This window comes from Chelonoidis abingdonii, chromosome 5 (genome assembly GCF_003597395.2).
Source record: "Chelonoidis abingdonii isolate Lonesome George chromosome 5, CheloAbing_2.0, whole genome shotgun sequence".
In the NCBI taxonomy this organism is placed as follows: Eukaryota; Metazoa; Chordata; order Testudines; family Testudinidae; genus Chelonoidis; species Chelonoidis abingdonii.
Genome location: NC_133773.1, coordinates 63,212,839 through 63,281,753, shown reverse-complemented (window position 1 = coordinate 63,281,753; position 68,915 = coordinate 63,212,839). Strand labels below are relative to the sequence as shown.

Sequence of the window (68,915 nt, the reverse complement as noted above, 5' to 3'; positions counted from 1 at the left end):
GTGAACACTGATACACAACGGCCTTGTAGATGGTCCCGAAACACCTGGCATGCTAGACAGACTGCTCTCAGCTCCCTCACATTGATGTGCAGGGCCAGCTCTTGGGCCAACCAGAGGCCTTGAGTGTGAAGGCTCCCGAGGTGGGCACCCCAACCCAGAGATGACGCATCTGTGGTTAGGGCCACCGAGAGTTGCGGTGGGCGGAATGGCATCCCTGAGCAAACTAGAGAGGGGACTAACCACCAAGTGAGGGAGTCGAGAAGCTTTCTGGAGATAGTGAGCACCCAATCCAGACTGTCTCTGTGTGGATGGTATATTGAAGCCAGCTAGATTTGGAAGGGATGGAGACGTAGCCTCACGTACTTGGTCACGAAGGTGCAGGAGGCCATATGACCTATTAGGCCGAGGCAAGTGCGTACCGACATTGTCGGAAAGGATTGAAGACTTCGAATTATTGAAGCCATCGTTTGAAAACGCAACTGGGGGAGGCAGACTCTGGCAAGATTGGAGTCCAGAACAGCTCCGATGAAGTCTATTCTCTGCTTGGGTGTCAGAGTAGACTTTTCTGTGTTGATCATGAGGCCTAGGCTCCCAAAGAGGTCTCTGATGATGCACAGATGCTGCGATACTTGTGACTGGGAAGTCCCTCGAATGAGCCAGTCGTCGAGATACAGGTAGACATGTACTTGACGACGCTGGAGGGAGGCAACTACTACAGTCATGCATTTGGTGAAGACCCTTGGAGCTGTAGAAAGGCCACAGGGAAGTACTGTGAACTGAAAGTGTTGGTGCTTGACCACAAAATGGAGGTACCGTCTGTGTAGTGAATAAATGCCGATGTGGAAATAAGTGTCCTTCATATCAAGGGCAGCATACCAGTCTCCCGGATCCAGGGATGGGATGATGGTCCCCCAGGGATACCATGCAGAACTTCAGCTTTATCAGGAATTTGTTGAGTTCTCGCAGATCTAGGATTGGTCATAGACCTCCCTTTGCCTTGGGGATTAAGAAGTAGCGGGAACAGAACCCCTTGCCCCATATGTCTTCTGGCACCTCCTCTATGGCTCCCAGTTTTAGAAGTGCCTGAACCTCTTGTAAGAGGACTTGCTCGTAAGAGGGGTCCCTGAAGAGGGACGGGTAGGGGGGGGGGGGGGGGTTTGAAACAAACTGGAGGTGATATCCCGCTTCCACCGTGCAGAGGACCCAACGATCTGAGATTAGCTGGGACCAGGCAGGGAGGAAATGGGAGAGGCGGTTGAAAAAGGAGGGAGAAGGATCCGGTAGGATAACTGGTGGGCTGTCCTCAGGCGTCCCATCAAAAGTTTTGCTTGGGCCCCATTGGTGGTTTAGGAGGCACTTGACTTTGGGTTCCTTGAGGACCAGACTGCCTCCGCCAATTCCCCCTGCCACGCCTTCTGGTAGCGTCCTGACGCGGCCTAGACTGGTTGTAAGGGCAGTCTGGCTGGGGCTGGAAGGACCTTCGCTGGGTCACTGGCGTGTGCATATCCAGCAAGCGCATTATGACCCGGTTGTCTTTCAGACTTTGCAACCTGGGGTCGGTTTTGTCTGAGAAAAGGCTCTGGCCCTTGAAGGGTAAATCCTGAATGGTCTGTTGCAATTCAGGGGGAAGGCCTGAAGCCTGGAGCCAGGACATACGCCTCATCATCACTCCGGATGGCAGAGTTCTGGCAGCCAAGTCCGCTGCGTCCAGAGAGGCCTGGAGGGAGGTTCTTGCCACCTTTTTACTCTCTTCAAGCAGGACCATGAACTCTGGACTGGACTCCTGGGGAAGAAGCTCCATAAACTTCCCCACGGACACCCACGTATTAAAGTTAGACCGACTTAGGAGGGCTTGTTGGTTTGCCACCCTAAGTTGGAGGCCCCCGGCCGAGTATATTTTGCAGCCTAGGAGGTCCATGCATCTAGCGTCCTTCGCCTTAGGAGCTGATGCTTGCTGGACATGACGCTCCCGTTCATTCACCGATTGGACACCCACAGAGCAGGGTGGTGGGTGGGTGTAGAGGTATTCATACCCCTTTGAGGGGACCATATATTTCCTCGCTACTCCCCTAGCTGTAGGTGGAATTGAAGCTGGTGTCCGCATTGGCTTGTATAGTGCGGATGAACGGGAAAGCCACTCTAGTGGGTGCATCAGCCGATAAGATGTCCACGACTGGGTCCTCTATTTCAGTGACCTTCTCCACCTGCAAGTTCATATTCTGGGCCACCCACCTCAAGAAATCTTGATGGGCTCTGAGATTGATTGATGGAGGGCTTGAGGAGGATGTTCCTGCTACTGCCTCATCAGGTGAGGAGAAGGAGGAGAAGCCCAGGACCAATGGGTCCTGAGGTGGGTCGTGCACTTGAGGGGCGTCATCTGCATCAGGAGGAACCTCGGTGACTGCAGAGGGAATTGGAGCCTCATCCGTGCCCGTAGGGGGAGGGCGGCTCACTGTCGCCTCTGGTACCCGGTGTTCTGACGGGGCCGAGCATTGAGCCACTGATGGGGCACCTTGGGCCTGGTGGTATACCCATGGTGTCCAGAAGGACCGGTGATGAGGTCCTTGTTCGTGGCTTTGTCCTTATGGATATTGGCTGGGGACGTCAGATTCCCCCTCCTGATGGTAGGATGCACTGCCAGCCTGAGATGATACTGATGTGTGTCTCAAAGGCTACGGTGGTGCCGAGAGACCCTGGGAGGGTGCTACTGTTCTTGATGCTCGATCCCGGGGTGGTACCGGGAAGCGGTACTAGGAGCGAGACTGGGACCTTCTACCGTACCGGTGCTGGGAGGTCGACCAGGATCTCGAGTCCCTTCGCCTGGAGCGACTGTGGGATACACGGTACCGAGATTGGTGCTGAAAGCCAGATAGGTACCGGGAGTATCTGTTCAACATCTCGTTCACCAGACATCGCCGCAAGTGCGACCAGTACCGCGATGGAGAGCGGTGCTGGTACTGCGAACGGCGCCGGGAGCGGGAACGACGTGATCGAGAGCGTCTGCGAGACCGTGATCTAGAATGACGTCTCTCTGCTGGACCGACGGAAGGAGGCCTTACGAGGGCTGGCTTGCCAATGGATTGAACAACCCGGACTGGCGGTGCTGGGGGTTGAGGACATATCGGCTCCGTCATAGCAATGAGCTCCCTTGCCATAGAAAAGGTCTCTGGTGTAGAAGGGAGAACAAGCTCAACCACAGCCGGAGCCCGGGAGCTGTCTGGCACCGGACCCAACGGCCCCTGTGGGACTGGAATCGACGGTGCCGTGCCAGATGGAGCTGCAATCTGCGGTGCTGACTTTGATGGTGCCACAGCGGATGACGGTGCTTGATGAACCGACTTAGACGAGTGCTCCTTCTGCGAGACCAGAGTCGGAGCACTATGTCGTTTCCCAGTCGAGGAAAGGGAGCAGTGCAGAGGAGTTGGTGCCGGGACTCCTTCTCAGTACCGGAGTGATCCGGTGCTGAAGGGGCGCTCCTTACTAAGGCAGTCTGTTGGGCACTTGGTACCAATGTTGCAGGACTAAGTGCCGACTCCATGAGGAGCTGCTTCAAACAAAAGTCCCACTCCTCCTTCGTCCTTGGTTTAAATGACTTGCAAATGTGGCACTTGTTAACAAGGTGGGATTCCCTTAGGCACTTGAAGCAGGAATCGTGGGGATCCCCTATTGGCATCGGCTTCTGGCACGCCGAGCACAGTTTGAATCCTGGTGCCTTGGGCATGGGCCTGCACCGGGGTGGAGGAAAGGGGCTAATCCCCGATCCCCCCTTCAACTATATACACTAACTATGAATAGAAGTACTAACACTAACTATAACTAGAAGAACTCGAACTATAAACGCGGTAAAGAGCAAAGAACTACGAGAAGCTAGGGATGTGGAGATCAGCAAAGCAACACTCCGCAGTTCCAACGACCGTCACGGGCAGTAAGAAGGAATTGAAGGGCTGTTGGGTCGGCAGGGGTATATATCCGGCGCTATAGCGGCACCACTCCAGGGGTCGACCCAGATGACCCACCGAGTGTTGCTAGGGTAAAAATCTTCCGACAAGCGTGCACGCGGCACGCACACACCTAATGGGAATCGATATGAGCAAGCACTCGAAGTGTAGTTGTTTCATTTTCCTAAACAGGGCTCAAGTTTCAAAAATTTGCACAAACTGCTGTATAGTAAGCATTAAAGTATATGAACAATAAAATACAGCATTGTTTTGAGTTGTTAGAGAGCTATATACAATGCTGTAACATTTATGCTATCAGATTTGAGAAGTGGTGGATTCTCCATCTCTTCTTATCTTCACATCAAGACTGGATGCATTTCTTCAGTCAAATACATTATTTCTCTCAATACAGGGGTAGTCATTTGAAATTCTATTGCCTGGGTTATACTACAAGTCAAACTAGATGATCCAATGCTCTCTTGTAGCACTCAAGAAAATAAGTGATTTCTTGGTAGTTTAAAACAATATGCCTTTGATAGAAAACATGCCACTGGCAGTGTTGTTCACAATGCATTATTCACTTTACAGTGATGAAGGGAGTTTTCTCCTATATAATGCTCCAGTTGCTGGTGATGTAGAAGTGAGAGAACTCACTTTTCTGTATATTTGATCAGTACAGCTATTGGCAAAAATAAATGACATGATTTCATTTTCCTGGAAATAACTGTGCTGGATTGGAGCTATTCATCTTCCAGTATATACTTTTACACAGAAAATAGACTTTTACGCAATAAATGAATAAAAAAGCCTTTTTGGATGACACATACTATTTGAATTCCATAGTTTGGTTTGAGGAGAAAGGTTTAGCATTTTTGCTATATAAAGCTACCCCTTCCAGCGTTAAAAGGATCATTTAACTTGAAGTCCTTGTTTTTATGTACTGGCAAATGCCTCCCTCTGCAGGAAATTGGAAGTCAATTGCAGTTACACCCTGTTGCAGCATAAAAAATAAATGCCCAAGAAACAAGATAATATAATTAGTAAAGGAGAATCCACTTAATTAGTTCTTTATTAATGGCATAACATATCTAGGCTCCAGTTCTGATTTGGTCAGTGATTCAACCTGTGATGTCAGGCAAGTCAATGCTTTCTGTGCCTCAATTTCCCCATCTGTAAAATATTACCCATCTTTGTAAAGCACTTTCAAGCCTTTAGATGTTATATTGGGGGGGGGAGGAGTATCATTAGTTAATACTATTTTGTTTATTAAATGGAATCCCTACTATCGCCTGCAAGCCTGGCACCAGTACTGTGCTTAAAAGGTGTTAAATTTAGCACACCTTTCCTGCTATGCAACTTTAGTTCAGTTCTGGCTCATGCCCTAATCTATGGCTGCTATGCGAGTCTATATTACCTAGTTTTATTTAGGCAGTGCCTAGCTGTTAAAGTGGAAGACTGAGAATAACAAGGTCTAAGTTCTATCTGCCACAGATTTGTGGGACAGTTGTTTGTTTGTTTTTAAAAAGTTAGTAGTTGGCTATAGACACTTGAAAATTCCACTAGGCACCTAACTCCCACTGGAGATTCCCAAAGTGGAGATGCCATTTGATAAACAGTAATAAATAATTATACTTTGCACTTACGTAGCATGTATAAATGCTCTAAAGTATTTTACAAAAATGGGAGTTAGACCACTAGGTGCTTTTGAAAATCTTACTAAACATCAATCTGCAGCTTTAGGTGCCTAAATGCCTTTTTTAAAATCAGGTCCTGGGTGACTCTGTGCCAGTCATTTAATTGCACTGTGCCCTGGTTTCCCAATCTGTAAAATGGGAATAATAGCTACCTTACAGAAGTTCTGTAAGACTATTATTGTAAAGCTCTCTGAGTTCCTTGGATAGAAAACACTTTGTAGGTACAGATATTCAGTTAGTATTAAGGAATTAACTATCAGGAGTACTTTGGCAGCTGCTTTTCCTGCTTCTGCCACAGAACCCTAGTATCATACTGCATCTGCAGTAGCAGGCTGGTCATAAATATGTTAGGCAATTCTTTATGAAGGAGCAATATTCCTGATAAGTAGCATGATGCTGTTGGTTAGAGTGCCAGCTTTCAGCACCAAGATTCAAATCCTGAATGGGTCACTTAAATATTTAATTACAATGACCCCCATCTTCAGAAGTATCAGAACAGTATTCAGTGCACAGGACAGGGGCAGGATGGGAAAAAGTATTTTGCAACCATCTTTGACACGCCAAGCCCCAGAGCTATTCAGCCAGAACCATAAATTTTAGGCCTTGGGACTGCTCCAAGTTGTGGTGGCCTGTAACGACCCCACTAGCAGAGACTGCCAGAATGCCGCAAACTCTGGCCATACCCCTGTGGCTCCCAGCACACACCTTAGTAGGACAGAGCACAGAGTTGTCCATGTCAACTTCCCTGATCCTGGGGGAATTCTCTGATTTAACACAGCTTTAATGGTTAATTGGTAACAAGAGGGCTTAGCACAGGATGACTTACACACACAAAAAAGAATCTTTCCAAGATTTGTTATATACCCTTGCAGCATCCACTCTCAAAACTAAACTATTTATTGTATCACAGATTGGTAAATGGATTCCACTTCTTTTTGACCAGCATGTACAATATGAGTATAAATCACAGTACACAATTCAATTTTTTTCCTATAGTTTTTCAAAATTCAGTAAGAAAAGCTTTGACAACTGTCCTTCCTGAAGATTAACAGGTTCCATTGAGAGATTTCTCAATTATCTGAACACTGTGTAATCAGTGAATTTGTGTAAAGTATCAAAGGAGAAGGCACTCAGGCAGATGCATTTGCTGAGATTTTTTAAAATTGCTTACTCTATATAAAGTGTATATACACACAAATCCACAAATGGATCAACATGCACTGTATACTAGCCATTTCTTTAGCTTATTCCTTACAACACTGTTAACTCCAGAATGATCAGATGAACTTTCCTCTCAGAGGAACGAAAATTTCCAGGAATGCATACATTCAGCAATGTAAGCAATGTACAACTTAAGGCTGTAAGTAAGCTAATACAATTCAATTTTAACAAGTTCTTTTTAAGACTTTATACTTTTGGTCAGTCAGCATTTTGTACAGCAACAGTAGCTTGAATTACCTTAGGGAAAATCATTATGAATCTGGTTACTAAAGTCACAATGATAATCTGAAAAGGATCAAATTCATTCCCCTTTGCAAAGCACATGTGGTTTTTGCTCAGAGTATGACGTGAGGGTGCACAGGTTAAAACCGCCATTGCGGCTGCATGGCTGCAATGTAGTACCTGCAATAATTATTCTATCCTACAGGCTTCATACAAAATGTGTGATACCTCACCTTGCCTCATTAGATGAGTAGTCATGAAATCCCATAACCATCCCACAGCCTGCGCCAAGAAACCCTCCCTGCTGGCCTATTGGTAAGTGGTATGGAGGCTCCACATATAACCTCTACACTCGTGATTACTCTGCACAGACAACAGGCTTTAATGTCCCAGAGGGCTTTGCATGGCCCACCCCACATAAGAAGATTCCCTCAAAAGCATTACTGGAATATTTCACACTTTTGTACAGACTACTGCAAGTGTTATGTTTAACCCTAGTGTGATCGAATGCTAATCCCAGGGGAAGGGTTTTAAAAGGTTATTAATAAATATACTATCAATATCAAATGAATTGTGTGTTCTTGTATATGTACAAAACTCAGCATATTTTCACATATGCACGACTGATTGGTTAAAGAGTGCTTCAATATTAAAGAAATCATCATGAAAATTATTAAAAAATTGATCTGAGCAAAGACAAAGGATTTCTGATACCCCAAATTCAAATTCAAAATTGTAGATTATACCAGGCAATTTGTGCCTCACTCTCAGGTTAAAATTCCCTGTTCTAAGGAATCAATTTGAACATTGTACAATATAATAAAAACTGAAGTACTTTTTTCTTATACCAAAAACAAAAGTCTACTAGACTGATGTTTTGAATTCCTCTCCTATACCAGCCATCCATGTTATTCCTGAACTGACAGTTAAACAATATTAGCATTTATTTATATTTGCTTCATGTTTAAGCTTCACTGACCAAAGGAACAAGAGTCCCAAGGTTGGTCCACATCAAATTTTCTTATGTAACAGTGAAACATGCCAAGCTAGTTTACAAACCTCCACCCCATTCACACACCATCTCTAAAATAAAGTTATTTTAACCTCAAAGCATGTGCTTACAGATAAGTTCATATATGTAAGTACTTCCACTGGGGGGAGAACGAGGCCCTATAACTCTATCCACTTGTCTCTAAAATTACTGTAAACAATGTTGAACATTCAACAATATATACAAATCCCACAAATATCTTTTGAAGAACAGCATAAATTTAATGTCAAAATATTTGAATTCAAGTACAGAAATTAACACATGATTTCAACATTTAAAAAAAACAGCACAACTCTTTTAAAACAGAACTACTATACAGGTAATACCAAAACACAGACGAAGTTAACAATTTTAACTCTGAATAAATGAACAGCACAAAAAGTAAGATAATTTACTCTATTACTAAAACTATTCAAAGGACCACAATAGTAAATTATTTCTTTAAAGTTAAAAAAAAGTTTCTTAAAATCTTCCTTTTGCATTATTTTTCGGCCACATAATAGTTGCCTTCTCACTAAATAACTACTAATCTTCAACATAAGAGTGATCCTTGGTAACAAGATTACAACCAATATTTGCACAGATTAAATTAAAGAGATACTGTTCAGTAAAGTAATTATTAGAAAAATTCTTAACATAAACCACTGGGTTCTATTGCCCACATTTTGACCAGGAACCATAAACAGATAAAAGAGCATCAATCTACAGTACACAGGCCAAGAAAAGAAACTTTTTTGAACTTTATCTTTTGACAAATGCTTAGTAAAATGCTTATATTTACTGAAATGTGAAAAGTTCCCTATATGGAAATAAATATATTTTACTCATGAAAATGAACAGTGTAGACCGAATTAAAAACTAAAATTGAAAAAAACTTTCATAGTAATGCTGTATAACTTTTTCTTCAAAAGAACGAGGCCTCATTAGAGATATATACTCGCTGTCCAACATGGCTGCCATTAGCAAGCAGAATTGTTGGTGATAAGGGGTAGCTTGGATAAAAATAAGGCCTTGATGTGTATGGAAGCATGCTGGGTGTCCCAGAAGAGAGAGTGACACTAACTGGGGCAATGCTATTTACTGAGCTGCGATGAAAATTGTAGGCTGTAAATAAACATATGAATAGTTATTTTGCATGTAAGTCTATAGATACAAATTTAATTCAAAGAGACAAAAGACTACTACACAAAAAATCAGTTTCTAACATGTTTCAATCCTCAATATTTTGATGACAGCAATAGAGACTATGCTGATCTGTCACACTGCAAATCCTGTTTTACCATTATGTGACACAAATACCTGCACTTCACTGATATATTTCTATACCAGTCACAGATTTGACTGGAAAGGTATCTTTCCGCTAAAAAATTTGTTTTGCATCGTTCTACCTTTGCAGAAACCAATCTCTGATTTATCTTGCTACCACGAGATATTAATTTTTTTCCAAATTAGATCTGGTACTGAAATACAGGGATTTCATATCTGAAAGAAGAGGTGTAACCAGTTCATTTTTGCCTTTTTCTAAGATTATTATTTACAATACAAACTGATAGAATCTTCTCAAACTACAGAAATGTGGATGGTGAGGCATTCTAACTAGATTACTTTGCCAATATTTGATTTACATATTACTGCAAACCTTTTATAAAAGTCTAGTTTTACTTATCATTTAAGGTATTACTGGAAAATACAATTTTAAATAAATCATCCCTTTAAAACAAAAACTATATTAATCAAACATAAGCTAAAAGACAAATAAAATGTAAAATTTCACTAATCTTTAAATTAAACCATTTAAAATACAGAAATGCTATTTGTGTAATTGTTGTTTCCCAAAAAACACATTTTATTTCCCAGTAATTCTCATACACCATACAGTGTTATCCTTTTCTCCAAAATAATAAATTCTGAACTTTTCAAACATGTAACTACACTCTTCATGGTAGTTCAAGCCAAACAAGGTGCACAGTTGATTCTAGACATAAGGAGACCTTCTGATTTCCAAAAAATCACTGGACACTATCTCCAGAGGGAACTGAAAATAAAGTCAGTTTAAGGTGAAGGTTAAGGTCTGCACCGCAGTATCCTCATAATTCTGTAAATGCTGTACCTCAATTTTTTGGCAAGCATTAACTTAATGAAGTCAATGAGAATAAACGTTTAGCCAATAGGAATGAGACCAACAGCAGTAGTGCAAGCTCAAGCATCATCAGAAAGGACCTAGTTAAGAAAAAAAAATGAGAAATTAAAAAATGGAAACTATTTAGAATGTTTAGTTTTATTTTCAGTGTTGAGACTAAAAGAATTTTTTTTCAAAATTTAATTTCAACAAACATTCACAGTGGAAATTAGCAAAAACGTATATATCAGTATGTGATGAGTTTGCAAGCAAAGGCTCTGATCCTTCACTGACAACTGTGCAGGCAGACCCATGCACCAGAGTTCCAGTGCAAGATGAGAGTCAAAAATTAAGATACTTTTCATCAAGTAATTTTTTAAAAAGTATCTTTATGACTTCCAATTACCAGTTATTACTAAGTTATCCAGAAACATTTATTTACACTGTTCTGGCTCTGAAATGGTCATGTAAATTAACATCAGGCCCATAACATCTTCTGATAAATACAGAATATAATTTGTTTATACTGTATAGAAAAGTGCTTTATATTATATTATTCCAGTTATTCATATATTTCATGTGATATATATCAATTTTGTATTATCACCCTTTTCATTTTACTTGTGTTATTTTCAAGATGTGTTTAATAAAAACATTTTGGGGTGCCATATTCTGCCACACTGAGTGAGTATTCATGAACTATCCTACTGATTTCAGTGGGACTACTTAGAGTAAGGTTGTAACTCTGGTGACATAACCTGGCCATTTAGCAGCAGAGTAAAATGAGGCAACTTCTTTTCTACTAAAACTCCACTGAAGTGAATCAAGTTGTGCCAGGGATGAATTTGACCCATCGCCAAGTTTATATTTCTTACCTGTTATTTATTTTCTCCAAATTCTCCTACACAGATCCAGACTGATGGGTTATGTTCCCTGTCTGTAAGCAGTGGAGACAGAGAATAACTGAATCTACAAGATAACGTTGTGATCCCTACTTGAAGAATATGGAACCCTAGGAGACTCAGTTACAAAAAATTCCCAATAGTATAATTAATACTCAGGAATGAATAAAAACTTTGTATTTTCAAAATGCATTAAAAGCATTTGACTATTTAACCCTGCAATAACTCAGCTGAGTAGGTACAAGTATCCCCCTTTAAACAGATGGGGAAACTGAAGCAAAGAAGTTAATGACATGGTTCTCAGAAGTGCTGAGCAACCACAACTCAAACTGAAATAATTATAAATAATTCATTCAGTCTTCTAGAGAAGTTAAGACCTTGATTTCTAATGTAAGAGGCAGTATTAGACTTCTTTAAAAAAATGATGCTTTCTTTATACATCACAAAGAAACAACAAAAGGTATTAGCCCAATTTCTTTTCTTTCACATCACTATTAAACTTTAGCACTCCGTGTGCCTAAAAAGGAAGGTAGAGAATGTCTTAGTACAATGAAAGCCTTATAGCACAAGAAAGTATATTGCATCTGTATGTATAAGGCCTCATTTTCAAGTGAGAAGGTCCAAGTTTGAGCATAAAATCGTCCATGGTTACAAAATGCACTCAAAATTGGAGGTCAAGTTAAAGTCCTTCTAAAAATCAGACCCATAAAATTCACCTGTGCAGTACCTAACATTCAAAATCTGACTGCAGACTAGGTAAAGCAATTGAACAGATGAGCTATGGGGCTCTTTGCAACTAGCAGTACTAGAGGGAGAGCAATCTCTGTGGGAAGGGGTGGGGAGTAGCCTTGGCTTCAATCCCTCAGCACGCTAACCAGTGCAACTGCGTTAGTGCACTGGGGAAAGCAATCCGTACCAAATATAAACTGGTACAGATTATTTCCCTCCTGGATTTCTGGGGCACAACTATAATCTGCACTTTGCTCAGAACTGTGACAAAGACACAATTTAGCCATCACCTACTAAATATTCACAAGCTTCTAAATTACAGACCACTAGTACTCACTGTAAAGAGCACCTTGTAACAATATAAATCCTTCCAAATAAATTAAGTCTTCTCCTTATAAGAGACTTTTTGAAAAAAAGCCAGGAAAATCAATTTCTGGTGTACAGTGTATGATTAAATTACCTTCAGGAAAAAAAGAATAATGAGTTTGAGAGCAACTTATTTAAGTCTGTAATTTTAACAACAATCAAAATGATTCAAATCTTTCTGTAAAAATTCTAACAATAATAATGTTTCAAGGAAGAATCAGAAAGTAAAGCACTGAATAATGTGAGTAGCTTAAAAAGTCTGGTGATATCTGGATTTCGGACTATGGAAAAGGTTCCCTACTTTGCTCTAATTGCTCCAACAAATACATCTTGAATTTTGATAAAGCAAACTGAGACCAGAGCACATTGAAAAGAAGTATAAATCAATTATATGGTAAAATGAAAGGCTTGGTGTTTAAATCATGGCACCATGAAAGAAAAGGTTTCTTTATTCAAAAATATGTAGAAAGATGGATCCTACTGGTATCTTCAAGGAAATGATAGGATTAAGTATTTATATTGAAATCATTGCTTTAAAAGCCAGACTAAGAGAAAAAGTTTCTCAGGTGAATTATCTATTTTGTCCTTGATTTATAAGGACTATGTTGAACACAATAACTGAATTCATAGCCTCTCTGTGCTTCAGTTCCCCATGCTTCTGAATTTATACAGCTAGTCATACAACATGAGAAAATGATGAATTCAAATTAAAAACAAGAAAGCTGTCATTTAGAAATTGTAATGAAGATAAACTTTCTTATATATTCATTGCAATGAGCAGGAAAAGAAAAAATAAAAAGCACTGAAGAAATCACTAAAAGATTTACTTACTGCAGGTAAATTCTAGGATCACTATAACCTATCCACAACAATTAAAATCTGTGCAGTCAGCAGTGTTTATGTTTCTGAATATTCCTCTGAATTAAGATGAAAAGACACGGGCGTAGGTAGTCTGCTCCCACATTAAAAACCATAGGTAGCAACTATGAGTCTAGGAGTATTCACAAGGATTTTCACACTGAGGTGACCCTGCATTGTCATGTTAGAGGAAGGAACAAGGTATACCTTCACCACGGAACAGCCATCCGCAAACCTGCTAGATCCCCTAGGATTCACAGGAGGGCACAAATCCTCATAGCAGCTCCAACCCTCTGCACCTCCCCCCGTGAAGTGAAGCTCTGTTACAACGGCAGAGACTCTACCTCTAGCTGTGGAGGCTCCCGAGGACCATCAAAGGCTCTGCAAGAGAGTTTATGCAATCTGTGATAAATGGTGTGACTGTTGGGTGATAGGGACATGCTTCCCCTGCTCCCCAAACCTTTCTCCCTGCAAGAATCTCTGATCACAAACATATCACTCTGCAGGAGACTGGGAGGGCAGTTTGGGGCACTGCTACAAAAAGAGACTGAGCCCCTCCTTCTGCACACAGGGAGATCCACACATGGATCTCAAGATGAATGATGTGGTCCAAGAGAAATGGAAATCTCACTTCTAAAATAATGCATCTATTCTCGATACCCATCACTATGTCAAAATACTACACTGACTTCCACTTTTCTGTGATGGCTATCAAGTTCATTTGTTGGGTGCCTGATTTTTTTTTTTTTTTAAATCTAATGATCCAAACATCAACTGCTAGTAAGCCAGTGAACATGGGAGTTGAAAAACCGCGCTACAAAGGACCTAGGAGGGAGGGCTCTGATAAAAGTTTAAGGAAGACAAAATGTAAGATGAAAAATGTTTTTCTTGAACTGTGTAAACAAATGCTAGAACTACAAGACTGCTGTCTTCTCTGGTAAACACAGCAAATAACTAAATATATCAGATTTTCAATACAGTCTAAGGCAAGTTTCCAGAAGTTTCAGTTTCTTTCTGTCTCCACTACTTTCAAAGAAGGAATATCATCCCCTCAGTATAGACCTATGCAAGAGAATGAAAGAGAAATATATTTTAAGAATTCTACATATATAACATAAAAAGGACAATTATTTACAAAAAATTATATCTGCAGTAAATGTTTTCATATCTACCATAAAAAAAGAGATGGATCAATAAAGGCCAGAATTTAATATCCTTACTCATGTTGAGCAGTACCTCAACTCTATGAATAGTCACCCTGGGTTACCTGTGAAGCCAGGTACTAAATATGAATAATGATATCAAAATTTGGCCCTTAGGTATTATCACTAAAATTGCTTTACAAACTCATGACAAGATTCTGACAGGATTAACAGAGAATATCCATCAAAGAGTTACAAACAATTTTCAGTACAATCACACAGGTAGGGAGACTTGTTAACTATATTACCCACTTCTGACGTTAAAAAAGATGAAAGCAGTCACCTTCATTAAGAAATTAGTCTGTACAATACCACCAAAATTTCTAGGACAATATTTGGCTTTGGCTTCATGCCTTGCAATGCACATGAAGTTCAGGAACATCTTGTTTTAACCAAGCAGTGTGTTACTGTTTACACAGAAACATTAAATTAAACTAGTGGAAAATTCATAATTTGAACCATGAATGGTTCAAAACTTCTGTCTAACTATACTTCGAATTCAGTAGATTACTAGACTAGATTTTCAGAAAACCTAGTTATGAAATTCAAGGAAGTCTTAGACACATAGTATAATGGAACAAGTGATGACTCCTGGATTACAAATATTGAAAAATGGCAAATTGACCTCCCTTATATTATCCAGGTATCTCACAGGAATATCAATGATATGGGATTATTTATTTTGTGAGACCAAAAAGCTAAATAAAAGACTATTATTAATGCATGAATTACTCAATGACTGCCATGCATGTAAAGATCTTTTACCTATGAGAATATCAAAATCTTAAATAAAAAAAGTTATGATATGGCAAAACAGTCCACCAATTTAGAGACTGAGAAACCCTGGGTTATTAACATGCGCTTGGATACGCTTTCTGTTGGGGGTGTAGATTGCTCTGAGCCAGGCCTAAAGACACTGGAAGTGTAGTTTTGATAAGAGTGTCACAAATATACAGGGTGCCATATGACTCAGAAGTTGCAGGCAAGCCTCTGCTGTTTGCAGGCTCTTCTGTACTGTACAAACAAGGCTGATACAACTGCTAGGGTTACTATTCTGAACCACTCAGAGTGGACAAAGATGTTTACTCTATTGAGGTCCAGATATAAATAAATAATCAGAAATCGTAACATCACCTGGATGTCTTTAGGAGAGTAAAGAGTATCTTCTGTGACAGCACAAAACTTGGGGCTCTCAAAAGGGAAGATCATCAACAGTGTTTTGCATTTCCTGAGATAGACCACAGGACTGCAACCAAGAAGCTTGATACATTACTACTGCTGTAGCCATGAAGAGTGCAGCCGTGTTGGCAACATTTAGTGAAGCCTGGAGAGATGCCCTGGTGATTGGCCTTCTGTTATGAGGGCTTAAAATCATCCTCTGATCCTGCAGCAGGTATTCAATGAAAGATGAGAATTTGGAATAGTTTGTAAAGTTACATTTTGTCATCAGGGCTTGGAAACCGGCTACTCTGAACTGTAGCCAGGCAGAGGAGTAGCTGTTCCATCCCAGGAGATCCAGTCTTTTTAGCTCTTTATTGTATTGTGTAGAGTGGAACTGAAGTTTTCTGTTCCATTCACTGACTGCCTCAACCAGGGAGTTGGGTGCAGTATGGGAAAAGAAATATTCTGCGCCTTTGGGTGGGATGTAGTATTTCTTAACAGCCCGTTTATATGTATGTGAGATAGTGGCTGGTGCTTGCTACATAGACCATGCAGGGATAAAGGGAGCATCATTGATGGGCAAGGCAATCTTGCAAAGGAGATGTGTGAAGAATATCTAACAAGTACTGGGGTTCCTACATCTCCTCCAACAGAATATGTAGGGTCTCCGCGATATATTTCATAAGATCTTGAAAGACCCTCAACATAAGTGGTGAGGGAGACACGATAGCCTCCTCCAGTGGAGGAAGAGGAGGATTTCTTCGCCCACAGGTGGTGCTTGCTCCTCTGTAAGAGCTTGTCACATAGAAGGGCTCAAGAGTAACAGATGCTGCTCCTGATAGATCCTCTTATGAAATGGGAGCTGTAGAACTGTCCGTCAAGGGGCCAATAGATTCCAATAAGACCACTGTGGTGGAGTATAAGAAAAGAGGTCAGGATCCCATGGATGTCCTTGCCAGGGTTGCCCTGTTAGAAGTTTCATAATCAGGGCATACCTCAAATGAGGGAGGTGGAAAAGGGGAACCTTATATAGATCCCTTAGAATCAGAAGAAGTGTAATCACCCATGTTAATGGGAGGGCCAAATGGTGTCAGTACTGGTGATCAAGTTGGTATGGGAGCCCGAAATGGATCCTGTAATTGCATGGGAACCGTAGATCGACAGTGTGAAGATACTGGAGCACACTGAATTGGTACCAGCCTGAAATGTGTCTCTGTGATCTCTAAGAATTTGTGAAGGATTGGAGACTGTGATGGTACCTGAAGATGGTAGCAGAGTTTAGGCAGGCTTTGAGAGGACAGGCCATACCAGGTAGCGTTTTTCAGTACCTTTCAGAAGTGGTGATTCTGTCTCCTCCAGGATCCGAAGGTCCTCAGAGGTTAGAAAATTGATAGTACCAGGGACATCAGGTGGGAAACATCAGGAGTCAGAATATCTGGTGATACCAGAGAGGTACTGCAGTACAATCGGTGTGTCCTTCAAATCTAGATACTGAAGGCACTACTGATGTCTATTTTGACTTGGCTCTGGAATCCTTGTGACACAGAGGCACACGCTCTGGTCCCAATGCAGGTATTATTTTAGGTACTTTAAAAGACAGTTTCTTGGTACACAGCATAGTCTTCTTCGCTGGTGCCCTGGTTGCAGTACCAGAGAGGATGGGTATGTCAGTGGTACCCGTGATGGGACACAAAAAGTCTCCAGAAGCACAGATCAAGACAGTGACTTTCCTTTTCTCCTCTCCATATCTGGAGAAGGTAGTCTTTCCTTCTTTTATAGTTTACATGGTTCTGAAGGCCCCAAGGGTCTTTGCTTACCATCAGAGTATAGACCGAGTTAGGCAACCTATGGCACATGTGCCAAAGGCGGCATACGCACTGATTTTCAGTGGCACTCACACTGCCTGGGACCTGGCCACCGGTTTGGGTGGCTCTGCATTTTAATTTAATTTTAAATGAAGCTTCTTAAACATTTTAAAAACCTTATTTACTTTATATACAACAATAGTTTAGTAATATATTATAGATTTATAGAAAGAGACCTTCTAAAAATGTTAAAATGTATAACAGGCACACGAAACCTTAAATTAGAGTGACTAAATGAAGACTTGGCACACCACTTCTAAAAGGTTGTCGACCCCTGGTATAGACGGTAACTGGAGCTCTCTATGGATCCAATGTACAGCAGGATGCCTTGCATCTCACAGGTCTCAGCAAGTGCTCCCTTAAAAAGAGTTTGAGCCTGTCCTCCCTCCATTTCTTATATCTACTCTTAAAGCCTGATCAGATCTTACATTTGGGAGGGGACATGAGAGTCCTCAAGGCAGCAGAGAGAGTTTAAATATCCATTGCTATGGGGGAAAGACCTATAGAAAGTCTAGCAGGGTTTGAAGCCCAGGGTCTTGGGAATAACCCACACTCAAGACTGTGGATTAAGGCCTGAGAAACAGTGGCCCAGTTTGGGCAAAAAACAGAAGAAGGGAAAGGGAAACCCCTTCACCTTTGAAAAAGCACAAACTGTGCAAAAAGAAAAGAACGAAAATTTAAGCAAGTGTTGCAGTGAGCTAAGGCTAACTAATGGATACTGCACTACTTCATCACAAGCTGCAGTTGTCTGAGAAGAAACTGGAGTGGCAGTGGGTCGGCTCCTCCCTGTATACTCTCATACTGGATCACAAGGGCATCTAGCGCTCAGGCAAGGACCCTTCTGACAAAAACCTCTGAGCATGTGAGCACAGACGTGCACAGCTTCTGACATGGAGCACCTATACTTGAAGAAAAAGATAATGATGCACATACATAATGCCTGCTAGAGCAGGTCATTAAATATTAAAATATCAGTTTTAGATGTATTTTCCTTTACTCCTTTCTTGTAACATTAAGGTTCAACATATTACCAAACTCACTTCATAGTCAAAAAGTAAGAGAAATTTGAAGCAACTGTTTTTGGGAATAGGAATCACCATTTCTATTAGAATGACTGTAATGTTACTTTAAAAAAAAAATCAAACTTGTACAGTTTAATTGGCTGTTTTCTTCCATGCTTTAGCTTTATAAATAATTCAATGATTTTTGATTATTTTTTCAGTATTTTTTTTAACTGTATACACCATTAGATTTTTATTTTTTTTTTAAATTCTGAATTGCACTTTTGGGTTTTTGTGCAAAAGTGTTCCTAAGTGGACTCCAAAAGATCTAAATAATAATACTCCTGATTATGGGAGAAACTGAGATTTCTACTCTGATACTAATGGAAATTAGAGATACTGGACAAGATCTTCTCGTGTGTCTAAAAGTATACACATTAAGTCAGGGGTATGTGCGCAAGTGGTTAAAGCTCATTTTTACAGGTCCCTAAACTGGTGATTCTCTTGGCAGACCAGTTCCCTTGTGCTGTACCAGCAAAAGCACTTTGAAAACTAAAGAGGTTTGGAGTAGCATAGGAGCATCCCAAACATGCTTCTTGTCTGTTATGCCAGCAGCAGGGAAAGTGTGTGGCATAAGAGTACATTGTCAACTCAATACAAGCACAGGATCACCCTTACACTGAAGTGTTCTTCCCCGGTTTTATGGCAGATGATGCCAACAGTGCAGTGCATAAAGGCCTTACCATACTAGAGGCTCTGACCTTTTAAGTTCATGTGACAAGTTGACTGTCACATTCAGCTGCTCTCAGAATGCCTCTATTTGTAGTCATGACACTACAGTAATGTCTATTAAATGTGATATTAAAACTATATAACCAGTGTCAAGAGCAAGATAAATTTTTACAACTTTTCTCCAGTCATTTACTTACTGAAGAAATGCATTGTGATTTCAAAACAATCAGGAATAACAGAAAAAAGGGAACATCTGTTAATTTTGTTTCTGTATCCCAATGATTGAGAGCTAAAAGCACCAATGATTTTTTGGGGGGATGATTGGGATTGGTAGCTTTAATACAGAATGTACAAAATTTATGTTTATGCATCCTCAGTATACTATTACAGAACTGATGAACTCTGACAGGCAATCACTATTAATACAGGGCCAAAACTTAACAGGGAGAAAAAACAAAAACATGAGTATATCTAGGGTTAGATACAAGACATCTTTTACCCTTCTAGAAATAGTGACCAATTTAAGAAGCTCCCTCATGAAGTACAGGTGATCCCCACAAACACTTGTCAACAAGATGAGAAGTATATTTAGCCAAAAATCTAATCAAATATATTTCAAGTTCAGTCCAAACCTGATATACAATACTTATTCTAAAATGATACTGTATGTTGTTTTCAGGCACCATATTTCTGCATACTGACAGATCTAATAATGTAAGGTTTCAAACTATAGTCTGTGAAACACATGGTACTTTATGATGAAGTAGCTGGTCACATGGTGCAGGCTCTCTTTGTTTGGAGGTACTAAACTGCATTAAAAGACTGCTAAAATATTACTTTCCTCATATAAGCAATAACCACAGGGATACTGTGCAATTTTAAGTGGGAAGTGGAAGGACCGTCCAATGGTTAGGGCACTGGCTTAGGATATATGACACCCAGTGTTGTCTAGTGTTTGGATGTTTTCTTGCTCTTTATTCCTTAACATAGCAGGCAGCAGAGCCAGAGGTAAAACATTTTGGTCTCCTGTTCTCACTGGCCACATCCATTGCCTAGGCAGTTCAGTTTTCAATTCTTCCGAAACAGTCCTCTCTCATCCCCATATTTTTAAATTGCTTATATAGTTAAAAAAAAACTAAATTTAACAGTAGGTAAAGAGAGGTTACTTACCAGTAACCGTTGTTCTTCAAGTCACCTCTCTGCATTCTCATTTGTAGTGAGTTACTCAGCAGCAAAAGCCACATATCTATTGGTGGGTTCATGAGCATCCTTGAGCATCATATGTCAGATGCCCTAGTCTGTATAGCAGCATACACCCCAATCACTACTTCAGTTCCTTCCCCACTGCCACAGAGGGATCCTTGTCATATCCGTCAGCTACTCATTCTCTTAGGTTTTACTTCAGACATTGTTTAGTGTTCTATTTTAGTATAGTGTAGGTAAGGTTGGAAGGATTTCTCCATTTCCTCAGATCCCTAGATGCTCAGTTTCAGCAGCATATCTACGCCCAGTACTAACCCCAAAAAGTTTTAACAGTATGCATGAGACTTCTTTCTTTCCAGAGTCAAATGTGCACACCCACTTTAAAAGAGTTCTATATGCTCTCTTCCAGTGGGTAACTCCCCATAAGGGGTATACACAGAGGTTGTCAAAGAAGATACCTTTGATCCATAAAAAAATACAAACAAAATTTTATGAACGTCTCTCAATGTCCTCTAAGTGGACTGTTTGTAGCCAGAATCTTGGCTACAGGAATCAAATTAACAAGTAAAGATGCATACTGTTTGTGATGTGTAGCTATCCTATGCACTGTAATATATTGCAAAGAGCTCTGAAGAGGACTTCAAAAATCCTACTGTGCCTGATAATGTTTTCCCTACTATTGTTACAAGGAGCACCTAAAGTTACTACACTGAAAATGATTAGAGAACAAATCACTTCTCTCTACTCCCCCCCACCCCATACACACAGTTTACATTTTGCATTTGATCTTAGTCAGTTTCATCATAGGATCAGGCATTTTCTCCCAGTTGTTTATGCTGGTCTTTCCACACAGCAACATGGGATACAAAAGCCATTTTAAAAATTAGGAAAATATGACTGTAAAATCACAAAACTGGCAGGGGGACTTATTTGTAAGTATTAACTGAAACTATCTCTAGCTCATTTTTTTAAAGTGACAATGAGCTTGTCTACACTGCCTCATAGTTCAAACTGTGAGAACTACAGTTTGAACTATGTGGGAACAGCAATGTGCACAAAATGGCTGCACCATTAACTCCCCTGTGTGTATTTTCTGGATGCCAACTAAAAGGTTCCTGGTTTGCATTAATGTAACTGTTTGAACAGAATTACATTAATGCGAATTAGGAACTAAGGCTGTCAAGCAATTAAAAAAATTAATCACACTGTTAAACAATAATAGAATACCATTTATTGAAACACTTTTATATGTTTTCTACATTTTCAAATATATTGATTTCAATTACAACATAGAATATAAAGTGTACAGTGCTCTATTTATTACAAGTATTTGCACTGTAAAAAACAAAAAATAGTATTTTTCAGTTCACCTAATACAAGTACTGTACTGCAATCTCTTTATCATGAGAGTTGAACTTACAAATGTAGAATAAAAATAAAACAATGTCAAATTTTAGAGCCTGTAAGCCCACTCAGTCCTACTTCTTGTTCAGCCAATCGCTCAGGCAAACAAGTTTGTTTACATTTGCAGGAGATAATACTGCCCGCTTCTTGTTCACATTGTCACCTGAAAGTGAGAACAGGTGTTCAAATGGCACTGTTGTAGCTGGCATGGTAAGATATTTACATGCTAGTTGCACTAAAGCAGGGGTCTCAAACTCCCAGCCCCCGGGCCATCTGCAGCTCGAGAACCTCCCCACTGCAGCCCACAGAGGAGAGACGCAAACAGTCACGCTGCTGGCTCTGACTGCTGCAGGCACAGCCCCCCGCAGATCCCACTGGCTGGGGGAGAGAGGCAGAAATGCCATCACTAGTCACCGGGCAGTCAGCCATGGAGGCAGCGTCACTTTTTCTCCCACAAAGTAAAAATACCAAACACAACTATCTGATGCACACCCTGCTGCAATCCTCAAGGTTTCAACTGCTCAGTCGCTGAGGTCAAACATCAACAAACTGACAGAACTGAAGCATTGCCAGGTGTCTGACAAACACTGAAAAATCTCTGGCAAGCAAAGAATTGTATAAAGTTGTAGGACAGTTTTATTATTTCTATGAAATTCGAAATAAAAAATACAATATAAACATTTTCTTTTCTGAACATCATCTTCAGTGACATTATTGGCCCACTGGGGGGGATTTGAGGACTGGCACTGGCCACAAGGTAAATTGAGTTCAAGACCCCTGCACTAATGATTCCTATGTCCCCTCATGCTTTAACCACCATTCCAGGGGACATGCGTCAATGCTGATAATGGGTTCTGCTTGATAACAATCCAAAATAGTGCAGACTGACACGTTTATTTTCATTATGTGAGTCACATGCCACCAACAGAAGGCGGATTTTCTTTTTTTAGTGGTTCGGGTTCTGTAGCTTCCGCATCGGAGTGCTGCTCTTTTAAGACTTCTGAAAGCATGTGCTACACCTCATCCCTCTCGGATTTTGGAAGGCATTTCAGATTCTTAAATTTTGGGTCGAATGCCATAGCCATCTTTAGAAATCTCACATTGGTACCTTCTTTGCTTGCAGTGACTGTTCTGGGTCATCATCCAAGACGACTATAACATGAAATATATGGCAGAAAGCAGGTAAAACAGAGCAAGGAGTTCAGTCACAAATTTTATTAATACACTTTTTTAAACGAGTGTCATCAGCATGGAAGCATGTCCTCTAGAATAGTGGCAGAAGCATGAATGGGCATATGAATGTTTAGCATATCTGCCACGTAGATACCTTGCAATGTCAGCCACAGACGTGCCAAGCAAATCCTGTTCTCACTTTCTGGTGATATTGTAAATAAAAAGAGGGCAGCATTATCTCCCGTAAATGCAAACAAACTTGTTTGTCTTAGTGATTGGCTGAACAAGAAGTTGCAATGAGTAGATTTGCAGGCTCTGAAGTTTTACATTGATTTGTTTTTGAGTGCAGTTCTGTAAAAACAAACAAACAAACAAAAAAAAACCCTAAGTTGCACTTTCACGACAGAGATTGCACTATAGTACTTGTATGAGGTGAACTAAAAAATACTATTTTTTTCATTTTTACAATGCAAATATTTGTAATAAAAAATAATATACACTGATTTCAATTACAACACAGAATACAATATATATGAAAATGTAGAAAAACATCCAAAATATAATAAATTTCAAATGGTATTCTAATGTTTAAATAGTGTGATTAATCATGATTAATTTTTTTTGAGTTAATCACATGAGTTAATTGCAATTAATTGACAGCCCTACTACAAACCTTTAGATCGCACCCACAGCATCCACACAGGAGAATTGTAGCACAGCGCTATTTACACTTTCATGATCCAAACTGTGAGGCAGAGTGGTCACAGAGGCTGTATTTCAAGTTGGTGGGTTTTAAACTTTTGATTAGTCCCAAACTGGATTTGGAGTGGGAATGCCCCTGATTTTCAGAGTTCTGAGGACTGTGGGAAGAGATACTGGACTCCTGGGATAACAGGTGCCGATTCCATGGGTGCTCCGGGGCTGGCGCAGGGTACTCTGCACCCACTGGCAGCCAAGCTCCCCTCACCCCAAGCACCACCTCTACTTCCTCCTCCTCCCGAGTGCACCATGCCCCCACTCCTCCACCTACCTCCCAGCACTTCCCGCCTGGCTGCCGCCAAACAGCTGTTTGGCAGCATTAGCACGCTCTGAGAGGGAGAGGAAGGAATGGGAATGTGGTATGCTCTGGGGAGGAGGCAGGGAAGAGGCGGAGCAGGGGCAGGGATTTGGGGAAGAAGTTGGAACGGGGGCAGGGTGGGGGGCGGAGATGGGGCAGGAACGTTGGGGAAGGGGTTGAATGGGAACAGGGCCTCAGGTAAGGGGTGGAGTGGGAGTGGGGACAGGAGCAGAGAGGCGGTTGAGCTCCCACTGGAAAAAGGGGAAGTCGGTGCTTAGGCTATTAGCAGATGCAAACTTGACCAATTCTACAGTATTTAAAGAAAACAAGCACAAATAACCAAGTTGCAGCCTTTCTATTTTCTACATTATGAGCCAAGGATACTCTGACAAAAGTATTTCCCTAGAGATGACCAACAACATGTAAATAAAACAAATCAGTACTAAACTGGTAGGAAGAAACGGGCTGTACATATTGGACATTTCCATGCATAAGACTTTTGAACAGGAAGGCTAAAATCAAAGAAAAATAAATCTGAAATTGTTTTGTGCTGTTTCTCTGAAGAGACAACTGAACTTCACACACAAGATATGTGTCCAGCAATAAAAGGCAAAATCTTTAGCCTCCAAGTGACAACCAGCCATATTCAGGAAGTAAGATAACAACCTAAACTAACATTCTCAGTAGCTTCCTGGAATAAAAAGATATTTTTGGTTAAACTAATTCCTCATGTCCACAAGTTCTACAGTGTTGTACAAGGAGAGAAGGAGAATTGTCATTTCAAATCTGCATTAGGCCCTATCCACTAAAGGAATGACAAAGGAGAGAATTTCTATGCCCATCAGAGAATAATTCTAGATTACTAGCCCTTTAACACACACACTGTATAAATTATTATACTTATAGAAATATTCCACTTTACTCATTCTATCAGGGGATAGGCTGTGATCCTGCCGGGGGCTTCCGAAAGCTACAACACATCCACCATTACAGAAGAGGAAAATTGCACTGTAGAATATATAGGATATATGTTAGATGCCCATTTATGTAAGAGTGTGTATGGGCATCTAACACACACACACACACACAAAAGCAGAGATAAAAATGCAGTATTAGAACTCCAATCAACTGATTGGATAGGACTGACAGGTATCAGAAGACGACAGAGAAATTTTGATGTTTTAAAATAAAATAAAATAAGAGGTGAGAAATAACAGACCTCAACCCTATTGTCCCTCTGCAAATTTGTGTACACAGAGTCAATCCCTTACCTCTCTCTAAAAGTGCAAAGTTTCAAAACCTTCAGTGAACAGAAGATTGTTGGGGATGGAATAAATCTGGACAAGGAGAAGAAGCCTGGAGATAAATGTGAGAAGGGAGGGACAGGCAGTAGAAACAAGTCTTGAGGTCTTTCTGAGTATAGCCTTCATTGATTTGAGATCTACCATACCATTCTCTAACTAGAAGGGGAAAAAATCTATAATGGCAGCAGGCCATAAAAGAGACCCAGCTGGGGAATATTTTAATGAAGTTCCTCTACCTGTGGGTAAGACAGGCATGCATGCAAAATGCAAACAGTGCAACAAAGAAACGCAAGGCCTCGTTGCTCAAATGAAACTGAAACAACATCATGAGAAGTGTTCCTTCTCAGGAGGAAGTTCCGTTGAAGATGATGAAAGGAACATGTCTGAACATGCAGGATCTTCAGGTTGGTAAACTTTTTTATTTCATACTTCTGTCTTAAGAACTGCCTGTCTTCCTACTGGACTATTCTTGAATTATCATGTTTGAGCAAAAAATATAGTTACTCTATGGTAGATCCAGTTGTGATGAAAAATAAGTCGCTGAAATAAGCAGACCTTCCTTTTATAATTTCACCTTTAAAGTAGTATTGAGCATCAGGGAATGCAATGGGTAATACTTAATGAGCAGTATGGTGATAATGATTAAATAACTGCATTGACTTATTTTGTTTAGGAGAATCCATCCTCAACATATAGGATTCTGAAGACCATCCACCTTCAAGATCACCATCATTTTCTATAGTTTCAGAGATATCTGCCAATGATAGTGTTTCAGTCACATCAAGTATGTCACATAGCCACAGTATATTCACCTGTAGCAAAAAGACGAAAATCTCCATCATCCAAAAACAACCAGAGGTAAGTTTGTGCTAAGAACCACCAGCAGATTACAAAAAGAGGTAACTGATGAAAAAATTGCCTGGTCTGTTTATGCAACAAACTCTCCTTTCCATATGATTGAGAACCCACACTTCATTAACATGGTTCAGTCATTAAGACCAGGATACAGTCCACCCAACAGAGCAGATGTTGCAGGCAAATTGCCGGATAAAGTATATGAAAGAGAAATTGAGCACCGTGCAAAAAGGTCTAGAGGGTGAAAATTGTTAACCTGAGTCTTGATGAGTGGAGCAATGTCCGCAATGATCCTGTTGTACGTGCTTGTGTGACAACAGCAGAAGGGAATGTCTTCCTTACAGAAAACAATTGATATATCAGGAAATGCACACACAGCAGAATACTACTTACAAGAAGTAGCAGTAAAAGCTATAACAAACTGTGAAAAAAATTCAATTGTCTAGTACACAGCTTGGTCACAGACAATGCTGCAAATGTATCCAAGATTAAAAGAAATTTGGAAGAGTAAAGCGTCTCAAGCTACCATACGGTTGCAGTGCTCATCTGATGCACCTCCTAGCCAAAGACTTCAGTGTTCCAAAAATAAAAGGCTAATGTTGTTGAAATTGCAAAATACTTCCCTAACAACCACTTTACAGTAGCTGCTCTGAAACAAGTGGGAGGAACCAAGCTAATTCTCCCACAAGACGTGCAATGGAACTCAGTAGTGGACTGTTTGGAGCATTATATCAAGAACTGGCCTAATCCGATGACAGTTTGTGAACAAAATTGTGAAAAAAATAGATGGCACTGTCACAGCCAAAGTTCTCAACACTGGACTTAAGAGAAATGTTGAACACATGCTGAGCATCCTGAAGCCTATTTCTGTAGCCTTGAACAAAATGCAGGGAAATAGCTGTTTTATTGCTGACGCTGTTGAAATTTGGAAGGAACTGAGTGAGATCTTAAACAGAGAAATACACAATGACAGAGTTAAATTACAAGCATTAAAAAAACAAATGGGACAAGCACTTTCTCCAGCTCATTTTCTTGACAATATTCTCAATATTCAGTACCAGGGTCAAACCTTAACTGCTGAAGAAGAGGAGTTGGTTATGACATGGATATCCAGCAATCATCTCTCCATCATGCCAACTATAATAAACTTCAGAGCTAAGGGTGATCCATTCAAGAAATATGTTTGCTGATGACGTTTTAAAGACAGTCACATCATGAACTCGTGGAAGTCACTTAAGCACTTCAACACTCTGATTCCAAGGGCTTATCTCACTTTTAATAGCAGTAGCTTTTTCTGCAAGTGTAGAAAGAATATTTTATTCCTTTGGACTAATTCACTCCAAATTGAGAAATCATTTGGGACCTGAAAAAGCAGGAAAGCTTGTTATTCTTTTCCAGATTATGAACAGACAGGAAAATGAAGGTGAAGACGGCTGAGTTAGCTGAATAAGCCAATTTTTTAAGTTTCTCATGTTGACCTGGCTGACATAGTTGATTTAATTTTGGGGTTTTTTTTAATATTCATTTAACTATTTTAGTTCAAAACAATTTTAACAAAAACAAAGCTATTTTAAAAAACGTGAATGTTTAAATTCAAAAATTCATATGCTTGTTTTGTTAAAATATTATACGTCTACTGTTGAAGAAAGAAATCCAGAATACATAATGTTGGTTTTAGTTAAATAAAACAAATTTAAATGTCTGTCTGGTGATGTTCTCCTCCTAATACAGCATAGCAAGAAAATCCTCCAAATATTAATGATTGAACTGGAGATAGTTCACCTCCCAGTTACTTCATAAATATCTGCTTCAATTACCTTTGGTAAATGAAATAACCAAACATTTATTCGTTTTCTGATATAGTTGTAAAACTAATCTGAAAAGTTTTCAGAATAAATCACTTTAAAAATGTAGGTTTCATTTTTAGAAGGTACACACTATATATCTATCTCTGAGTTGTGAAGAATATGTATTAAGGTTATAACAACCAACGAGAATGCACTTTTATGTAGAAATCCATGATTAAATAGAGAGTCTTCCTGGCTAATGATTTAATGATCCACCCTGATTCTCAGCTTCAGATAGAGCTCTATCCTTTTGGTCTAGCCAAGCCGCCTGCGGCACGGGACCCAAGACAAGGTAGGCAGTTGTAAAGCCACCTTTCTATTGCCACAGTCCTTGGTTCTAAAAGACAGGTAAGTCAATCCCTCCTGAAAGCAGCTATAGCTCTTCCTGACATGTAACTGTTTCTTCTTCCTGGTAATTCTCCTGTAGCCTATGGTCTCAATCATTCCTGTGGGCAAAATGTATACCATCTGATGATGAAACTCCTATTGGAGCCCACTTTGTACTCAATTAAAATGAGAAGATGAAATGGGAAAAAGTATAAAACAGAAGTAGGAAAAAGATCAAAAATAAGAGATGCATTGTTAAAACCTGCATTCATGTGAAGGAACTAAAGCAGAAAAATGGCCCTGGAAGTGTGAAGTTGAAGATTTCCTTACTGCTGTGCTTCTGGTTTATATGAGCAACAGTGACACCATCCTAAAGCTCTAGACTGATGAACTGAGAATACAGGAAAGAAGATGCACTTAGCCTACATACTTGCTGCCTGTGGGCTATGTACACACAGAACAAATTTAAAGTAACCTAGTTTCAATTCTTAAGAACTAATTAAAATAATTCTTAAACTTACCTAAATGTAGCAGTGTAAACTGGGCTGCCAATTCCTTTGCGTCTTCTAATGTTGTGCAGAGTTTGTCTGGCATAAAATAACTCTGGGATCCATTTGCAATAGTAGGAATAACTATTTTATATACCAAGAGTACTTTTCCATCCTGACTTGTTGTTGAATATAAATAATATTCTGGTGGTGCCCAGTTATTTTTGTTGCAGTAATAATCCAAATGCATTACTGCAGAACTGAAATGATTGGATTTTAAAGAATACATGCTAATTGGAGTAAGCTTTGTCCCTGGGAAAAATGAGTAAGTACACCTTTCAATTTCAGGGGGGGTTGGACTGTGCTGACCATTAAGACGAATGGAAAGATTTGCTGGTTTTCCTAACGGTTTTTGATGACCATCTTCCTTGTTAGCAAAAACTAGAAGATTTTCAGAATTGGTATTAATCTGACCATTAAGATGCTGTCTCCAAGTGCTTTCTTTATTTACAGGTTTTGCCAGTGTTACCTCAATACTAGCACCATCAATGCATTTTCCATTCATAATTGACATAGCTGTAACTGCATCCTCTCGGTTGAAAAAATGAACAAAAGCATAGTCTCTCAGTTTCTTCACACGTTCAACTGCTCCTGGCTTAAATTTGTTAAATTCAGCCTTAATTGCATCCTCTGTAGTAGAGATCATTAAGTTTCTCACATACAAGACTTTAACCCTCTGCATTGTTTCTTCATCAACTTCTTTCTCTGGGTCTGCCCAGTCTACTTGAATAGTATGTCCCCATAGCTGGAATGTTCCTAGGACAAAAGTAGTATTAGATTTAAGTAACATGCATAATAGTGAAAAAAGAAAGCTAAGTGATAAATAATATTCATTAACCATTCCAGGAACCAAAACACTGAAATAAGCTTATGTTATTTATAATACTAAATTTGAAACAAGCCATGATGAAATGTTTTATTTGCATTCACTTCGCTAAACAAACATTGCTTGAAAGTACAGAGGTCAACAAGAAAAATAAAATTTTGCAAAAAATTCAGCAATGTTCCTCTGTTTAAAAAGTACTCAGTCTGCTTTTGCTTAAACTACAACCAGTGCCAGTTTTGCTAAAGATGATTGCTTTTGTGAAATCTATGTATTTTCAATTAGTCAAATATTTTGCCAGTTGATGATGCAATGTATTTTTAAATAGTCATACTTTGGGGGGAGGTGGGATGGGGAAACAAAATACAAAATAATGTGTGTCCATGTTAGAATGAGCCCTGTTAAATTATTTCCCTAATATCCATTAAACAAATTCACAGAAGATCATAAAGAATGTTATGTTTTAAAAAAGTTCAAATTTGGAGTGCCATACCATTTTTTTTTCTTACATTTGTTGAGTTGGCCTTATTATTTCTCTTATTACTTTTCAAGGCTTAGATAAGTTTCTTTAAAGTCAATGCTTCTTGTCTGTGACCAAACATAAGACTTTGGGTGAAGTCAATAGTTCTGTCAATCATTTCAATGGGGCCAGGATTTCACACATTTTCTTTGTCTTTCTTGTTTCTCCAGCTCTGCTTCCCCTGATCTCTTCACTCCTCTTCCTTCCAACTCTCTCCCTTGCTACTGAACCTTTTGCTCTCTCCCCCTTTCCCAATTCCAGTATGTTCATCCCTCAATTTAAAAAAATCCTTGTTCAAGAGAGAACTAAGCGTGTGTCATGTCCCACGGAAATCAACTGAGTAAGATAAAGGAGGTGTAAGCACAGATCCAAAAGTGGAGATCTATTATAAATGCTTTGATTTATAAACTGCACATTTAATATTAAAATTAAAAGGCTTACCTGGAATTAGCTTTCTTCTAGCCATAGCAGCAGCTCTGTGAGACTCATATTCTACAAAGGCAAAGCCACGGTTTTTAGTTTTGTCAGTAGCACTTGGATAAACAATAACATCAACCACTCCTTCTGTAACTTTCTTCATTTCATCCAAGATTTCTTCTTTCTTTTTCTCTTTTGGAATAGCTCCAATAAATAATCTGCAGTTGTCTAAACTTACACAGACACCAATAAATTTTCCTGGACGAATTTCATAATTATTAAGGATCCTGATGGCTAGCTGGGCTTCTTCTTTAGTTGTGTACATCACAAAGGCATATCCTCGATTCTCACCACTAAATTCCATCATCAATCTAAATTCATAAATCTTCCCAGCTCTCTCAAAAACAGGGACTAATTCATCTTCATACATATCACGAGGAATCTTTCCCACAAAAACTTCACAGCCACGAGGTGGGGGAGGACCTTCCCAACCTTAAAAAAAATTGTTCAGCAATCAGTAAGTATGAATGCCATAACCACTGCTTTCTCAAACAGTATTTCTGATGTATTGATAATGCTGTACAGTATGTTACAAAAGTTATTATTGTATTGATTTATGTCATCTTTTCTTGATTCCCTACAACTCTGAAAACAAGACAACCCCATTCAGCATTTTGGGTTGGTTTGTTTTTTAAGAACTTTTACTAAGTTCAATAAAGCAATTAGAGGAAATACATTTTACACAAATAATTTTCAAAGGTAAATCCCTAATACATTGTCCAAAAAATGTCAGTTACAGTCAAACCTTGTAATAACGCACCCCGCCATAATGTGAAATCGCATATAACATGATCATAAGTTGGTTCCCCTTTAAGGGCTAATACCAGTGGTCCCCAATGCCATGGCGCCCGCCGGGACATTGATATGCCCCCACCTAGTGCCCAGCAGGGGAAGAGCCGCGGCTCCACACCTGCCGGGGACAGAGAACACCGGCGCCCACAGCCTCGGAGTTCTGTCTCCAGCAGGCATGGAGCCGCAGCTTCTCTCCCCTGCTGGGCACTAGGCACTGCACAGCAATACACCGCATTGGGGACCACTGACTTAAACTGACCGGCTTGAAACCCCGCTATACCGTGACCCCACATTTATCACGATGGAATTTTTTGGACCCCAAACATCGTGTTATAGCAGGGTTTCACTGTACATTCTACTGTAAGGGAGATGTGTCAGATTTCCAAACTGCACACATCTCTGCATAAAAATTAATCCAAATCCTTCCCAGGCTACAACAGAGATATAGTTATGGCAAACATTTCCAGATACATACTGCTTAAACATACAGAACGTGTTCATCCAAAAGCTAGCTCTTTTCCTGGTGCTGCGTTTATGAACTGCAAGAGTTTCATACTTCATGAAATGACAACTTCAGCTTCTCTTACCTGGCTTTATAAATAGCATCAAATTGATATTAATATATATGAATGAATGTGACCTGTCCATGACTTATACCATAAATACCCCTGATTGACTCTTGGGAAGGGGGGACCTTGTTGGGGAGAGGAGCCCGCGGCACCAGCTGCCAAGGGGAAGAGCGTGGTGGGGTGGGAAGCGCATCTGCTGCCGCTCCTGCCATGGCTGGGGGAGCCCCATGGGACCAGTAGCTGCCCTGGGATCACTGCTGGGAGCTGCTCAGCTGTGGCTGCTCCCACTGCCCCCGGGACTGCTGCTCAGGCGGTCTTCAGGGCCAGCAACGTCAGTCACTGCTCAGGCAGTCCCCAGGGGCAACTGCCTGGGGCCACCAGAGCAGCAGCTGGCTTCAGAGCTGCTCCAGCAGTGGCCAGTGTGGCTGACCCCAGGACCACCCAGGAACAGCCACAGCAACTGCTGCAGAAGTTATGGTGCAGAAGTTACAGTGGTTGCAGGAAGTCATGGAATCCGTGACTTCTGCAACCACCGTGACAAACATGGAGCCTTAATCGTAATTAAATCACTCGTGCACATTCACACAACACTCTTGGCGTCAGTGGAGTGCATCCACAGTTGGTATTCTAGCGCTGACAGAGGAGTACACCATGGGTAGTTATCCTACTGTGCAAATCACTCTTGCCTGCTAGGAGTTGATTACAGTGCATCATGAGGCAAGATCACTGCCCCCCACGATGCATAATTCCAAGGGCTTCCAACTGCATTTCATGCTGTTTTTCAGCTGCCCCTGTAAGCTTTGCACTCATCACGGTGCTGGGGCCAGTCTTGTGACAAGTGTTATGAATGAACAGAAATTCATGCTGCCTGCCCTGCTGTCTGCTATGGAAAGAAACATTTCCAGATTGATGTTGGCATTCACAGAGCAGCTATTGGGCTTGAGAACCAAGCACTGAGTGGTAGGATCAGATTGTGATGCAGGTATAGAATAACACGCAGTGGCTGCAGAACTTTTCTATGCTCAAAGCCACCTCCTTTGAACTGTATGCAGAGCTTGCCCTCCCCTGCAGCACAAAGGCACGGAAATGAGAGCTGCCCTAATGGTGGAAAAGCAAATGACAATCACTGCGTGGAAGCTGGCAATTCCAGACTGCTACCACCCAATCGCAAATCAGTTTGGATTTGGGAAGGCCACCATAGGGATTGTGGTGATGCAAGTGTACAAGGCCATTAATAGCCTTCTGCTACGAAGGACTGTGACTCCAGGCAACGTGCAGGAAATAACAGATGGCTTTATGGCAATGGGGTTCCCTAACTTTGGCAGGGCAATAGATAGCATATGTATACCAATTTTGGCTCCAGACCATCTCATGATGGAGTACATCAACAAAAAAGGCTACTTCTCTGTGGTATTGCAGGCTGGTAAATCGCTGGCGTTGTTTCACTAACATCAACATGGGCTGCTTAGGAAAGGTGCATGATGCTGGCCTGTATAGACAGCTGCATGCAGAAACTTTCTTTCCAGACCAGAAGGTTCCAATAGGGGATGTGGAAATGCCTATAGTGATCCTGGGAAACTCAACTTACCCCTTATACCTGTAGTTCATCAAGCCATACACTGGAAACCTTCACAGCAGCAAGAAGCACTTCAACAACAGGCTCAGCAGGTGCATAATGACAGTAGAATGTGCATTTGGCAGGTTAGACCTCAGTGAGGAAAATATTCCAATGGTGATAGCAGCTTGCTGTGCTCTTCATAACATTTGTGAAGCTAAGGAGAAAAATTTTCCCAGGGCTGGAGCACTGCAGTGGATCACCTGGCAGCTGATTTTGAGCAGCAAGACACCAGGGCTATTAGAGGGGCTCAGTAGGGGGCAATTCAAATCAGGGAGGCTTTGAAACAGCATTTTGACAATGAACCCCTGCAATGTGTCTTTCTGTAATGAACTGAGGCAGGCATTGTTTACTTGCCATTTTGAATGACCAGTGTAATGATTTCTACCTGAGCATTAATTATAATTTGCAAATATGGTGATTGCCACTGTATTTGAATTTATGTTGCAATCACCTTGTGTAGGTCACAAATAAAGAGTCACTGATTTTGTAAGACTCAATTTTTATGAAACAGCAATATACAGATTAACGTTTCTTACAATGGACATGACAGCGAGCAACACTCACTGAAGTGAAGATCTCAGAACTGCATGTAAATCCACCTGTCTTTATGGAAAACGTGCAGAGGGGTGGAGTGCAAGAGGTTCCCAGCCCATCGCAGTACCTGAGAGAAATTTGGGGAGGACAAGGAATGCACATCTGTATGGGCTGCAGGGGCAGTCTTCTGGTACGCCTACCTCAGCTCCTTTATCTTAGCACAGCACTGCTGTGTTCCCCTTTCATGCCCCTCCTCATCCATGCCACGAGCAAGCTGCTCATAGGTGTCAAAGTTCCTATGGCTGGATCAGAGTTGCAACTGCACAGCCTCCTCTCTTCCCAGACCCAACAACTCAGGTGTACTCCACACAGGAGCCGTTTGCTGCAGAAAGCCAGCATGGTCAGCTAAGAAGATGTGATGTGAGCTGTCCACGTCAAGTAAACTAAGTGGAATTTCAAAAATTCTCAGGGCTTTGGGGGTGAGGGGGAAGGAGCACACACATGTATATCTGGCTGTAGAGCAGCTGAGTAGAAAGTGCAATGATAGCCATTGTACAATGCCTCGAGGCCACTGTGTGCTTGCTTACGTTTCCCTGTGTCTACAGTGACACAGTGTCACTAATTTTGCAACCAAAAGCTTTATGCCACTCGTCGAAATGGATTTATTATTTCAGTATAACACAATGTGGAAGTAGAGAAAGAACTGACAGGGATTTAAAGGGGATTTCAATATATGACAGTCTCTGTTAGAGTCAGGCTAGCTGTAACCCTAATAACGCGAGATTTGTAGAAGTAAGGATTGTGTGAGGCATGTGGGAAGTTGTGTGAGAAGTTGTTGTGACATTGTATAGACAAATATGGAATGTAGACTAGAGTCTAAATATGTGAGAAAAATAAGTTATCAGGATGACCTATGTATAAACAAAATGCAGCTGTTGCTTATTATTGTCTGTGCAGGGTTGCTTACTGTTTGCAATAAAGGTATAAATGCTGGCTGTAATTCTTTACCTGTAGAGAGACCTGCCTAGAAGGGGGAAACCCTGTGTCCTAGAGCACTCTCTCCCTCTATGCAATTGCTTGAGAATAAAGTATCTGACTTCGCTGCACCCAACCAGAGAGTGAGAACTATGTTTTTCTCTGACAACTAGTTAAATGGGTAGGAGGAGCATTGTTGTGTGTACATCTCCACTATTTTGTCAGCAAACCTATGTAGTACAGACAAGGCCCAAGTTTGGATTAGATTTTTACAGTACAGCTATGCATTTAATATAATAGTGATTAAATGTACTAGTAGTGAAAGAAACTCATATTTCACATGCTAACCCATAAAAGTTGCTTCTCCACACCTCCTCCCCCCTCCCTTTCTGTTTTTCGGGTTCCTGGTTCTCCTTCTCTTTCCCCATCCCACCTCCCAAAAATCCCACACATTTTTGTTCTCCTTTCCTATCTAATGTGGGAGACTGGCTACAACCTTAATTTGAGCTACCATAATAGATTTTCACTACTGAAGTAGGTTGCGAGCCCACCCCATCCCCAGAAGCCACAGGGAGAACTCTCTTCCATCTCTTGATGATAGTGGGAGGTGGTGGTGTCTGAGGTCAGACTAACCAACCCCAGTCCAAGAGTGATCTATTCCGTCTGCAAACTTGGCTTCTCCTTCAGAATGGCTAAGCATGAAACTGCTCCCATGCTCACAAGTCCTTCAAGCTAGTAGCTGAGCATAGCACAACACAGCCTCCAAGCCTATTAAAGTACTTCAAAGGGTTTAAAAGCCAATGTAAACTTCACACATACACACTATGATTATGCAGACAAACAAACTCTGGAGGATTATTCCAAAATAAAGTGTCCAAGACTGCATAGTCAAAAAATGGCATTTATCACAAAAAAGTCAAATATTCCATCTCCCTCTTGTGCTGAAGATCAATACATTTTCCTGTCAAAGATGTAAAGTTCCAAAACAATTGCAAAATTCTCCTCTCCAATTAGTGCTGCAAAATTAATGACCATCCCTATGGCACATTCTCCAGTTATTCAATATTTCAGTTGAAGTTCTGAGTAGAGGACGTGCTTAATTATTTTCTAATATGACTCCTGTTGCTCAATCCTGTAAACATTATGCTGATCTGAATGTGCTATGTCAGGTAATATGTTTGTGGGCCCTCAGGCTCTGCTAGTCCATATCTTGCTCGTGGTATAAAACAGAACAAAAGGTTTGTCCTTGCCGAAACATGAACATATGGCATGTTTTTCACTTTGCTGACATATCAAATATACAAAGGATGCAGAATTTTGTTAATCTGCAGTCTACTGTTTTCTCTTATTATATTCAAAAACTGCAAGAAAAGTGTACTCACTTTGCTTATCCCATAATTCTCCAGTTTCACAAGCTGATGCCAAATTAAGTTTCATATATACTTTACATCGGAGTTTATTTATGCTAACAGATGTCTTATATTTACACATTTGAGAATGTTTGAAGACTATAGGTGAATTTTTCTTTGGAAAATATTTAAAAAATTGTATCCTGTCCCATTTCAAATTTTGAATATGCAACTAAAAATCATACAGTGATTCAAATCCATAGCATATTAAGTGTGTGCACTAGGATCTTTACACTAGTAGCTGTAAGTATTCATACTAGTTTCCATATATCAGTTATTTCAAATTGACTGGAATAACCATTCTGATTTAACTGTCCTTCATTTCAGTCACTCTCAGAACAAAAGAATCTGAATCAAGGGTGCCCCAGACTGAAGAACAATCTTTCTTAACACTGAAGAAGAGGGAAGAAACCAGACAAATCCTTAGTTGGTGTCAGAAAGTACTCTTCAAATCCATGTCTCTCTCCTTTAGCCAAGTTAAGTCTTCACATGCACTGAGTATCTGGTATCACCACAGACTTGATATAACGTTATCTTTCACCACTGCATACAAAATATCAGATGTTTTAAAAAAGTTATAGGATGAATTTTGCAGACCAATTTGAATAGTGATCAACATCCCCTTGAAACATATTCTTCCTCTTTGCACACTCTTCCACAACTTAGAATAAATGAGGAAAAAAACTTTGAAAACTAAATTGCATCTACATGTAAAACAAACAGCAGATTTGCGGATTATGAGATGACAGACAGCATGGAGAGATCGGAGAAAATGAAAAGAAATAAAACAGGAGAAAATACGTAAGAGGCAGGCCTGCAAGCCTTCAGAAAGCGAGTAAGAATTTGCCTACATTTTACATGAAAGTTGATCAATAATTAAGACACATTACAATAACTTTTGTAAATAATGTTATAGTTATTAAATGTGAACAAACATTACATTTAGTGGACCAGGTAATCCTCATCTCCAGAAAAGTGCCAGAGATGTAACAGAAGAGATAAAAACTCTACCAGATTGGCTGGGTGAGGTTAGTCTTCAAACAGAATGATCTGATTTGCCTGCTGGGTTGCCCAAGAACTGCACTGTACATAGGGAATCCGCCAGGGTTATCAGCATCCATTTGGAGCCACATCACAAGGGTCTACATAGCACTTCATTGTCCCCAAAGTTACATAGCATGGAAGTGCACCACTTGCACGTTAATAAAGCCTTATTAACATTTAAGACTTCTCAGAGGACTCATCACAGGACAAGACAGCTAACACAAATGGCAATCTAACACATCTACCACTTGCCCCAAGCAGGCCTCTTTCCTATGTGCAGACGCCTGATTTGGGGACAGAGGAGGCAGTACAGATTTCAATCTTCACAAAAAGGGGCAGGTAATGTGCATGCTTTGTATTGTCAGGAAATCATAAGTTAAACAATAATGGATCCTTTGTTAACATGACTTGGTTTTTTTTGTCACTCTCAATCTAACCAACCAATTAAGTCCTAAATAGATATCAGAAATAAAAATCATGTTCCCATCTTTTCTCTTTTAAGACAATGAACTGATCTAATTGCCTTTTTCAATACACTCAATTTCGCAAAACAATTCAACTTATATATACTGAATCATTCTTCCATAGCTATTCAAAATTAGTTTAGCTGGGTTTACCAAATACTCAGTGTTAATGCAAAATGCATTAGGCACTTAATGGTTGCAACTTTAGATCTGTCAGTGCCAAGGGGTTAAAGTTACATTAAAAGAAAAAAAAAATCAGCAAAGCTAAACTATATTGATAGCAGTATCTGTCAGCACCTTCACTGATCAGTCTAATCTTACATGTCAAAGAATTAATGCAAAATACATACCATAGTCAGAGATTGAAGCAGCACATCATTTTGCCAAATGCAGTTAGGCTATGTTGTCCTCTGCAGTTTTTTATCATCTGACACACTGCTGATGCTGTTTTGGAGAATGGTATATTTCCAGATTGGTCAGATTCCGCATTTTTTTTTTTTCAGACGTTGGCAAAATTTGTATGTGCTACACCAGTGCCCCCAAAACTGTGACCCATGGCTCCCTTGGAGAATCATGAAGTGTTCATGGGAGAGCCATGAGCGTATGAGAATTCTTTTTTTTTTTTTTTTTGGGGGGGGGGGGCCTCAGATATGCCCATTTTGGGTTTCCTCCTAATTAAGAGATTACTAAACTAAGCTTAGAAATCACGACGTCTTGTCCTGCTGCTGCTAATACTGTGACTGGAAGCATCTCCATGCCTTCCACTCCTGCAGGGGGCCGTCAGCAAAGACTCTTCCTGCTGGGGGAAATATTCATCAGAAATCTCTGCTGAAGGCCCCTGCTGAAGCAAAGTGCACAGAAAGGCTCCCAGTGCCAGCAACAGCAGCACCACTGCATTAGCGGGTAGGGGGCTGAGGCAGAGACAGGTGAGTTTTATTTTTATAATGGAACAATTTTTACGAAGTGCTAAGTGTACATGTAAGCAAACATTTAGCTAAAGACGATTTTAATAAAGTTAAACAGAAAAGGAAAGAAATAGACAATAAGGTGATAGTTACATTATGTTTGGGTTTTCAGGTCTGGATACTACTTTGGAAAGCCCACAGCCACAATGTATCATTTGTTTTCCAGCATTATTAAATGAAAGTACAAGGCCAGGGAAACTACAGCAACATTTAGAAAGCAAACACCTAGAATTTGTAAATAAGAGCTGTGACTTTTTCCTTCGGAAATGAGGAGAACTAAGGAGGCAAAAGAGTAATGTCTAAATAAGCAATTGTTCCTCAAAAAGCCTTAGAAGCATCTTATGTTGTAACCATGCAAACTGAAAAACATAAACAAGACCCTTCTACCAACAACAGACATGCATAGAATTATGATTGGGAAACAAGAAACCATAACACTGAAAAACATTCCTATGTTAAATACCACAATCCATCAACATGCTGATGGATCTTACAGAAAACATCCAGGACCAGCTGACAGAACAAGTTAAGAACAAGATCCTCAGTGAATTCATAGTGCACTGATGGAGCAGCAGCCATGATGGGATAGAAGAGTAGGGTGAAGAAAGTGGCACCAGCAACAATTTGGACTCACTACATGATTCACCTCCAAGCTTTGACATTTAATTTGCAACGTGAAGTATGTGAAGCCCTCAACAGTTACCAAATTGGTTAATTCCAGGCAGCAAACACATTTTATTATGCCGTGCAGACCGATGGGCTCTGACCAGCTCCACTTGTTTCACAGAGAACTCATGTGGAGAAGTGTTACAACATGTATTTGAACTGAGTAACAAAAAAACACACAGAATTTTCCTTCTTGGGAAAACAGACCTTGCAGATTACATGTGTAATGCTGACTTTTTAACTATATTAGCTTACCTAGTGGAAATATTTGACAGACTGAATGTACTGAACCTAATACTTCAAGGAGGAAAGCAAAAATACTAGATATGAAAGGAAACCAGGCAATTCACAAAGCAACTTTGTCTTTGGAATTGCCACATTGAAAAGGGAGTTACCAAGATGTTTTCAGGGTTATCACACTTTAACAGAACATAGTGAAAGTAATCAAAATGCCATTAAAGACCAAATATTGACTCATTTGAGTTGTATTCCCATTTTGATGAATATTTTCATAAATTTTAACATTAATTTTGTTACTGATTGGATTAAAAACAGATTCTCAGTAACACACGACCCCATACCAACCTTAAGTATCACATTGTTAAGTGATCACATATTTAAAATATAATGATCCAGGAATTCTGATTTCTGTTAAAGGACAGTATAAAGAGCTCAGTGATGAATCCATGAAAGTGCTGCTCCCAGTTATCTTTGAGTCTAGGTTTTTACCTATGATTTGTGACTAAACACATAAATCATTAACATTTGGAAAACACTGTGCAACCATGCAGTTCAAAATAGGACCATTCTTCTCATCAAAATCTTCAGCTGTGTCCAAACAAGTCAAAAATTCATAATTTTCAAATTATTGTTTTAATAATCTGGATTAGATCACATTATATAATTAAACCAACTGAATAGTTAAATAAAGGCCCCAAACCAACCAAACCAGTGGTCCCTCTTAAAGTTAATGTCCTGAGACAGTAAAAGAATAAAAAATTAGTTGTGAGGAGACACCAAATTTTACAGTATCTGTAAGGGAGTTGCAGTACTAAGAAGTTTGGAAACAATGGAAACATTGTTTGACAGACTATACTTAACATCTTCAAATTACCAAACAGCCTTTGTTCTGTTGAATTATGCTTATTGTATTTAAAAATACATCAGGGTGACGTATTCTACCTAAAAGTGTGGGGGAGGGGCACAAAGCCCCACCCACTCCATGATCTTACCCCTGCCCAACCTCTTCTCCCGAGGCCTGGAAGAGACTGAGAAGGGGACCAGGCCCATAGTGGAAAGTGGGTGGACTACAGCCGCTTGACCACCCCACTTCCCATCAGCACTGGAATACATTTTTAATTTGGTTTCTGAAACTTGCTTCTAAGGCCTAGATCCACAAAGGAACCTATTGCTCCACTCAACATTGCCACAACTGCCATCCAGGAGAATCCTCACCCCAAATTAGGCCCTGTGGCTCCCTATACAATGCAAGGGAAGAGTTAAGCACCTGCAAAAGATTCACACATGCCAGCATACTGAGTGGCAAGCCACTAAGATAATAAAAAATGCTGAGGAGAAGGGCATGGCTGAAGTCCTGTTCATCAAAAGCTAATTAGGCAATATTGGTGCTAGGGATTCACAGGTGTGAACCCTCTTCTGGAGTTAGGTGCCTAAACCAGGTAAGCCATTCCTCACAAAATACCAGAGAAAGAAAAGTGAGAGCAATACCCCCCACCCTATTATAGCCAACAGCACAGTGGTTAGGGAACTCATCTGGGACGTAGGAGACGTATGTTCAAATCCCCACTCTGCTCAGTTGGGGGCAGGGACTTGAACTTGAGTCTCCCATATCCCAGGAAGTGCTCTAACAGTGGGGGTATGGAATCACCCTGCTCCTGTCTGTCTTTTCTGGTTTCCAGATTGGGCCATGAAAAGAGGAAGAACTGCAGCATTAGCTTGACATATAACTATAATGTTGTTCCTAACCCAAATCCTACACACACACACTTCACCAACTCAAGTGGTGGTCTAAACTAGAGCTAGCTCACCTATGGGGGAGAGGGGGAGTTGAAGGCCAAGTGCTGCTGATGCTTGAACTAGTAATACTATAGGGTCTTGGGTCCAGATTTTTAAAAGTATTAGGCATTACTCAGCTCAACATCACAGTGCCTAAATACCTTTAAAAGTAAGTGCCTCAGCTACTACGCACTGCTAAAACATACAGGCTATGCTGCTCGAGTAACATTTTGCAGCACAACTGCTCTCACAAGCTCAGCTAACTCAACAAGCAGAGCCAGCTTTAGGCCGATTCGCGTGATTCCCCGGAATTGGGCCCCATGCCTTAGGTGCCTTTTAAAAAAAAAAAAAAAAAAAAAAAAAACACCTCATCCCGCGGCCCCGCTCTCCCGGCCAGCAGTCCAAAGTGCTGCCAAAGACTGGGAGCGCCACCTGGTGAGTACAAGCCCCACGCCCCCCCATCCCAGGAACTGGGCCCCGCACTTGCTAAAGCCAGCTCTGTCAACAGGAGTTAACTCATGGGTAGATAACTTGAACTAACACTGCAGTGCAGTCAAGCCCAAAGCCACTGAGACTTTCAAAAGTGACCTGCAACTGCAATTGCTATAGAGCATAAACACAGTTTCCACTATTGTCCGTAATCTTATAAATAAAATCCTTTGTGCTTAATATTCAATTATTCAGCATAAAAACATTTTTTCTTAAAGTCTGAGCAAAATTAAATAAGCTGGCTTTGAATTATCCAAGTAAGAAAAACTGCACTTTCCCTACTTGTTCCAATCAGAAATTCTTTATTCATATAACTTTAAAAGTGTGAAATTGTCAGCCAAATTTTGAACTCTCTCATGGTGACTTAAAAAAACAAATAAAATTTGAGGAAAACTGATTCAAAATTAAAATCATATCTGTTTAAAGTTGACCATGTTGTGTATGCACACTAAAATTTTAAGTGCATTCTTAAGTGAAGAAATTGTTATTAATAGGACTGTTGATTAATCACAGTTAACTCATGCGATTAACTCAAAAAATTAATCGTGATTAATCGCAGTTTAAATCATGCTGTTAAACAATAAAATATCAATTTAAATTTAGAAGTAGGACTGAGCGGACTTGTAGACGCCGAAGTTTTACATTGTTTTATTTTTGAATGCAGTTATTTTTTGCACATAATTCTACATTTGTAAGCTCAACTCTCATAATAAACAGATTGCACTACAGTACTTGCACTATGTGAATTGAAAAGACTCATTTTTTATAGTGCAAATATTTATAATCAAAAATAAAGTGAGCATTGTACACTTAGTATTCTGTGTTATAACTGAAATCAATATATTTGAAAAAGTTGAAATGGTATTCTATTATTTTTTAACAGTGTGATTAATTGCAAAGAATTTTTTTAATTGCACAATTAATTTTTTTAATCACTTGACAGCCCTAGTTATTAACAAGTCTAAACCTCCACAGCCCTCCCACCATTCCTAAATTACACATGGATGCCCCCTTCCCCCTTAGAACAAAAAGGAAAATTCTAAAATAAATAACTCCATTAATGATATGACACATTGGGAAATGAAGCATTAAATTCAAGAAGTTATACAAGGTAAGGTATCTTCTTCCAGGTCACCTTAGTCTCACTGTACATACGTGTTAGTATATAGGCCTGTCTCTTAGCTTGGGATAGAATTTTGGGTTTGATTTTTGATATTTTTATATCCTTACTAACATGTGAACAAAGAACAAACATGCTGAGTGTTGCTTCTGCCTAACTAGATGGCATTTATAGCACAATGAGAAGAGACAAGGAAGAGAGTTTAAGTGTTGCTGGGTATGGTGGGAGCTTAATATACGAGTGTACACTTGAAGACTGCCTTGACTTCTATCTCAAGACAAGGTCAAGAAACCAGTCGGGAAGGACAAGAGGGGATGAGGACAGGAGAGGGGAGGCATAAGAAACACTAAAAATCCAGAGAAATGGTGACCTTGGCCAATACATAGCCTCACTCCTTACACCTCCCATGGGGACAAAGGAGGTGGTACCAAAGTCCCCAGACTCGCGACCCTCCAAAACAGAACATGACCATAAATTGTAAGGGATAGGACCAGAGGCGTGCACTACAGGTATAATTAAGCTTGCCAAGAAGAAGGAGGTGGGAAAAAAAGGGGACATGGAAGGCTCTGGGGAGTACAGAGGTATGGATATGCTTCCTTGATTAACTCCAATAAACACTGCATTGCCTGCACTTCAGACTTCAGGTCTTCCGCTGTCTGCATGACAAGAACCAAGGGAGGGGCAAAGGGAAAGCCCTTAACAATATGATGTATTCTCAATTCCCTGTTTTCTTTGCTAAACTTCAATTTCAATGGTTTAACTGGAAAAAAAGTAAAGGCAGAAGTTGGCCTGGTATTTTTATAATTTCAAACAAATGCTCACCTGGTGGAGGACCACCAAATTTTCTTTGTCCATTTTCTTGAACCATGCTGTAGCCAGTCTTTTCCATCAAAGCTAGTAAGGCAGCCTCATTCTGAGTACCAGTTCGGATTTTGCCACATCCATTTGTTACATCTGTACTTTCGTCATGCATATTTGCAATATCTTCAACAAAACATTAAGATAAAATTTGATAATACAGAATTGCAAACTTAGCCACATACAATAGCTACTAAAAGCCAGAAAAGTAACAGCATAAGTTATTTCAACTTTACCTCATGAAATTCTTCCCTTGCAGGAGTTAAGCTTTTTTGTTCTAACCTAGCAAGTTATCATCATCTATATATTTTCCTTCAAATTTATTACAATAAAATTATGCATGAGAATACAGTACAGGTAAGGAGTAATAATCTGTAGGATATAGTCTGAAATTTCTGTTTTATGTGGTTTACTTGCCAATGGAGAGTCACAGGGTGGCCAAGTGCAGTGCTTTCTGCCACAGTTTCCCCTAATGTCATTAATAAGTTCACCAAGGCTTTACGTAAGGAACAATGCCCCTTCTGAAGAGTCTAGTTTATTAACCCAAAACCCAATGAAAATATAAGTAAGACTTCACCCCAGGATCTTAGAGTCAGGTATCAGTTTACCCATTCCCACCTGGGTCCACCATTCCCTTTCAACAGGGTTCTCAGCTCAGTACCTTTCCTGGAGTCAGGACTCCTGCCACTATGGAGAGCCACCGGTCTGCAGAGATCTAGTCATTGCAGCTCTTCTCTGGGGCAGCATGTAGTTCCTGACAGGCTGAGCTTCCTGCTACTGTTTGGGAGTTTCCTATCCCTCAGAGGACAGCTTTCAGGCCCTTGCTCCATTTATAAATCCCCCCAAATGCATGAAATAAGGACCCGTATCTTTTTAGTAATACCGTCCTGGATTGCAAACTGCCTTACTTATATCCTTCATTAAAAGCTGTTAAAAGTGACTTAGTTCACAGGTAGGTGGTATTTCTGAAGCCTGAAAACTTGTAAGGGACCCAGAGGGTGCAGTGTAAGAGGCAACAGTGAGGCAAGGTCAGACTGGAGTCAGGACAGCATCTGTTACAACTCAGGATGCATTTTGCTGCCTCTGAACATTAATTACTACTCACTTTCTTCAAACATAGCCTATTTTGTAGCTCTCAACATGACTTTTAAAACATTTGAAAAAAATGAGGTTAGTAATTCTATCATCATAAATATTTCAAGTTAGCATGTCATGGTACAACCTTAACTCAGTTTAGAAGGATTTAAACTAGAGTACTTCAGAGTTTCCCCATAATATTTAAAACATGCTCAATTCCAACTGGTCTTTAAAGCAAAGTTCAACTTGAACTTAACAATTTTTAAAAAAATCATTTGACTATTTTTTTAAAATTTCTATTAACAAACTAAGTCTGCTAATTTCACTACTATAATTTTAATGTCAACAATGTTTAAAATGACCAAACCAGTTCTGAAGCAAAGACAGACACTGTGCTTTCACAAGTGAACATAAAAAACAAAATGTGTACATGCTTAATATACAATTTTAAAATACTAACAAGATAAAGTCAAAAGAAAGTCATTTTTTCTATGCAAGCAAATGCCCTACTCCTCAAAACAAAATTATTACATAGATTAAGTAAATTAGATGAATATTTATTATACCTCAAAATTTCAGGGAAAGCATTTTGCATGAAGATTTTTTCTAGGAACAGTACTTTCTTTAAATAAAATAAAAAGTATTTGAAAGAGAATTACTTCTGTAACTCCCAAGGAAATGACCTAGATTCCTGGAGCTCTGTCTGCTGGCAGCTCAGGGAGGAGGAGCCAAGGCAAACTCAGAGTCTGCCCAGCAACCAATAGGGAGTGAGATGCCCCTCCCAGGGAGTTCAGCAGAGGGGAGGAACCACTTTTTGGGGGAGGCTGCAGCCAGCCAGGGCCAGGGCAGGACTGGCTGTCTGGGGAGCTGGTGAGTCCCAGGCCTGCAAGCAGGGTTCCCCCTGAAAACTGGCCTCTAGGGACTTAACAGCAGATCCCTCAGCTGGGTTTTCCTTCCCCACGGATGATTCCCAATTGTTATGTTTGCTGAGAAATTTCCCCAGCCAGGCTGGGTTCACCTCCAGCTCCTTAGGTGAGACTAGTCACCACATGGTCAGCTCTGCTAGTCCAGGGAAGCTGCCTGCTGAGTGTGTGACTGGAGGCTGGGCTAGGAGGCTACAGTTTGGATGTTAGGGTAGTTGTATAACCTACATCTTGAGCCCTGCACCCCTTTGTGCTGAGGGGAAATCCTGGGACCAACACAGCCTGATTCCTGCTTGGGATCCCTCTGCAGTGACTGAGGAGTGCAGTCATCTTCAAACCTGAGGATCATTCATGGAGTTCGTGAGCGCACAAGCTTTTAGTTAAAGCAGCAAAGAATCCTGTGGCACCTTATAGACTAACAGACGTTTTGGAGCATGAGCTTTCGTGGGTGAATACCCACTTTGTCAGATGCACATAGTGAAAATTTCCAGGGGCAGGTATATATATGCAAGCAAGCTAGAGATAACGAGGTTAGTTCAATCAGGGAGGATGAAGCTCAGTTCTAGCAGTTGAGGTGTGAAAACCAAGGGAGGAGAAACTAACCAGACTAACATGGCTACTCCTCTGATACTTGATAGCTTTTAGTTAGTTAGTCAGGGAATTTGCTTTGAGGACCCCCTACTCCCTGAACTGTGTCCTCAAGCCAGGGAGCGAGGGTTTGTGGATTTTATAACCTGCTGCTTATTACACCTGTGGAGGGATTCGCCACCTCCTCTCACTTGTAGGTCTTATGGGCTGTACTGAACCCAGTCAGCCACACTGCTAAACCACTGCAGAGAATTTTATAGGTCACCAAGGGCCCCAGCAAAGTACGCGTACCAACAGGACACTAATTTTACACTTGTTACATCAAGTCACGGGTATTTTAAGTGTGGGCACAGGTGACTCTAAAAATAGTGTTTCACCCTGTTATGCTGTATATGTTGCCTGTTTAATATAATTATTATGTTGAATATATTTTTAGGTGTTGTATTATTTCTTGGACGTCTCCAACTATCTGCCAAGTAAATGGGGATTACTCTGTAGTTAGAATTTTCCACCCAAGCTGCCCTGGTGACCCTGCCAGAAACAAGCGAAGGGGGTGGCAGCACCGCCAAATAATTTCATAGCAAAAAAGAAAAAAGATTCACCCTCCTGAGTGGGTGGCGGGATCCAAAAGAACCCAGACCTGTCCATTAAAACCTGTAATCGGATTGCCATTAAAGGAGGTAACCAGGTGGAGAGGGGCGCTACACTTCAAAAAACACTAACATTAAGGGCCTGATTTCCAAAGCAACCTCTACTTGGAAACTTGTATGGATACATTTTTCAAGCAGCAAAACATTGCATGGGCACATGTTGGGCTAACACCTACACAGACAGGTAAGTTATTTTGCCAATGTTCATTGAAATTAACAGACATCTGGAGGTATAAGTGTTTGAAAAAAGTATCCATAGAAACAAGGTTGCTATTTGACAATACAAACTTAAATACATATCACACATAACTAAAGACATTTTAATTCATTGGTCTATTATTTTATTACTATTTATTACTGCTAACCCCACCCTCTCTGCCATTCCTTTGCATTAAAATGGAGATTAAGACAGGCATGAGAGAAAAGGAGGAGTAATAATTCTGTCCTGGTAATTCCTGGATAGTGATGATGATGGTGGTGGAGAGCGTAACACAACTGCAGCTTGCCACACTAGCTGTTAGGGCTGGTCTATGCTGAAAATTTACATTGGCATAGCTCCGTCAATAGGGGGTCCACACCCCTGATATAGTTAAGCCAGCCTAACCCCCAGTGCAGACAGTGCCAGTTTACCGAAGAATTCATCCATCAATTTATCCACCCCACAATCTCCCAGGGAGGTACCTTATTTACGACAAAGGGAGAACCCCACTGCAGAACTGGCAAGTGGCTGCACTGAGGAACTGTAGATGTTTAAGTGGAGAGATAGCCTGGGTTATTTTTACCGTGGTTGGCAGCATGCAGGCCACGCATGCCCAGAAGGAACAGTGGTCACTCGGCAGACCCCGGCTTGGCAGACACACGTCTCACTGCTGATAGGACACCACAGGGGACGAATAGATTTTCCTCGGCTTCACTCAATCCAATCAAGCTGGCAGGAAGGGGGTGGGGATATCTGTGGAAACAGCCAAGCACATAAAGACCTACGTGGTGGGGAAGGGGCACATTATATTTGATGCAAGGGGAGAAGCTGGCTGGCAGGGCACTGGGAGCTATGGGATCGTGGTGGGTGTACACAGTGCCAGAGGCTGTGAAAAAGGGGCAGGGGTGGCATGCAAGTAGGTCCCAGGGTGAGAAGGGTGGCAGGGGAGAGGCTTTCTGGGTCTCTTGGTGCTGCCTTGGAGTCACCAGAGCAACATTAACAGCAGCACATTTCCATCCAGAGTCATAAGCGCCAACTCTGAGGATGCTCTGGAGCTGGAGCACCCACAGAAAGAATATAGGGCGTACTTGGCACCCACCAGAAGGCCCCACCAATCAGTTTCTTCCCCCCCTCCATGGCTCAGTTGTTCAGCGGCGGGCAAGAGACACTGGAGGGGAGGGAAAGGGCAGGGCACGCTCAGGGGAGGAGCAAAACAGGGCAGGAAGAGACAGGGTAGGGGTAGAGCAGGAGTCGAGAACCCCCGGGAAAATGAGAAAGTCACCGCCTGTGTCCAGAGCCCCCCGCCCCCACGGGGCTTCTGGGGCCGCACCCGCGCAAGGCTCTCAGCCGCCGCCCATCCCAGCGGCGCGGCAGGGACTTCAGGCCGAGGTGGGACCGTTACACAGAACGTTGACCAGCCCCTCCCCCTCCAGGGAGAGTCTTACCGCCAACGGCGACTCCCGGGACTGGGGAAGGGGCAATGGCAGTGCGAGCGCCTCACCTACCACCGCCCTTCTCACGCGCGTGGTATTCGACCATACCACGACGCCCGACTTTCCCACTCTTCGGCGCGTGGCACCATCCGACGCCCCAACGTCGCCAATCAGCAGCCGCCCGCGTAGGCACCTGACAAAATTGACGGCCGCCAGAGACCAATCAGAATGTGTCGAGAGCCGAGTAGGGCGGGGAAAGCTTTTAAAAACCTTGGAGGTTGAGGGAGGGTGTGCGACAAATTAAAAGGAGGATATGAAGGAGCCAATGAGAGAGGTGCTACCATGTGAGTGCGGCGTTGAAGGAGAAGGGAGGGGATGTGAAGTGGGCGGGGGAGGGGTTCTTACCCTGACGCTGACAGAATTCATAGCAGTGGTGTAGTCAAGCTGGAGGGTGGGTGTTGCACGTGACTCCCAGCCTACTAGGCTATAGCGTGTCGTCCCTAGGGCTGCAAATCTACTGTTACTTCTGCAAATACAGCCAAACTGAAGGAAAACCTGCACATTTCGCGATTTTCGCTGAGCTTAGTGTGACTTCAGTTTTAGTAATGTATTGCAAAAAAGTTGGAGGGCAGGATGGAGTGAGAAATGTTGAGCTTTTCTGAAAGTCACACCATTGCTGCGTGAAAAAGTAAAGTTGCAATCAGACTAAGATATGTTTTCATGTGTTTTGACTTGAAAATCCAATCTTAAAGAGCCCTGCAGAAAGGTAGCACATATAACACGTGCAAAGTTACCTGAAACACAATTGCAGAAACGTTCCCCCCAAAAATCAGTTTTATACAACCCCATTGGTACCAGTTAATCACCACCACAATTACAAAATACGTACATAGCAAGAGAGAAAATTTAAAATTATTTTATGTCTCCATTATATTAAATAATGGAGCATCTTTTAAATGACACAGCAATGTTGTGGCAATTGGAGGCCACATATTTTTTACACGACACTCAGAACCACAACAAAATTCCTCAGAGGTCAGAGCATGGCTACAGAACCATACCCATGTCATATACATTTGATGGGCATCCATCAGCTGCACCAGAAGTCTGTAAAGTTTGTTGGCTGTGGTCATTTTAATTTGCTGTTATCAAAGTATTGTGTACTTATTGCACCCAAACTGTACAACAATGAGGTCATTAAAGAAAAAGCATACAACTTTTAACTCATTAAAGAAGTTCCCCAATTTTAATATTGAAATGCTTAATTTCATATTCCAGTGAAACAGAGAAATTATAATTCTAGTCACTATAGTAACACGCTTCAGCATCTTTAGTCTAATTTTAAATGGGTGCCAATTTCTAAGTCATTTATAATATGACATGATAGACAATTCAGCTAATCAGTTTATTTTTTTTTAAAAGAGATGGTTTGTTCCATTATTATTTATAAAATAATGCTTTAATGATATGATTGACATTTAATACTTTTAACAGTAAAAGCTTAATAGTGTACCCAGTGATATCACTTTTCATGGAGTGTTACCACATTTTCAGTGTAGGTGCCTACAATCATTTTTACCTCATCCAAATGAGTCATAAGGGAATTGAGTGTATGTAAAGTTAACAAGCCAGTGCATTTCAGCAGCAACTTAGGCTTTCCACTCATAGACTTTAAGGTCAGAAGGGACCAATATGATCATCTAGTCTGACCTCCTGCACAAAGCAGGCCACAGAATCCTACCCATCCACTTCTATAACAAACTCCTAACCGTCTGAGTTACTGAGTCTCAAATTGTTGGTTAGAAGACCTCTGACCGCAGAGATCCACCAGCAGTGACCCACGCGCCATGCTGAGAGGAAGGCGAAAAACCCAGGGCCTCTGCCAATCTGCCCGGAGGGAAAATTCCCCCCAAATATGGCGATCAGCTAAACCCTGAGCATGTGGGCAAGACTCACCAGCCAGCACTCAGGAAAGAATTCTCTGCAGTAACTTGGATTCTATCCCATCTAACATCCCATCACAGACCATTGGGCATACTTACCTGCTGATAATCAAAGATCAATTGCCAAAATTAAGCTGTCCCATCATACCATCCCTTCCATAAACTTATCAAGCTTAGTCTTAAAGCCAGATATGTCTTTTGCCCCCACTGCTCCCCTTGGAAGGCTGTTCCAGAACTTCACTCCTCTAATGGTTAGAAACCTTCATCTAATTTCAAGTCTAAACCTTCTAGTGTCCAGTTTATACCCATTTGTTCTTGTGTCTACATTGGTACTGCCTGAGATCAGTCACTTCTCAATAAGAAATTCCATTTTAGTTATTGCTATTTTACAGTACGCTAGGTATATTTCTTTTCTAACTTTAAAAAAAAATCTTAGTGTTTTCTCTGGATTCCATGCACCTGAGGTCTCATTGTGTGGGGCTGTACCAGACACTTCCGAAGTATTGCTGTCTGCCATTGTAGTGTACAGAAACTGAATAATATTCCTTTAAATAGTAAATGAATACTATCCAATTTCTATCCATGGTAGCCAATAGATTGCACAAATTTATTGAGACTTAAAAGACTTCCTTTTATTTTATAAAATGACTTGAATGAAAGGGAAAATCTAATTGGCTGAAAGTATTCCAAACCTATGTCATTATCTTGCTAGAACTATCCAACCTCTTCATCAAGAAGATTACTAAAACATATTTTTATTAAACCATTTTAAATCTACTTAATTTAAATCTTCTATGCACTTGCGTAAGTATATCAAATAAACAGCAGTATGTGCATGAGAAGTGAGTTCCATCTCCTTTCCTTCTCCTCTATCTCCTTTGTTTTACCTTCGTCTCTGTCTCTTCCTTCTTCAATTGCCTCTCCTCCTTCCTTTTCTTAGGTAACATTTGTTGAGAGTAGGTCATTAAAAGAGAAGCTACTGCCCTTGCTCCACTCAAGTGTTTGTCGGTAGTCAAGCTTCAAAGAACAAGTGATATAAACAGAACGGTAATTAAATGTTCATGCCCATCTCCACTAAAACTAATGCCAGGTTTAACTCTGCTGGTTTTGATGTACAACTATTTAGAAGACAAGAGAACAAGAGCCTGATTCAGGAAATCATCATAAGTCAGCAAATGCTCTGCTTAAGTGCTTTGCTGAATCAGGACTTAAGTACAGCTACATTTTAACTTTTTAGTCTTGATAAGCAAAGATTTAAATAAAGATGTGTATGGGGGCATTTTACAATAGAGTTACTTGCTCTTTACAAAATACATTTGGCATAAGTTCTAGTTAAAAAAGTACTTGGAATCAGAAGTAAAATGTGCCATTTGCCTAGGGGCTAAATCCTGCACCCATCAATATCAGTGGGTCCTAAATTACAATATGAATGTGACAGATCTGTTCACAACTCTCACTGATTTGAGGAATGTAGAACAAGGGTAGAACATTGCATAGATCATTCCATTTATTCCCTTGGGTATATCTGAAAATATTTGAGATCTTTCCTTAATATCAAGCGTGACCATTGCTTTTCTTTTCTTTGCCAGCTGTTTTAATTAACTATAGTACATAATTTTGTTCTGTTTTGTTTGGTTGGAATGTCAGCAAGTCTCATCACATATTTTCCTGGAGTAGACTATTATTACAGTTATACATTTTTATAGAAAAATAAAGTTTTTTGGTCAGAGTAAATTTTACTATGTCCTGGAGCTGGAAAAGCTGGTATGTAGCATTTCTGCACTCTGACAAGTTTGATGTGAAGGTAGGGCAAATATTTTAAACGGAAGCAGACATCCTTTGAAGTTTAGACAAAGGTCTCTACAGAACCTAGACCTCAAATGTAATCTATGTAATTGTAAATCTAATTATAGTAAACAGTCTAGAAAAAGCATTCAGTTCAGTCCATCAATACATTTTATTTTAGTTTCCATTTCCTCAGGTCGCTGCAAATGCCTGTTTAGTGGAATACTCCTATGTAAAGTTATACTGCCTTAAGGGTCTTTCTTCTTCAAGAGTGCCATTTACTCTTGTACAGTTTGCTTCTTTAAAAGAGTGGATTTTTTTCATTATGAGCTATGGAATTCCAATACTATTGAAGGAGTCATTAGAAGAAAACATTTTATAGCACTTTCTTCCTCCTGTGATGTGGTTACTTGTTCTTAGAGCGAGGAATACATCTTTGAAGAATGGGTCAGTAGAATCTGAATTTGTACATGCATATGTACAGCAAATATTAAACATAGATTGTGGGGAAAATTCTGCACTTAATTACAGAAGCATCAGTTCGGAGTAATTTCAGTGAAGTAAATGTAATTACTCCAGATTTATGCCAAGACACCTGACTGCAGAATTTGCCCCATAACTTTTTTTATTTCAGCATCAAGAAGGATTTTAAAAAGAACAATACATAAACAGATGTATAAATCTTTTAATAATGTGTTTATTTCCCATACTGCAGAGTTCAAATTCATATCAGCATAGTAGGCACCTCCTACTTTGTATATTAGCCTGTGGATTACAGCATCTATTGGTTATTGCCACCTTGTATATCTGCCTCCAAAATCTATTGCCCCTATGGCCAAGCAGTGCCTTCAGTCAATTAATGAGAAAAATCATTGTTTCCTGATGGTAGCTCATGGAAGTAAAGAAGCTGACTGGAATCATTGGCTGCTTTCTGTCAGTAGAATGCTTTCATTTCTATTTCTAATTATTTTTAATAATCAGAAATGTTAAATGCAGTTATGAATAAAGGTGATGGCTCCAAACCTTAATTATGTCAGGAATCCAACAGAGATTAAACAAAAAAACTGCAATGTTTAGTACTATTTTGTGGTCCATTTCACCTTAACAAATGTCTACTTTTCTTTTACTTTATATTAGTGGGATCCAAAGTTACTTTAATTGTTCCTTATTTATTTCATGGAAAGAACTATGGGTTTTGCTGTATGAGTAGTGGTAGATTATAAGGAGGGGAAGCTGTAATGATAAATAATGGCTTATACCATATTATTGCAGTAGATAATGTCACTTCCAGCTAGCCACTAGGTGGGGATATTATGTTATTTAAAAAGAATAGGGCTGTGCAAAACTAGGGCACTTTGGTTTGCAGTGACTTGTGCAAATGTTTCTCTAGTGCACATGGGAACAGTCCAAATCCTTAGTACAAAATGTAATCAGTACCAGAGAGTTTCACTTGATTTTGCATCCCTACAGCTGACATCTACAATAGACATCTTGGGAACAGTGGGGGTGTAGCTGGGTTGGTCTCAGGATATTGGAGACACAAGACAGGTGAGATAATTTTATTTTATTGGACCAACTTCTGTTAGTGAGAGAGACAAGCTTTCAATCAACCTAGAGCTAAAGAAGAGTATCTTGAAAGCTTGTCTCTCTCACCAACAGAAGTTAGTCCATAAACAATATTACCTCATCCACCTTGTCTCTCAACTTTTTGGGAATGTCACTGTTCTACCACCATCAGTGCTGCTCTTCGAAGCATAGGAGCTCTGATATAGACTGAGCACTGGCAACTTTAACTAGCATTAAAAAAAGTGGGCCGGTTCCCATGCTATATAGGAAGACGTAGTCCCTGTCCCAAAGAGTTTACAGTCTAAAAGACAAAATCAGACGGAGTGGAGAAAAAGAGATACAACATAGAAGCAGAATGATCAACATGATAACAAGCATCTACCATGTTAGTTCCATGTTGGTTTTACATCTCTGTTTATGCGTTTATATAATTTGTTACAAAAATGCAGGGTTTGGGGGATACATTCAAGGCTGAAATGGTGGAGAAAAAGGGATTGTATTGAGAAGGGAAATGAATAAAGAAGAGAGCATCCGTGGACAGGGAGTTTCAAAGGGAAGGAGGAAGAGGGGGTAGGAAAGAGAAAGAATGTAAGAAATATAATGGGCAGTGAAATTGGGCAGCTGAAGTCTTGCAATGCTAGAGAAATGGAATGAAGGAGGACTGATAATCAATAGCAATTCAACAAATAGGAGAGAAGTAGAGTTGAGAGAATGATGATGATGTCAAGAGGCTTTAAAAGCACCTCTCCCACAAACCAGTTCTTGCAACTGTTCCTCCTTTAGAGGAGACTAGGGAAGGTTGCTGGATGACATGCCTCAGGTGGGTCCCTCAGGGAACATTGTGAGCTGCAGGAGGGAGTAGAAGGCCTTTCTTATCCTTTGCACCATGATTGGTACCTGGCCTGGCTGCTTGTCAGAGATAGGCACAAATTCTCTTGTTGTTTCTTAATGATTTAGTACTTAGTATTTTATTTCAGCTGGTACATGAAGGCCCTTAGAAAAAATTTATACCATAACAAAAAAGTTTTACAGTATATACTGATTGTATCATGATCAGTGGAACTGGAATCAGCAGACCCATGTGCCCTGAAAGGACTCTTATTGATGGAACACCAGTAGAATAAGGAAAACTGGGGAGCTAGTCTGGAAGCAACTCAGCCACATAGTGCAGTGCAGAGGTTTTAATGAAGTTCTACTTGTTCAACTTTTAACCTGCATTCAGCTTTGCTCTTTGCAAATGAAACACTGATAATTTAAAATGGATGTTGTGATGGTGCCTACCATAAAGTCAAGTTAATCTTGTTAGAACAAAAATACCAGTGAACTTTGCTTGACATCAGCCCAAAACTTACCACATAATTATAGATATCTTGGGACCATAAGACTTCTCCACTTTGGATTCTCCTTATCTGTCAAACACATGTGGTGGGGGAGAGCACACAGAAACTTAGGACAGACAAGAACAGGCAGAGGCAAAAATCAAAAAAGCCAAATAGTGGCCTGTGAGCAGAGTGTAACCGTAGAAAAAGCTAAAGAGAGAGCTTTAGGGTCTGCAAGTTGAAGAGGCTTGAGGCTAAGAAACTATTTCTTTTATTCTTGGTTTCTCCTCTGTTCGGAGAAGCTGGACTTTGTACATTCTTTGTAAACAAACAAGATTGCATCACAGAAAATACCAATATAATCAGTTTCTACTTCCAACTTGAACATCCCTAGAGCCGTGAACTTTGATTAGCTGTTTGGGATATTATCCAGCTTTCACTGAAAGATCAGCAAGAATATAATGTATTCATAGATAAATTAACTGCAAACAGAAAGTTCAAGACATGTTACTGCACCTTGGAATAAAGGAAGCTAGTTGCCAAGAAAGGAACAAGTCATGAAACGACAGTGGATATCTTTCTGACTATACAACAGGTCTTTCCATCCCATGTAAAATACAACCATGTTTCCTGCTGCACAACTACATGAATGACAACCTAATTGACCACTGATTCCCACTGTTAATTTTTCTATTAGTGACAAATTGGCACATTAGTGTTGAGTCCAAAGGAAACTCAAGGAAGTTATTTGACATGAAGGGAAGCACTAAAAAAACCAGCTTCAACATAAGTGGATATGGGATATAATTATATGTGTGTGTGTGTGTGTGCGCGCGCAATATCCAGAGAAATTCCAGCTATTACTGATCAGGACTTCAGAACAATCAAAGGAAAGAGAAAACATGCATCTCAGATTTTACAGAAGACTTGGCACATCCTAGAAAGGGACATTTGGGGAGTGCTAAATCAGCACCAGCTGGATGCACTTAAATAAAGCTACTAAATCTATACATTAATTGAGTCATAATTTAAATCAAGGCTCATAGTGATTAGGCACTGCAGCTCTGAACATGTCAACAAGATTTCTGTGGAGATTAGCAACAAGACCCCAGGGAAAAAATTACATATATGATTCTGCTCCCACTGACATCAATGACAGAATTTCCATTTATTTCAATGGTAACAATCATGAAGCCCATCCCACTTATTGTCTGTGCTCAGTAATGAAGAGACTTAATTCAGCTGAATGGATCTGCTGAGTAACTGAGGGACTTTCATACAGGAGAACACTTTAGATTGATCATACTAATCAAATGAATCTTTGGATTGTTTTAATACCTCCCCCCTGCTATTTTTTCTAATGATCAAAGGTGGTGTTTTTGTGTGTGTGAGTTTAAACAAGTGTCTCCCTCACAGCCCATCGTCTCTTCCTGCTTAATCATGCAGTCAAGTCATAATACTGAAGTTGTGACATCTTAACCCTTCCCACGGCAACAGACCATGTTGTCACAAACACAGAATTGTGACTTTGTTGCAGGATCAAGTAGTGGCTGCCAAGGAGACACCTTGTATTCTAACACAAATATCCCAAAAAGACAAACTGAATTCAAAAAAATTACTGATGAAGTTAATTAGTTGTCTACAGCTGCTATTTTTTAGTTTGCCCATAAGAGCTTTAAGTCCTGAAGCTTTATCCTTCAGATTAATTCCAAAATATTTAGTAATTCTATATGAGACATGCTTCTTGAGCAATGTCTGCACTCTGATACCATTGGATTTATGGGTTCCATCATAGAAATTAGAGGTAGAAAAGGTCTACATTCAGAGAGCTTCATCTCACTGGCAAGGCAAGATTATTACCTACAAGTTCTTGTGCTTCCTTCAGGCTAATTTTTTAATAGCCCTCATTCCCAATCTAAAGTCTGTCTATTAAATAAATTAGTAATAACTGAATTATGAACCTTCCCTGGCAGCTGAACCACCCCTCTTGTTCTGGCCCCTGAGCTTACCTAGCCTGTGGCAGAGGCACTACCACTAGGAGTAAGCCAGGAGGTGGGATAGAAAAGGGAAAATAGAATGATGCTGGATCCTGTGATTATTAGCTCCTAATAGCTAGTTTATAGTATGAAGAAATGCTGCTGCTGCCTCCATTTTTTTTTTGTCTACGTGACTTTGTTAGGGACATATCCTAACTTAGTACATGCACTGAATTCATTTGGAATTCTGCACAAGTTTTATGTGAAGACTGTGGGAATGATATAGCCACAAACTTGCAGGATATTGACCTACTTGGTCAATAGGGAAATAGGCCTGTTTGGGTCTAGTAGTACTTGGTTCTTTTCCCCCTCTCTTACCCTGTATGCCATTTTGTGTGAATAGTCTTTCTCCTGCTACCTCTGTCATTGATTGTACCCACACCCCACATTCCCTTACTCTTTTGTTTATAATTAGTAATTAAAATGTTTTCTTATGTGTACTAGGCATGTTTTTCTGAGAGTTACTACACAGTGCTGAATGTAATGCACCCTGCAATGCCACACATGGTTCAGTGTAAGAGTACTGGGTATATTCCCCACAGCACTGCATAACCAATCTGTTACAGTAGCAGCAAAACATCCAATTGTAGTAGGGAAACTTGCCTATGTGACCTGGGCTGGTAGTTCTATGGTTCATGGCAAAACAGGGCTGCCCTAAGTCCTGTATTGGAAATAGCTCTTGGAGTCCTAGCTCAGATGATTGGGTGGCCCCTGCTTCCACACATCCCAGCTGTTAGTTTTGTCTACAAACCACTCTTTGGGTTGTGCAAATCCTCTAGAGCACCTGTTTAGGACTCTGCAGAGGTTGGTTACTAGATGGACCATGATTATGAGACCTTTAGTCAATTAGAAGTGTTGTGAACAACCCATTAATATTAAAAAATGTGAGACCAGATACTTGATTGTGCTATTAGAAGTACCTCAAAAAATTAAAAATGTGAGTTTATGGTGACAGCTTTCTCCTTCAGTATCTGTGGAGCATAACTCTAAGAAGGTGGATGATTCCTGCCCCTGCTAATTAAGCTTTATTGCCTCCACAGGGGAATAGTTATGCAGCTCTGACTTAATGATTAGGAGAATCTTTAGAGTGTATTACAATTGCCAGGGTACCTCCATGATGAATTAGTTCTTTCAGAGTTAAAATTGGGATGTGGCAGAATCCAGCAAAGAATCCAACACTCAGAATAGCAAAAGTCAATGTGAGCATTTGGAGTGCTGTAGACATTTATTCTCTCATAAAAATGTGATTATACAGAGCTGTTTGTGCACATTGTGTGTCAGAGTTGCATAGGAATGCACTGTAGAAGAATGGGTCTCTTTACAGTGATTAGATTAAGGAAGAATTATAGATTAAAGAGCATTCATGTACCACAGAGGAAGATAAATTGTAGATCCCTGCAATCCCCATTTTGGCAATTTTAAAAAATGTTATTTCATTGTGCTCTGTCTCTGAACATTGTAACCACTATCTATAATAAATAGGTTTTAAACAAAGTTTATTACATGTATGAAACACAAATTTGGGTCTCTCTGGTTTTTAGTACTTGGGTGAATATATACTACTTCTCTACATCTGGAAGACCTTTATGTATTGATTTTGGCACTAGAACCTTGCTTTTTAAAGGTATTTAGGTGGTGCTGTGCTTGGGATTGCAATGGCTAACTGATTTAAGAGGCTACATCTCATTTTCAAAGGGGATTTAGGCATTTAGTCTAAGTCCCATAGACAGCAGATGGGATTTAAACTCCTAAGTGCCCAAATCCTTTTGAAAATGAGAGGCTTCTAAATCAGTTAGGCATTGCAACACTGAGTGCACCAATCCCTAAATACTTTGAAAAATTTGGGCCTATAATGTTTGTGGTGTTGTGGCCAGAAATGTATGAAGTTTGCAGCTTCATAATGGCCCAATTATATGAAACTTTACTGAATATTTTGTATTTATATATTTTTCTATATTTATATATTAATTTATAGTATTATTTCAAAGATTTTGGTACCTCATGGGAAGTACAGGTGAGCATTAAGGGAGGTAAGAGATAAGAATTATTTTAGCATCCAGACCAAAAGTGGTTGTAACTATCATCAACACTGAAGGGGTTAACATTAGGTGTTTATTAATACAGTGACAAGTCCTGCTGAGCCACTGTGAGTGTTTAATGGGAGAATAGGTGGTTATGATTAAGCAGGTAAAAATTTAGATTGAAATACAATGGAGAAGCAAGCTGCATTTGAGCTTTGATCCTTCTTCCCCCTCCCACTATGATTATTCTATTACCCTTTTTTCCTCATCCTGTTTTCTACAATTAGTAAAAAGTTTATTTGAAAAGCAGGACATAAACATGCATCTGTTCCTGCTGCTTATTCCACACGTAAGGTTCTATTCTTCTATGGCTGTCTCTACACGGTGAGGTAGGGGTATGATTACCAGCTCGTGTACATATGCTCACATTAGAATAAATAGCACTGTAGTCATGGTCGTATGGGCAGCAGTGACATGTCTCCGCCATCCTGAGTACTTAACCACAAAGTACTGACCATGGCTACACTACTAGTTATACCTGAGCTAACATAAGTCTGTCAGCTGGCCTGAGCTCCTACTGTAGACATAGCCTATGGCATCACAGTGATTTCCAGAGAGAGTAACTGTGATGCCACTAACAGGCAGAGGGTCTGGAACTAAGGGCTGGGCTACACTAGAAATTTCAAAGCACTGCCGCGGCAGCGCTTTGAAGCGTGAGTAGTCAGAGCGGCAGCGCTGGGAGAGAGCTCTCCCAGCACTGCACATAAACCACATCCTTTTCGGGTGTAGCGTGCTGCCCTGATTACACTCACACTTTACAGCGCTGTATCTTGCAGCATTCAGGGGGGTGTTTTTTCACATCCCTGAGCGCGAAAGTTGCAATGCTGTAAAGTGCCAATGTAGCCAAGTCCTAAGGGTGTAGGGCTGTCCTGCAGCACCCCCTGGCTTGAAGTGGTTTCCATCATATACAGAGTTTACAGTTGGGTTCAATGGCTCTCAGCACCCCCACTATACAAATTGTTCCAGCGCCCCTGCTAACATGAACATTTTGCTTTTGGTGGAGATTAATATTAATAGTACTTGCATAGCACATTTCATCCAAGGATCTAAAAACACTGTACACATATTAACTAACCAAGCCTCACAACACCTCTTTAAGGAAGGGTATGTATTATCTTAGTTCTATGGGTAGGGAAAAATGAGGCACAGAGGATAAATGACTTGTTCAAGATCACATAGCAAGAGACAGAAATAGTGCCTATGTTCTTTGCCTCCATGCTCTAACCACCCTCTCTCTCTCTGCCCCTTACTAAGCATCAGGAAAAGAAATGTGGGCTAATTCCTCACCAATAGCCTTAGCAACAACAGGCAAAAAGGATACAGAACCTCACTCTCTGCAGAATGGATTCTGGTATAAAGTGATGAATATAGTAGGTCTGATCAGGAAGTCCCTATGCAAGTAATATACTAATCTTACACTGATATTGGTGAAGTAAGGTAGCAACTACGGGTTTAAAATTTGACTATAATATGTTAATTATTTTTTATAAAAGGCTCAACTTAAACCTCATTTGAACCAAACTATGGCATTTTCAAAACACAAGCTCACTAGATTTCCAGCTGATGTAAACTGGCATAATTTGGCACTGAAATCAATAGAGCTTTGCCAAGTTACACTAATTGAGAATCTGACTCCAGATGTTTAAACGATGTAAACTTTTTTTAAATAAGATTTGATTTGGCAGTTTATTTCAACAGCATAAGGTCATGCAAGATCACTACAAAAATAGGTACATTACATATACACTTGCTGAATGAATCAAAGTATTACAATGTATGACTCCATCCTGCATACACACACTTACTTGAAATCCATGCAACTACTCATGTAGTAAATTTAAGCATATGTTTGTGTTTGTAGGATTGGGGCCTAACGTATTACAGAGCTTAAGCAGTTTGCACCTCCAGGAGCCATTTGTTATCAGGTGACTGCCATTTAATATTCAAATGTAAAGTCAGAGCATACTAACCACTGATTTCTTAACATAGGACGCATTCTCAGACAACACTGTATCATCATACTGTGTTGTGAGACCTTTTGATTTAACTACATAACACATATACACACACAGTATCAACAAACCAGACCTACGGTTGCCATAACAGAGAATGTCTTGCTTCTATAGCTTTCTTTCTGAATCCCACAGAGATGCTGCCAGGTCATATATCGCCAAAAATATAGTTTCATTTTTTCCCCCAAAAAATCTAATACTGACAAATATTGCCATGATTTCCCCCCTGCTTAAATCTCAATGGTATTACACACACACACTTTCCCTAGCAGTTTTATAACCTACACATTGTAAGAGTGCTAGTGCCTAAGGACCTGAAAGAAACTAGAAACTGTACACAAATTGAAACGATTTTCACTCATCAAGCTAAAATACAAAAGTAAATATAGCATCAAGTGATTAAAACATTAGAACTTGAATTTTAATAATCTAAGGTTTTTAAAAATATTTTTCTACCCTGACATTGTCCCCTTATATTTTTGTTTTGTTTACCTTTGTAAGGTAATAATGGAATGTGTCCTTTTAATCTGATGTCTTTACTACTAACAGGTCCCAGCAACACAAGACTGGTGTCCTTTTCAGTCCCTGCATTGCACATTAACGTTCTCAAAGATCCACCACCCTCAAAAACAATCATACAAAGAACCAACTAAAATGAAATGCAACTTCTGTATCTCCACTCCCTATCTACTCCATCCTCCGTCATTCATAGTTACCAATATATTGTACCAATCCTGCACTTATAAACACATGCAAATTTCAGTGACGATACTGCCCTGTGTTTTGTCCTTTATAATTCATATTTGAGCCTAGGCCTGAAAGGCAAACTCTATTCATAATCCCTCAATAGATTATTATATTAGCAAAAAGTCATTAGAAAAATAGTTGGTGTTGAAATTTAAAGTTTTAGACTCAGAGCAAACAATCCAAGGGGGTGAACAAGGGAATTCACACTGGTGTTAGATCTGCTCAGTCTATGGCCCCAATTTAGCAAAGCAAATTAGCATATTAAGATTAAGAATAAGACTTAAGTCCTTTGCTGAATTGGGGACTGTATGAAAACTCCTAAGTGCATAAGGGCATAACTGAAGTCCTCCTGTGAATCAGCTCCAACAAAAAAAATACAGCACGTGTATCACAGATTTAAAAGGCTTAGTCTGAGCATGTCTTAAGTATTCCTTAAAGATACTTTATGGAGCAATTTTCACTTACTAGATCTGACTGAACAATAACCCCGTGTCTGTTCCAGGTGCCCTGTGTCGTCTAACAAAGTTTTCAGACAAACCACATCTTGCCTGTCCTATCTTCTTGCCCAAATATCCCTGGTTATCCCATCCCCATTAACAAACAGGCAACATCAGTCCTTTAATATTACAGCTACTATGAGTACACTCACCTCATAACAGTACTAACAATGATTAGCTTATTGGTCATGGACCCATTGTTTATTCTGTAACTGACTCATGAGAATTACTGGGATTCTTACAAATCCCAAGTAAAAGGGAGGAGCGGACATATGATGTAATTAGATACCATATATGTCTCAATGGATTGCTCAGTATCCTGTTGGGATAAACATTGTTACAGAAGTGGTATTCCATTATGCTCATCAGTTTCAGAACACAAGTAAACATATACAAATGAATTATATTTATATAATTATGCAGTGCTGACCTTATGTACAGTAAATAAAAAATACAATGGAATTTGTTTAGAAGGTATGATACATACTTGATGGAATAGCACTTCACATTCATTTAAAAATTTGCTGTAGGTTGGCATCTTAGGACTCTCTTAAGAAGAATGTAAGTTGTTTATAACAATTTAGTGGTAGTTTAAATCCAGCTGCTTTGGAGCATGACTGCAAGCTGAACATATAATTTACTCTAAATACAGTTCTGCATTAGTTTTGAAGTCTGGGGTGAAATCTTATCTCAATTGAAATAAGTGAGAGTTTTGAAATTGACTTTAACAACATCAGGATTTCATCCTTGGTCTTCACATTTTCAGTTAATTGTAATGGAACAGCCAAAACGAGACATTGCTATTAGCAACAGAACAGACACTTAATTCAAGATACCACACTTCAGTTGGTTTTTTTTGTTTCTTAAACAAAGATAAAGCAAATCTTATTGTAGCAATAGTAGTAAAGGAGGCATATTTTGTTATTTAATATTGTCCTTAATTGACTGTGGTATATTGAGCTTTCACTGTTGAGAGACAAGGTTTGGAGATGATGCATGCTTTAGATTTAAAAGGAGAGGCAGAATGCTTAAATGCCTAAGTACACAGAAAAGGCATGTTTACAAACAGCAATAAACATTGTAGATAAATAATAATAAAAATAGAATAGTCACTCAAAATGAGTGAACAGATAGGTTTGGATTTTGAAGGAAAGAATCCTTAGAGGTCTGAAATTAAAAAAGTATCAGCCTGAGTTAAGAATAAGTAATATTTTCAAAAAAGCCCTTGAATCATATATCACATGCTCTTCAAAAAGTTGCTGGCTTGTAGGTAAATAGTCACACATTCAGTATATGAAAGACGTATAGTTTGTAAGGGGTATGTGGTATGTCTAGTTGTTAAATTACAGTAGCTTGATTGTAATATCTGCCACAGAAACTCATGATACTTTATGGCACTCACACCGGTCCCATTACTGAGGGAAGAGAAAATAGGCCTCTTTCCTGGAACATAGGAAAATTCTTATTGGTTTGCACGTTACTAGTTTTCACCAACCAAATTGCTTTGTTCCGTATCCTCTGAAACCCCGTGTAGTGTATTACATTGGCTACACTGACACTTATTAGCAAGGAAAATTCAGAGGAACTGCAGGCTTTCCTTGCAACCAAACCCAGGCAAAAAACTTTTCAGGATGGTATAAGTGTTTGTGCAATTAAAATGGATATATGGTTTATGAACACCTCTCAGAAAGGAACTGAATGGGCAGTACCAATCTGGCCACACTCAGTAGTATGGGAAACAATACTTAACTAGGAGTTTTTACCAACGCAGAATACAATCCTGGGGCTGCTTTTATTCCTCACTAAAAGATATTTCTAGGCTTAATACAAGTTGATTTAAAACTAGTAACTTCCCTGAATGAAAAATATATATATGGAAGTGAAATTAGCTTGTTTTCATCTTCCATCACTTCTACCTAGGTACTTAGATGGCCTCTATCATCCACTTTCAGGATGAAACTCTAATCTTCACTATTTTATATGGCACTTGGATACACAGAGTTAAGAGAGAAAAAAAATACCTGATAAAATACATTCACTAGATTAATTTATGACTGAAAGCAGGGAGCAGAACTTTATCACCCTCCCCGCCCCACCCCCCCCCACACACACTTTCATGGCTTGAAAGGGGTGTTAAATTTACCTTCTGTGAGATTTTCAGGAAATCTGGTTATTTGGCTTACACAGTAAGCTACTCCTTGTACATTGTATTCTGGATAAAGGTGTGATTAAAATATTACAGAAGTTACAGGTCACATTTTTTCTCTTTACGTAACTGTTGATAAGTAATTTGTGCTTTTATAAATACATTATACATTCTATGTACAGGCACTGACAGGCGCTGGTGCTGCTGTTAACCAGCCATCCACAGAAAGAACGGAATAATGATAGTGGGCAGGGTGGTGGAAGGTGCCAAACCCAGACAGACTATAGATGCTAATCCCAGGAGCGCTGAAGCAAGAACACTTCTCTGGTCCCGAATAATCATCTTCACTGTTTCACAGAACTGCAAAAGTCAGAGGGAAAGGTTCACAGTTAAACATGAAAGTCATTCTAAACAGATAGGTATTGGAGAGGGCAAGGAGAAAGCAGACCATCAAAGACTGCTCTGTACCAGCAACGCAACTCCTGTGGGCTAGAAAGGGGTGCCTGGGTGAGTGAAAAGGGATGTATTCCCCTTAGAAACTGCCCCTGCCCCATTGAAGTCAGTAGAAGCTTTACTACTGACTGCAGTGCATGCAGGATCGGGTTCTATTTTCAGAGTTCATTATTAGTTGTCTAATGAATCATGCTTTATTTTCTTGATGATGATTGAAGTCACTGTGGAGAGGTTAAATTTAGCTGCTGGTTAAATTATTTCTAAGCAGCTTGGAAATTGTCTTAACGACTTGCAAAACCTGTAACTGATTGTAATTTGGTGAACTGACTGTTAGCAACTACTGGAAAATTATGCTTTCATCAAGACACTCCCTGCTCCCCTACACATACTACAGGTTTCAGACTGAAATATGCCTGGAGTCAGTCTTTGCAATCCGTTAAAATGCCATTAATTCTGTTTGATCTCCTGGTGAATAAAATATCCAGGATCCTGTTTGGCACTGGGTGGGGAAGGGAGAGACAGTGAAACAGTGTTTTGCAGCAGTCTGTGGCTGCAGTGCCAGTATATAGTAACTTTGAACTAGAGAGCTGAGTATTGACTAGACTGCTCAAAAGATTGCTTACTTACGGAAACCAGGCCTCAGCACCAAGTGACCTACTTCTCAGGGAGCACACTTGGAAAAAAAACAAGTTTTTTTTTTTTTAAGAATTGTGAAGATTGAGCCCTATCGAGATTTTACACAGGCTAGCCTCTTACCAAGCTGTTTGTTGGACTATTCAAGCCACACACAAAAACTCTGTTATTCTGGAGGTGCTAAACAGTAACGCCAATTAAAATCTCTTCTGTTTCTGTAAAACCTGGCAAAGCTTTCACTGATGGAAAGTGCTCCATTGCTAATACATTTATGTAAAGTAAAATATTTAATGTGTGTAACAAACAAAACAACAAGCTAACTAGCCTCTGTTCCTTGGCTGAAAAGAGCACATAGGAAGCACATAGGATAACCTAGTTACCACGCAGAAACGTTGCTTTCACTGTGAGAAATTATTTGCATCACCTAAATAAATCTGACATGTTTCCTTTTGTAGGCTTGTAAAGTAGGAGGAGATTCCTTTCCAAACTAGCCCTGGGCTGCTGCTACCGCTGTCTTCGGACACCTCATAATGCGGCAACTGTGTTTCTTTTATCTGGGGGGAAAAGGCCAGCCGGCTCTTTTCCAAAATCCATGATCACTCTGGTTGCACAGGATTTGGTTTCATTAAAAACTGGTAAATGGATGCAGTTGTTGAGCTTTGTTTCTAAAGAGCATGGATCCAGCCTCAAAGTAAAGTCTTTTAGTATCATTGGTTTAGATCATCAGAAGGTGAAGGGGGGGGGAGGGTGCTTTGTTGACAGAAATTTGCTTTTATTTTGTAGACTGATGCCAGACTTGCTTCTTTAAACAAATTCATTGTCAGTCTCCCTACCCCCAGCTCAGAGATTAGCCACAAAACACCTGATTTCTCAATCCCACAAGCACTTTCAGGTATAGAGGTTACTCTTCTCCTCACCAATGCCAAATAGATCTACTTTATTCAGGTCAAATACTAGCCTAGAGTCTGACTTCACAGTTGATGCTTTACCTTTGACAGTACCTTTATGTCAGATCAAATTATCAATGAGATTCCTCTTTCTTCACCTACTTTTAGAACCTTGCCAATTACAAAAGTCTGTGTTTCTTCCATTAAGTTAGCATTTAAGGTGTTGGGGCGGTGGGGGCTTGATTTGCAGCAACAACAATGCTTGGAACCAGACAGCATTGGGTTTTAACCCGTTTCCAAGCATTCTAATTGGGTTTGAAATGGGGGTGGGGGAATGATCTACAGCGGGGTGAGTTTGTAACTTCTACCTGTGTTTACACATTTTGGGCCCTCTGCGTGGAAAGATTCGTTTCATGCTGAGTCTAGCAAACGATTAGTAGTCAAGGACCAAAATCCCTTTCAGCGTTAATGGTCCATTGCAAGATGTCAGGTCATTTGACCTCGTGCGAGGGTTGAAGTGTTAAGACTGTCTCTTGCCGGTTTTCACGCTTCGGGGTGTGAGGAAACACTAGACAAGGGACTAGAAGTATGTAGACAAAGTTCAAAACCTCAGGCAAATGATGGCTTCAGACAACTCCTTTTGCAAGCAGCTTTTGGAGTAGCAGCCAAAGAACGAGGGGGGAGGAGAAGAGAGCCCTCGCGCGAGAAGGCTCACGGTAAGCTACCGATGCTGCTCTTGCGGGGTGGAGTGGGATGGGGTGGGGGGGAGAGGCTGAGTGAGCTCTCCTTTCGCACAGGGGAGCGACAGGCTAAAGTTACAGCGAGATCGCTGCGGCTCCTGCAAGGGCAGTTCCCCCCGCCCCAGTCTTCCAGACTCTGCGCCCTCGCTCACTCCAGCTGGGCAGGTGTTTGGCTCCCATGCCGGCTGGGACAGCGTGGGAGGGCAGGGGGCACTGCCGTTCGCCAGGTGCCTGACCCACCCGGGGGACGCAGCTCATCCTACCGTGGAGGGTTTCCACGGGACGCCAGAAGGTAAGAGGGGCCGCCGCCAAAGCCAACAGATCTGCTCCGCTTCGCTCCCCCTCAGCCAGCCCCGGCCACAGAGCGGCGATTTGCTGAGGATCAGCAGCCCAGGCCGGCCTGGGTGGTGGGTCCCCGCCCCGGCGCACCCCGCTAGCAGGGCAGGGCTTGAGGCTGCGCGGGGTTTACCTTGTCGGTCTGGAAGCTGACCGCGGAGCCGTATCTGCAGTAGGTGACGAAGTGCTCGCAGTTGTTCCACAGCAGGCTGTACGCCGTGGCCCCCACCAGCTTCTCCGCCCGCCGGGCCACCTCCTCGCCGCACAGCGCCTTGTTCGGGAAGGCCTCGTCCATGTGGTTCACCAGGATGGAGTCGCCGTAGGCAAAGTCCTCCACCGTGTCCACCCGGATGCTGGCCATTCTGGCCAGGACGCCCAGGATGAGCCTCTTGTTGGTCACCACCTGCTGGATCTGCCGCTGCTCGTCGGTGAAGGCGGGCAGGATGTCCGGCATCAGGTGCGCCACCCGGTTGTCCCCGAGGTAGATGCCGAAGTGGACGAAGAGGGTGCGGGGCACCTCCAGCAGGTCGCCCCGCTTGAAGTAGGTGATGTCGTGGTAGCTGGCGTGTTTCTCCTCCTCCTCCTCCTCCACCGCGCCCGGGCCCACGCTGCACAGCTTGAGGTTGGCCAGGAGGAGCAGCTTCTCCAGCAGCAGGGAGGCCACTTCGTACATGGGGTTCTTCATGCTGCGGGTCTGGGCGCTTCTCCTGGCCTTTCTCCTGCTGCAGGATGCTGCCACCGACCCC

At 40.6% G+C, this 68,915-nt stretch overlaps 2 protein-coding genes across 2 annotated transcripts; both read right to left on the bottom strand.

Annotated features, from left to right (window-relative positions):
* Positions 1 to 9,030: 9,030 nt before the first annotated feature.
* On the bottom strand, positions 9,031 to 48,166 carry RBM46 (RNA binding motif protein 46). The gene is made up of 5 exons (XM_075066342.1): positions 48,124 to 48,166; positions 44,083 to 44,244; positions 30,564 to 31,031; positions 28,753 to 29,535; positions 9,031 to 9,230 (listed from the first exon to the last, which is right to left on the bottom strand). Exons 1-5 carry the CDS (start codon positions 48,164 to 48,166, stop codon positions 9,031 to 9,033), a joined length of 1,656 nt encoding a protein of 551 aa, XP_074922443.1.
* Positions 48,167 to 65,064: 16,898 nt separating this feature from the next.
* LRAT (lecithin retinol acyltransferase) lies at positions 65,065 to 68,907 on the bottom strand. Its single transcript, XM_032779115.2, has 2 exons — positions 68,303 to 68,907; positions 65,065 to 65,480 (listed from the first exon to the last, which is right to left on the bottom strand). The coding sequence occupies exons 1-2, from the start codon at positions 68,852 to 68,854 to the stop codon at positions 65,328 to 65,330; spliced, it is 705 nt and encodes a 234-aa protein (XP_032635006.1). The 5' UTR covers positions 68,855 to 68,907; the 3' UTR covers positions 65,065 to 65,327.
* Positions 68,908 to 68,915: the final 8 nt, after the last annotated feature.

What these genes read in the sequence shown, in the direction of transcription:
- RBM46 (XM_075066342.1), bottom strand. Translation starts at nt 48,166, where the DNA reads ATGCGTGGCCTGCATGCTGCCAACCACGGTAAAAATAACCCAG. An exon ending in CCACGGTAAAAATAACCCAG is followed by an intron (nt 44,245 to 48,123) that starts GCTATCTCTCCA and finishes GTTTTGTTGAAG; the next exon opens with ATATTGCAAATATGCATGAC. An exon ending in TAGAAGAAAGCTAATTCCAG is followed by an intron (nt 29,536 to 30,563) that starts GTAAGCCTTTTA and finishes CTTTTGTCCTAG; the next exon opens with GAACATTCCAGCTATGGGGA.
- LRAT (XM_032779115.2), bottom strand. Translation starts at nt 68,854, where the DNA reads ATGAAGAACCCCATGTACGAAGTGGCCTCCCTGCTGCTGGAGAAGCTG. An exon ending in TCAGCTTCCAGACCGACAAG is followed by an intron (nt 65,481 to 68,302) that starts GTAAACCCCGCG and finishes TGACTTTTGCAG; the next exon opens with TTCTGTGAAACAGTGAAGAT.